A 70360-nucleotide genomic window follows, 5' to 3' on the forward strand; every position below is an offset into this window, starting at 1 on the left:
GTAGAAAGGGTGATTGCCTTTGAGTGAGTGTTTATGGCATCAGCTGGATTTCGTGACTTGAAAAATCAGGTGGGGAGTTCAGCAGGCTGGTCCAGTGTCTCATCATTTCAGTTGCTGAGGGAACAATGGCCTGTCTCCTTCTGTGTCCTCCGGAGTCCTGCTGAACAATTCATTGAACAAATTTTATGTGAGAAGAGAGAGAAGAAACAAACTATGTGGTAGGTAATGTTTTGAACAACTTTTCATGAATCAACTCATTCAATCATCACAACACTATGAGGTAGGTCCCATTATAACCTCCATTTTAGAGATGAGGTATAGAGAACTCTTAAACATTTTGCTATTCTGCTTCTCATTTAAACTTCACAGCAATTCTACAATTATATGTTATTTCAGTTTTACGAATGAGGAAACAGCTTCCGAAAGAGTAAGTACTTCACCTAAAGTCACCCAGTTGGTAAATTACTGAGTTGGAATACTTGACCAAGCTTGTCTGAGTTCCTTTCAATATCTGTGTTCAGTTTGCTTTCATCAGTAGAGACAAACACTTGGCCTTGGTTTTGCCGTCCATAAAATCATCCTAGTGGCAAATAGAAAAAGTTGCCTTAGCCTGGTAGTTTTTGGAAGATGTGTCTTTGGGGGTGGAGGTAGGATGACACATTTTCAAAATTGGCACGAGTCTTCTGGGACCCTTGCAGGACAGGAGAATTCTGGAAAATAGTTTAATTCCTATCTTCAGCAGATCTGACAGGGCTAGAGGAGAAAGCCCGAAAAAGATCTGGCTGCCCTTCACCCTGCATGGGCTCAAGGGAACTGCTTGTGTAGCTCTGAATAACCCACTCTATGAAAAATATTCTGGGAATTTCCTTATGCGGCAGGGCATTTGACTGGATGATTTCACTGTGCCAAATGAACTCTTGTCCCCATCCTACCAGAGATGAGAATTGGCACTAGTCAGCCTTGAGAATGAACATTAAAAGAAAGGGCGCAAAGATATTTAAAGGCATGAAAGGTTACCTTGAGGAAGATGGGAACCAGTTTACCTCCATTTCTACTGTGGCTTGACAAGAAGGAGAGATTTTGAATACAGCTATAGGGATTAAGATTAGCTTTAAAGAACTTCCTGATACAGTGGAGAGATGCTGGAGTAGATTACATCAGGTTTAAAAACACGAGGTGTGAGTCTATTTAGACTGGTGTTGTCCAACAGAAATATAATGGAGGCATATATGTAACTTTAAATTTTTTAGTGGCCATATTTAAAAAGTAAAAAAAACCCAACAGGTTAAGTCTAATTTTATAATATATTTTATTTAACCCAATAGATCCAAAATATTATCAACAAAATAATGTAATCAATGTAAAAATAATTAATGAGATACTTCACATTGTTTTTCGTGTTGTTTTCAAAATCCAGTGTATGTTACATTTAACATCTCAACATAGACTAGTCACTGTCAAGTGATTAATAGCCATTATGTGGCTTTTGGCCACTGTATTGATCAGCACAAGTCTAGAATTGCTGATGACTGTCATACTTAACAGTTCTGCATCTTGCCATTGTTCAATGGCAAATACAAGATAAGCCTGGTGTTATCTAAAGGCAGAAAGTTCTCTAGAACAACTGGGGGCCTATGAGGGTAAAGGCCAAGAAAATGTTACCTTTTGGACCCCTCTCAGCCTTCCTCGTTGTTGGAAATATGAAGACCTCCGGCAATTTTTAGAACCCACTTGGCAGTGTTCTGTGTTCTCTTTCTGTAGAGAAAACCCTGACTCCCTCAGGTCTGTCAGATTCAGTGTTTGGGGGCAGTGAGCCCAGCTGGGAAGAGCACTATGCCCAGGAGAAAAGGAAAGGGTTCCATCCTGGGGTAGACAGGTAGCTCTATTCTCTCCCTACCCCCTAACCCCGCCTGTCTGTCTTGCTGATGTGAATAACTGGTCACAGGAGGAGCCAGGCTGGACAGAGGAGATGGAGTGGGTGAAATCTGCCCCTGTCTGTGCTGTGTGTGGGACATAAGCACTGTCCTGGCCTAGTCTCTCTTAAACACACTGTTGCAAGCTTTCTCCGTCTGAGATACCCCCTCTCCAGGTACCTATGAGGCCCTCACCCTCACTTTGTCCTCATCCCTGCACAATGTCATCTGCTCTAAAAGAGCTACCCAAGCCCCCACCCCATCACTCTTTCCTCTCATGCAGTTTTATTTTCCTTTAACAGTTACCACTTCCTCACATTATGAATTTAGTTGTTCACTGTCTGCCTTCCTCATTAGAATGTGAACTCCATGCCACCAAGGATTTCATCTGGTTCACCAATACACACCCAGGGTCTAGCTCCAAGTCTGAAACATAGGTGCTCAATAAATATATTTTTTAACTAAAAATTTTTTTATTAATCCTCACCTGAAGATATTTTTTACATTGATTTTTTTTTTTTTTTGAGAGAGAGTAGAAGGGAGGGGAAGAGACACAGAGAAAGAAACATTGATGTGAGAGAGACACATCAATTGGTTGCCTCCCACACATGCCCCCACCTGTGCTGGGGGAGTCAAGCCTGCAGTGGAGGTATGTGTCCTTGACTGGAATCAAACCTGAGACCCTTCAGTCTACGGGCCGATGCTCTATCCACTGAGCCAACTTGGCTAAGGCTCAATAAATATTTTCTTACTGAATTCATTCTGAAAGGAAAACTTGTAATTCAGAGGGGAACCAATGTACTGAGGGAGCCATAGAGCATACTTCCATTTTTTCTCATAAAATTTCTGAATTTGTATCCATTCACTTGTATGTGAACCACAAGATGAATTACATGAGAGAAATTATAGCTATTTCCCAAGCATCTTGGAAAGGAAAACCTGATTCTTCTATTCCTTACAATCTTCCTTCATAGTGTTCCTGGAAGTTTGCTCCCTCTCTGTCTCGTCATTAGAGTTCAATGGTTAAAAAATAGCCCTAGCCAGTTTGGCTCAGTTGATAGAGCATCGGCCTGCGGATTGAAGGGTCTTGGGTTTGATTCCGGTCAAGGGCACATGCCCGGGTTGTGGGCTAGATCACCAGTAGGGGGCGTGTAGGAGGCAGATGATCAATGATTCTCTCTCATCGTTGATGTTTCTATCTCTCCCTCCCTCTCCCTTCCTCTCTGAAATCAATAAAAATATATTTGAAAAAAATAATGACATCGAGCAGACCCTCAAGCCTCAGAGGGATGGCAGAGGAGGGTGAGGGTGAGGGTAAGAGATCAACCAAAGGACTTGTATGCATGCATATAAGCAAAACCAATGGACACAGACAATAGGGAGGTGAAAGCCTGTGCTGAGGAGCAGGGGAGGGCTGGGAGAAATCAATGGGGGAAAGGAGACATATGTAATACTTTCAACAATAAAAAAATTTAAAAAATAATAATGAGAGGAGAGAACGGAGGTGAATCACTGGTAAAGATACAGATAACCCAAGTGAGGTTACAACTGGCCACAGAACATTCCCTGATGCTCTCCATCATCATAACAAAGGGATTTCTTTTGCCTCTGACAAAGAAGAGCTCAGAGTTTTGTATTGCAAGAACATTCCTGTTCACTCTGAAACTTTGGGTAAAATACAAATTTACAAAGGACTAAACCAAGGACCATAAAAAGGCAAAAGAGAGTCTCCTTACTCCTGAGTCCTATCCCAGATGGTGAGATAGTGAGTGAGGTAATATTAGTTTGGACCAAAGAACACAGGGTGACTCAGCTACATTCCAGAGAATGGCATTTCCCGAGTACAAGTGCTTCCTAGGACCAGGCAACAAAGGCCTTATCAGACCGACTAGAGAAGAGGAACTCATGTCCCCAACCTCACCCCATCCAAATCATAAATTCCAAAGTCTTCATTCTACGCTGCAGGTACATTTAGTCTTCCCTGGAATGCAGTCTACAGACCTAAGTGCACTTGAGTCCTGAGACATCTTGACCCTGTTATTAGGCTGCCCAAGACAACCCTGCTAAGTGCCTAGAGTCATCTCACTCTTGTTCATTGAGAGCATTACTCCTCTGAAAATCCTATGTAATAAAATCCTACAATGCAAATTGACCGAACGGTGGAAAGACCGGCAGAATGACTGGTTGCTATGACACACACTGACCACCAGGGGGCAGACGCTCAATGCAGAAGCTGCCCCCTGGTGGTCAGTGTGCTCCCACAGGGGGAGCACCACTCAGCCAGAAGCCAGGCTCAAGGCTGGCGAGTGCAGCGGCCGTGGTGGGAGCCTTTCCCGCCTCTGCAGCAGCAGCAGTGCTAAGGAGCAGCGAGCTGAGTGGTAAGGAGCAGCAAGCAGGTGGGTGGTAATGAGCGAGGAGTCCCAGACTGTGAGAGGGCACAGGCCAGGGTGAGGACCCCCCACCCAGTGCACCAATTTTGTGCACTGGGCCTCTAGTTGAATTAATAAAGGACTCTTGAAGATGTTGAAGAATTTTCAAACCTAAGGAATGAATTGCTGAGAGTAAAGTTGGAGGAGACACCATTCAGTGTTGGGGCCTGCCCAGCATCCCAGTATGCAGGTCACTCACTGATTTGTTAGTGCATACAGTTAATCCCATGGAATCAACCACCAGAAACCAGCACAACGTGTCAGTGGATCCTTTTCGACCTTTATCCCAGGCAAATGTGTGGTGGTAGTAGATGTCAAGGCATGGGAAGGAACTGAAATATTTCACTAAAACAGACTCTAATTGAAGCCAGGATCTGTTGGTCCAGAACTTGATAAATGGAATTATACTATAGTTTGGTTTTCATTCCATGTTTATCATTTTTATCAAATTATCATATATAATTTTTAAAATTATTTTTACTGATTTTAGAGAGGAAGGGAAAGGGATAGAGAGAGAGAGAAACATCAATGATGAGAGAGAATCATTGATCAGCTGCCTCCTGCACACCCCCTACTGGGGATCAAGCCCGCAACCCAGGCATGTGCCCTTTACCGGAATCAAACCTGGGACCCTTCAGTCCACAGGCCAACGCTCTATCCACTGAGCCAAACTGGCTAGGGATATATATATATATATATATTATTGTGTGGGACACAATAATATATATATATATATTATTGATTTCAGAGAGGAAGGGAGATGGAGAGAGATAGAAACATCAATGATGAGAGAGAATCATTGATTGACTGCTTCCTGCACGTCCCCTACTGGGGATTAAGCCTGTGGCCCGGGCATGTGCCTTGACTGGGAATAGAACCGTGACCTGCTGGTTCATAGATCCTTTTGGCATAATGGAAACAGCGAGACTTGGGAGACAGAACACAAGGGTTTGATTCCTATGGTTCTGCTGTATAATAAGTGAGTCTTGGGCAAGTGTTCTAAGTCTTAGTGTATTCATTTCCTAGGGCTGTCATAACAAAATACCACAAACTGGGTGGCTCACAGAAGAGAAATGTATTGTCTCACAGATGTAGAGGCTACAAGTCCACGGTCAAGGTGTTGGCAGGGTTGGTTCCTTCTGAGGGCTGTGAGGAAGGATCTGTTTGAGGCCTCTCTCCTAGCTTCTAATGTTCTGCAGGCAATTCTTGCCATCCCTTAGCTCATAGATGCGTTACCCCATTCTCAGCCCTCATGCTCACATGGTATTCTACCTGTATGTCTCGCTCTGTGTCCAAATTTCCCCTTTTAATAAGGACATATACTCATATTGGATTAGGGCCCACCTTACTGATCTCATTTTAACTTGATTACCTCTATAAAAGCCCTATCTCCAAACAAGATCATCTTCTGGGGTACTGGAGGTTAAGACTTTAACAAATGAATTGGGTGGGACACAACCCACAGCACATAGCTAGTTTCCTCAGCTGTAAATGGGGTTCATGATACAAATTCTTCCTCATACTATTGTGGTGGTTGTGAAAGTGGTCCATAGGAAACCAGAGGATACCTGGTTTGTCTGAATGTGCACTTGCCTTGGCAGTGTTTGGACCAGACCGTGTCCCTAGGGAGCAGGGCTCTGGTGGGTACTCATGCTGTGAGTGTCCACCACATGCGAGCAGGTGCTTGACCAAAGCATTTTGATGATAGTGAAGACAAAAGGCCAGAGAGAAAAATCTGAAGACAGATGAGCCAGCACTATATAAGTGTGGGTGAGGAAGTGGAGCCCAGGACACTCCATACACTGCTGACTGAAGTGAACACTTACATAAATATTTTGGAGGGTGATTTGGCATTATCCATAAATGGGGAAGCAATTCCACTCTTAGGTATATACTCTAGAGAAATGCTTATACATGTCCCCAGGAAAGATGTGCAAAAATGTTCATAGCAGCATTGGTTGAAAAAAAAAAAAAGGAAAGGAAAAAGAAAACCTAAATTTTCTAAATATGACATGTTCATATAGAGGAATACTATACAGCTATTAAAGTGAATGAATCAGAGCAATGTGTATCTCATGGATGAATCTCACTAGTAAAATATTGAGCAAAAAAAAAAAAAAGACAAGTTGCAGAAGAATATATGCGATGGGTCAGGCAAAACTAAATGCTGTATTGCTCAGGATACATACAGTTATATGTATAAAGAGTATAAAGACAAGTGTGGGAACAACAAACACCAAATTCAGGAGGGATGTCATACAGGGAGAAGGAAAAGTATAAGCGGAGCTTCAGCTGTATTTGTAGTATTTTTTTATTTTTACTTTTTTTTTTTCCAATTGATTTTTTACAGAGAGGAAGGGAGAGGGATAGAGAGTTAGAAACATGGATGACAGAGAAACACCGATCAGTTGCCTTCTGCAAACCCCCTACTGGGGATGTGCCCGCAACCAAGGTACATGCCCTTGACCGGAATTGAACCTGGGACCCTTCAGTCTGCAGGCTGACGCTCTATCCCCTGATCCAAACTGGTTAGGGCATGTAGTATTTTTTTAAAAGGAGGTCCACACAAGTAAGGTGTATCCCTTCTTCTTTATAACTTCCTGCTTGTTTGAATTAGGACTTTTTTTTTTTTTTCTTTTAAGCCAGGGCTGGAGGAGCCTTACATAAAACAGAGGGAGAAGCTGGGCCAACTTGTGAGAAGATTCAGAGTTGCTCTTGCCACCCCTGGAGCCCAGACCCCAGAGTAATGGGAACTGATGGGCCACACTGAAAGGCTGAGCCCAGGAAGGTCTCCTGTTGAGGGAGGAAAGGGAGGGAGGACATTTTGATGCTGCCCCCTCTGGTTCTGAACCTAGTTCTTAGCCTGCACCCGAACTCCTGGGCTGCAAGAACCCCAGGTGGAGGAGATGGGGGTAAGGGGGTGGTGGAGGGCTGCAGAGCATTCTGGTACCCAGGCCCATGGATGCACATGCCTGCATGTTTCACTCATACCAAGCACACCCACGCAGGCTGCCACCCCCACTGATACACACTGCCTTTCAAACTGGCTTGGGCACCCTGACTGTCCACAGCACCTTTACAGCCCTTCACTCATGCACACCCCTCCTTCCACCGCCCACCCTGGCCAGAACCCCAGAACTGGAGCTGCTGCAGAGCCCGCCAGTGGCAGGCCCGGCGCCCGCTCCAGCGCTGCGTTTTTCCAGCAGATCTCACTCCCTCTACTGTATGCTCTGGGAATTGGTGTCTGACGCGGCTGCTCCTGCACATTATTTATTTATTTCCTCTTCCTCCCGCCCAGACCCTCCTGTCAGGAGAGCTGCAGCCCAGACGGAGACAGGCAGGAAGCTACAGGGACACAGGAGGCAGAGGACGGCAGGAGGACCTCTCAGAAGCCCCCACCCGGTACACCAAGCTCCTCAAGTCTCCCAGTGGCCATGAGCACCAGGCAGGAGACCAGAAGAGAGGGGGGAGACTCCAGCAGGAGGGGACAGGGGGCAGAGCTTCGGGACCGAGCCCACCTGAGCCAGCAGCGCCGGCTCAAACAGGCCACCCAGTTCCTGCACAAGGACTCCGCCGACCTGCTGCCCCTGGACAGCCTCAAGAGGCTGGGCACCTCCAAGGACCTGGTGAGGAAGCCCTCTCCCCTTCCCCAGCCCCCCCCAGAAGACCTCTGGCCCTCTCTCTCTCCATCTCTTCACCCCCTACCCTGAGGGTGGGAGTGATGACATTTAACTGGGGACCCTAAACCTTCATATTCCCCTCCCTCACCGAGAGTAGGAACAGGCAGACCCGCCAACTTGAGGGGCTCCCTCTGATCATTCTCAGCTCTTCATCGGGAATATTCCCATGACTTGTGGCTCCGAGGGACCCGATTCTCATTGCTCAGCTTTTCTCCCCAAACCCAAGGCTTATCTGGGAGTGAGCTCTGCTGTCTGGGAGTAGAGGTTTTTAGGGGCACGGAGCCTCTGGAGCAGTTGATTACAGCTGGAGGGCCTGGAGGATTGGCCAGTTTAGGGTTATGATTTCCTTCCTCTCCCTAAACCAGAGTCTCTCATACCAGCTCTGGCCACTCACGTGCTTTCCCCCCTCAGAACGAAGCATTAAAGGCCTCCATCCTTGCCAAAGCACCAGGATTTCTAACGGCGCCTGCCAGGCCACCTGGCCTCCTGAGGGCCCCTTCCTCCCTCTAAGCCTCCCTCCAGGCTCCTTTCCTCCCATCCTCCTGCAGCAGCTCTGGCCTCCAGGGGGAATGGGGTGAGGGAGTCACCGTGGGAGGTGAGTGGTCAGGGACCTGCATATGTGCATTCCCCTCAGAGAGGGTGGTGAGGAGCACGGGCTTTGGAGACACGCTGCTTAGATTCAGATTCTGCTCTTCTACTTAGGCAGGTTTCTTTATGTCTCTGCCTCAGTTTCTTCACCTATTAAATGAGAATAAAATTAATAGTATCTACCTCATAGGGTTGTTGCAAGAGTTAACATGCGCTAAAACCCATAAAAGACTTAGAACAGTACCTGAGTGAGAGAAAGCCATGTGTAAATGCTAATTATTACCATTCCTTCAGCTACTATTCCACGTAGCCTGGGAGAAAGGAAGCTCTGTAGGATCCAGAGAACCTGGCAGCATATCTGGCCTCTTGGTCGTAACAGAAAGGAAGGCTTTTGTACAAAGGTCTGGGAGCACTCTGTTCACTCTCCCGTCTCCTAGTCAGAGGGTCTGAGAGGAGGGTGGGTACTCCTGCAACCTGAGAGGCACAAAGGCATTTCTGGGGGCCTCAGGCCACTCCCGCAGCTCCTGCTACCTGAGAATGTCACAACCCCTCACTGCCCTTCTTGCCCTCATCCTACTTTCCATATTCCTCCCAGCCAAATGTTCCCCCTCCAGAACCTTGCCCAGAGGCCAGGCAACCCCCTAGTCCCACCCAGCAGCCCCCCAAAAGGAAGAGCGATCAGACTAAGATTTCAATTGACAGAACCTCCTCTTCGCAAGCATAGCAAGCACAGGTGAGAAAGGACGGACAGGGAAGCAGGTTTTTTGCTCCCAGTGGCTAGGACCTTCCAGCCTCTACCCTTAGGGGACCATCTATTTGGCCCTGGAGAAGGGCCACCCCCGTGGGAAAAGACCTGGGAACTGCGAGCTGCTCTTTCTGGCCATTCCCAGAGCTCGCTGCCCTTTTCCCAGAGCTGGGTCTCCTGCTGGCAGCCTTGCTGGCGGGAGCAGCCTCAAGGGCCCCATTAGGCCGTGGGTGAAAAAACAATCCCAGGCTCCCAAGGAGAGAGGGCAGGTGGAGAAGCATGTGTGGGGCCTGGAAGGATACAGTATTCTTCAGCAAGTATACGCTGGGCTAAGCCCAGCAAAACAGAGAAATGAATGAGATACAGACCTGATCTCGAGCACTCTCCAAGTTAATGGGGGAGCGAAATCCACAAAGAACATCTGTGAGGAGCGTGACCAAGGGGACTACCCCAGCCTTGTGTGTGGAGGGAAGAGCGCCAAGAGGTCAGAGAGCGCTCCCTGGAGAAGGTAAACCTGCGCTAATTACCAGGTGCACGTGGAACCCCAGCCGTTTCTCCTGATAGTTTAGTTCTTGAACGAAGTGTGTTGAGCTAGTCATCCAGTCTCCGGAATAGGCGAGAGCAGAAGCAAAGGCACGGAGGTGGAAAAACAGCCTGTGCAAGCAGTATAAGCAGGTGGCTGGGGCAGGGAGTGGGGTGGGGTGGGGTGGGGTGGGATGGGGTGGGGTGGGAAGGGTGAGATGAGGCAGAGTCGGGCAGTGACCAGGTCATCTGGGCTGTGGATCGCCTTAAAAAGTTTGAGCTCTACCATGTAAGCAATGGGGAGGGGGTGTGGTTGGATGGATTTTAAAAAGAGGAGTAGCATGTTTAGTTTTGTTTCATTTGGGTACTTCTCAAACTTTAATGAGCACACCAATTATCGGGGCATCTTGTTAGAATTGAAGCTTCTGATTCAGCTTTTCTGCATTTCTTCCAAGTGATGTTAAAGTTGCTGATATGAGGACCACACTTTGAATAGCAAGGGTTTTAGATAATCATTGGCTTTGAGCAGGTGTAGTTGAGAGGCAACAGTACTGGAGGCAGGTTCTTATGAAGGCAAAGAGGCATCCCAGTGAAGCAGGAGAGCTGGGGTGAGTCTGGGATAAAGGCAGTAACAGCAAGCAGGATGGGCTACAAGCACAGGAGGCAAAACTGGTAGAATTTAGAAAGAGATTGGTCAGGGTTCGGGGGAGGGGTTGCAGGTGAATGAGAGTCCAAGGATGACTCCCAGCATCCAATTTTGAAGATTTTAACTTTCTCCTTTTTTTTTTTTTTTGGTTACTTTGATTTCTATTAATCACACCATCAACCCTCGGACCTGCAATCCATTCAAGGATAAGGTCAACAAAGTGGGGAAAATGTCCAAACAAACAAAAATCCTGTTGTAGACTTGAGACAGAATTTCCCCTAAGCATAATACTAGTTCCTGAAATGTACCATCAGCCAATATTAATCAGTCAAACCCAGATGGGCTATTCCCTTCCCATTTCTTCATTGCTGAGCAATTATTGGGGTCCCAGGAAATGGCATGATTTGATACTGGGTTCACTCTGCTATAATGATCTAACTGCTGGGAGTCTTGGGTAAGCTCCTGCCCCTTTCTTACTCCTGTGAGACTCAGGACTGGGTGGGATTAGAGACAATGTCCTGAGATATCTAAGGTGGGGAACCGAGCAGCCTGGATACTTGGCTTCAGACCTATCTTCCTTCATTATTCTGTGATGGAGCTAGCAGCCGCATAGCGTGATCCAAAGACGCCTGTTAGAAGGAAACCAGAGTCGGAGTCAGGGGGAGTCTCCCCTGGTGCAGGCCCTGATGCACGGCCAGGAGAACAGGAGGAAGACTAACATGCCAGAGATTCCAGCTCTTCTGGTCAATTGCAAGGTGAGAGGCCTCCCAGGGCACTGGCTTTCCTTAACAATCCTGCCTGTGACTGTCTCACTTCACCCACTCTCCTTCCTGCCCTGGGTAGTGAGGGAAGGAAGGAGGGAGAAAAGGAACCTCTCTCCTAAGCCTGGACCAAAAAATGGGATCCTCTATCTTCTTTACTCTTTGCCTCAAACCATCTTCCCTCTGTGCAATTCCACCATGACTCCCTTTCCTTTATCAAAGTATAATCTTTAAATGTGAATATGTAAATGATCTTCAGTGTGCTCTACATAATAATGTGTGCATGGATGGATAATGCAACCCTCCTGGAAAAGCTCATGTGATGGCCTCGTCATCTCTGAAGCCATTTAACCACCCGCCCACACTGAACCTTCCTAATAAATGCCCACTGCTCTTAGGCCACTGTCTTCGCTCAGCATTTCCTCTGCCTGCTTTGCAATCATTTTATGTCCACATTCCACAATCTCTTAAGCCTCAAATGTTACCTCTGCCATAGGACACTTTACTGACAATCCTTTCATAGGTCTTAAGACTCTATCATACAGCAGCTACATTTCACTTCCCTTAGGCTCTGAAAAAATAGTATTCATTTCTGTGCCTTCCGGCAACATCTATACATAGTAGATGCTCAGTAAATGTTTGGAATGAGCCCTGGCTGGTTTGGCTTACTAATTAGAGCATCAGCTTGTCCTCAGACTGAAGAGTCATGGTTTCGATTCCTGATCAAGGGCATGTACCTTGATTGCAGGCTCAATCCTCAGCCCCCGTTGAGGTGTGTGTAGGAGGCAACCAATCGATGTGTCTCTCTCACATTCTCTCTAAAAAAATCAATGGAAAAAATATCCTCGGATGAGGATTTAAGAAAAAAAGTTTGGAATAAGAAAACCATGTGTTTGTGATATGCAAGTGTAACCCAAAATGTCTGTATATGTCCAAAAGAAAATGAACGTGTCTTCCTTTGCTTCCCATGGTGAACGTCTCTCTTGCTCACATTTGAATTTCCCAGCAAGATATCCCAGTCTCCTCATCCCTCCCCTACTCCAACTAGACTTATCTAACCTGGTGGCCTTCAGCTTCCCGAGAACTCCTCTAGACCAGGGGTGGGGATAGTCTGGCCCGTGGGCCATATAAGGACCACGAAATCATTTGGTCTGGCCCTGCAAAGGCATTAGGAGTTGGTTAAATGCTTGACCAAATAGAGTAGGCTAATTTTTAAGTTGATAATTTTGTATGGCCCAAGAATGATGTTATAAATATCCAACTGGCCCTTGGCAGAAAAATGGTTCCCCACCCCTGCTCTAGACAGATATCCATTTCTGGTCAAATTGTTCCCAAACAGATGGACTCACCATTCCATGCAGCTCACTTCCTTTTTTTGATTTTTTTTTTTTATCTGAACCAGTTTTTTCTCAGTTGTACAAGTGCCATGAAAACAACTTTTAAAGACACAGTTCATTCCTTTCATTCATTTCTGAAAGGCTGGGAAGGTGAAGTTCCCCAGTCCATTCTCCTGGGACTCACTGAATCTCCCACAACCCTCTTTCTCAGTGTCAGGACCAGGTTCTTAGGGTGGCCGTGGACACAGGCACCCACTACAACCAGATCTCCACTGGATGCCTCACCCGCCTGGGGTAAGAGTATGGCCCAAAATAGTGGATGGGGATTGGGGCTTCCTTTGGGAGTGAGTGATGATATTGCGAAATTAGACAGTAGTGACTACATCTGTGAATACAAAAACCCACTTAATTGTACACTTTAAAAGGGTGATGACGCCTATGGTATATGAACTATATCTAGTTGATGGGGCTCTGACAGAGAAGACAAGGCTTTAGACCCTATGAGGGGCCAGGGATTGGATGAGAACCCAGTGTGGAGGGGGGGACGTTAGCTGACTAAAGAAATAGGAGTTGGGGCTGTGGTGGCAATAACCCTTGCTTCCCAACCACAGGTTAGGGAACAGGGACCCAGCACCTGGACTCCCACCCCAGGTGGAGCAGCTGGAGCTACAGCTAGGCCAGGAGACTGTGGCATGCTCAGCTCAGGTGGTGGGTAAGTCCTCCCTTAATCAAAAACCCCACTTCTCATCTCTTCTACCTTCTCTCCTGGGGGAGGTGAAGGGGGGCGGCAAAGGCGGAATTTCAGCCCTGTCAGCACCAGACAAGGCAGCACCAAAGATGCTCTATCCTCAATATCTGTGCCAAGATTCTCAGACCTGGGGGGTGGAGTGGGCGAGAAGGGGCACGCACTGACAGGAGGGCAGCAGCGACCACCGGGTACCCTCCAGAGTCTTGTTTTCATGTGGCTCTTGCAGATGTGGAGAGTCCTGAATTCTGTCTCGGACTGCAGACTCTGCTTTCTCTCAAGGTGAGGAGGACACTAGCACTTTGGGGCCTGACCAAGGGCTGGGAAAGAGAGGCAGGAAGCACAGGTGTGGAAGCCTGGGTCCGGTTCCAGTGAAAGACATGATGTGGGACTGCAGCGTTGCTTCCTAAAGAGGTTCCTGATCGGCCCACAAGTGAAAAATGTGGAGCACTGGGTCTCTCCCTGACAGGGGTCCGGGTGAATGGAAATGGGGAAGCGGGAGGGGGAACAATTAAGAGGTGGCTGGGAGACAGGTTACTTGAGGAGGTAGCCTCACATTCCCCCCCCCCCCCCACAGTGCTGCATCGACCTGGAACACCGAGTGCTGCGGCTGAAAGCCCCCTTCCCCGAGCTGCCCTTCCTGCCTTTGAACCCAGAGCCTGGCCAGTGACTGCTGGCCCCTTCAGTCCCCAGGGGGAAGTACTGTGACTTAGGGAAGAGCCATGTGGGGTGTGGGGACATTACTACAGCCAGGCAGCTGGGGATCGCTTTGTCTGTGCCTTCTGTCACCACCTTGACCCTGCTGTTCCATTTCCCTGTCGGCCACATTCTTCTCTGCTTCTTGGCAACTTCCCTATCCCCCAGGAGTTTTCCCAGAGGGCCCAGGATCTCAGGGCTCCGGTTTCCCTGTTCTCTCTCATTCCCCTCCAGAGAAGAGCAAAGCCAAATCAGGACTGCAGAAAATGACACAAGCGTCCTGGCCAGTGTGGCTCAGTTGGTTGGGTGTCATCCGGTGCACAGAGAGGTTGCCAGTTAGGGCATATGCCCAGGTTGTGGGCTCGGTCCCTGGGGAGGGGCGTGCAGGAGAAGATGTCTCCCTCTCACATCGATGTTTCTCTCTTTCCCTTCCTCTCTCTCTAAAAATCAATTTTAAAATACCCTTTAAAAAATTATACAAGGAAAATGGTGTTAGAAACTGGCCTCCACCTGTCCCCTGCCACCCCAAACTTCCTTGACTCCCTTCACTCCCACATCTCTCACCTCACTTTCTGGGTTCATTATCTTTCAGCATTAGATGGCCCACCTCACAACCAGCTCCCCAGCCCTGCTGGTGCCGACTGTTCTGATTCTGCACACGCCTGCTCACAGCTGAGTGGCGGGTGGGGGAGACACTGAACGGAATGATTCAACACACTAGGAAGGTGGCTTGTAGAGGAATGCCAGCTCACAAGGCTGGGAGCTCTGTTAGTTACCTTGTCTGGGCTTGCAAACATCTGAAGCCAGTTATTATTTGATTACCCTGTGCAAAACCTTGGATGTACCTCTAGTATTTGCTCCAGATATTTGTCCTCCACTTGCTTTTTCACCCACTGGGTCCCTGAACTTCAGGGTGTGTGTGCAAGAGCCCTGCAGAGAGCTGCCCCCAAAGGTGAACAGGATGGAGGGGTTGTCAGTACTCAGACTTCACCTAACCAGTAGTCCTTCTTATTTATAGAACTAGCCATCTCATTAGACCTTCTTCCTACCCCTCATCTTGGGCTTCTTGAGCTAGACCTTATCTTGTTTTGAAATCAGTGGCTTTCTGTCCCCTGGCAGGCTGTAAGCCAGTGATGGCAAACCTATGACACGCGTGTCAGCACTGACACACGTAGCCATTTCTGATGACACGCGGCCGCTGAGGGGGCCGCATGCCAAGGATGAAACATTTGCTGCTCCTGAGGATGAAACATTTGCGAAATAATGTTTTTTCCTCAAAGTGACACACTACCCGAGTTATGCTCAGTTTTTTGGCGAAGTTTGACACACCAAGCTCAAAAGGTTGCCCATCACTGCTCTAAGCCAAAGCAAAGGGACAAGGAGGCTCTTCTGACTTCACTGTGAAGAAGAATCCAAACCTTAAGAAACTAGACCCCTTAGTGTCTTCCTGGCTGGTTTGAGCCTCTGAAATCATGGATGAGTGGTAGAGGAAGAGAGTGGTGTAACGAATCTGACTAGGGAACTAGGACCTTATGCTGGAAACAAAACCTTGAGCGTGGGGCAGGTTAGCAAAGAACCAAGATGCAAGGAACTGCCCTGTGACACCCAGCCTTACCTTTCTCGCTACGTCCCCCGCCCTTACAGGGCGAGGAGAGGGGCTCACTGTCACAGTGTGATAGGGCCCTGGTCCCTCACTGCCTTGCTCCATGGGCTCTGCTTTCCTGGTCTCCCCCTGCTCCTTTCGCTCCTGCCTCCTGCTGCTTCTGTAACTGTAGACGCAGACTGCAGACCCCAGGCCCTATGGCTGGCCCTCAGCTCAGCTGCTTCTCTATTTGAATAAACACCTATTTCTCTACGGTGATGTCCTCCTTTGTTCTTCTTCCATGCCCACCAGAGCTGAATGATAACTCGGCCCTTATTCCCTTACAAAAGGAAATATGAATGTGGACCCTTCCCCAGAATGACCCCTCAGGCTGGGGTCAATATAATTGAGAGCAGTATCTTTCAAACTCCTTTGAACATAATTTAAAGCAGGAAATACAGTTTTTATTATACTCAATATACACATACAATTATAACAAAACAATGTTTTCATATACTGTGAGCAATACACTTTATTTTCCATTCTCTTGTATTCTATTTCATTTATTTAAAAAGTGCAGACCACAACCCACTAAAAGATTACAACCTACAATTTGAAAGATACTGATTTAAAGCACACAGAATTAAGAGCAGAAGGGATAGAAATGGCCCAAGATAGAATTCTGATTATGGTCTGGATCATAAATCTGCATCAGGTCATAAATGTCTATTGTCTGATAGACAATAAGGTGTTTCTGTGGAAATGGGGGGGTGGGAAATGGAGCGAGGCCTAGGAAGCTGCACAATACTCGAAGAATATGGCAAAATGAGAGGCTGCTGGCCCAGTGTCTTTGGAAAATAGAGCAAAATCATCTCAGGGTTGCTGGGGACACAGAAAAACCAGACTGTAAAATGTCCTGAAAGGCCCCTAAAAACAAAGCAGACAGTTTGCCATTCTTGCAATAATCACCACTGTCAGTGACCTTGAGTTATGACATGGAAGATGGGGCTTGGGATGGGACGGAGCCCCTATCTCACAGCTCCACTGGCCCGAAGCCTAGTTTCCTTACAAGTGTCAGGGCCACACAAAAGACTGGTGCTCCCTCCTCACAAACAGGTCTGTTTTCCATACGAGGCTGGAGAGCTTTGGGGAGGGGGCAGTCCCAGGTGACGTGGAATAAGGTCAGGGTCCTTTTCCCTGCGGATGTGATGGGTGAGGTACACAAAAATGGGCAGACAGTCCAGTTGTCTCTTCTCTCACCGAGAAGACCATGAGATCTATAGTTCACAGTCACCCTCGGGTTGCTGCCATCTGTCCATGCTCCTCTGTGGTATACATTCCCTCTCCTGCCAATACCATGATACCTTGGAGGTAGAGAGGTTCAGAGGATCCGTCTTCAGCTAAGCGGGAAAGCCCCGCTAGGTGGGATCCTGGAGGCTTGCAGGAGTACACTGTGGTGGCTGGTCAGGATGGTAGAGGGTTTGGTGAACCAGGGTGCGGGCTGCTGGGAGGTCATCAGGATCTGAGGGCAAGAAAGGGGCTGGTAAGAGGCTGTGGCTCTCCTGCACCCCCCGATTTACTAGCCCCGCAGCTTGCTGGGACTCACCCAGGCCCAGCTCCTGCAGCAGGCCCTGGTACTCGGGCTCGGCCTCCAGCAATTTCAGCAGATTGGTAGACTCCATCCGCTCAAGCTGCACCTCCCAGTACACATAGATCTTCTGGTTGAATGTGACATACACGAGGCAGGGGCTGTTGTGGCCCTCTTTGCAGGCATACAGGCCTGGGAGGTGGGTGGTGAGACAAAGGCCCAGAAGTTTCAGTCCAGTGGTGGGAAAGCAAGAACAAAATACGCGTCAGCAGTTTTGATCCTCCCAGATGCCAAACTGAAAACTAAAGGCTCTCTTTCTAAGTCTTCTCTGATGGGAACTCAGTAAAACAAGAAAAACAGAAAATATCTGGCCCTATTCCACAGAAAAACTATCGTAACAAACCCAGGCAGAATAGCATCCAAATATGTGATACTTGATTTGTCATCTTAGTGACAGCCTTGGCGTAATGACTAGTCTTGCTAGTCTAAGGGGTAAATCAGCAAAATGTAATCAGAAATGAAGGTTTCTCTGAGGTGGCCACCCCTGTGCAAAGGCCCTGGAGTAAGTATGCCAGCGCACTGCTCAATTCTTCTCACTTTAGTAACCACGCGTATCTCCATGTCATCCCGAGTGAGTGCTGGCTTCCAAGGTCCTGACTGGGAACTAATGGGAATGTTCTAGGACAGCGATTTTCTACCAGTGTGCCACAAGAATTTTTAAAACATGCAATACCTGACTATTTAATCAGGTGCACTGTTCTCTTTTCCCTTAGATTGTGAATAAAAAATGACAACAGTCAGCACAACAGCTGTCCAAAAATGTGAAAGAATCAAAATTATATATATTTTTTTGTCAGATTGGAAGAAAATGTATTTTTTCATGTGCTGCAGGAGATTAGTGATTAGCTTACAAGTGCCATGAGAAGAAAAAGGTTGAACATCGCTGGGCTAAGACCATGTTCTTCACAGAGTTTTCATATACTCAGATGGGAAAGAGCTTTCTGATGTCTTCCCACAGATAGATAAGAAATCATACATTCTGCCCTAGCCAGTTTGGCTCAGTGGATAGAGCGTCAGCCTGTGGACTGGAGGGTCCCAGGTTTGATTCTGGTCAAGGGCACATGCCTGGATTTCGGGCTCAGTCCAACGTGCAGGAGGCAGCCAATCAATGATTCCCATCATTGATGTTTCTATCTCTCTCTCTTCCTCTCCCTTCCTCTCTGAAATCAATAAAAATTAAAAAAACAAAACAAAACGAAATCATACCTTCTTTAAAATATTCAGAAATAGAGATCTCACTATTTTTTTTTTCTTATTTAAAACTGTAAAGATGGCAATTGAGCCTGGCTGGCATGGCTCAGTGGTTGAGTGTCAACCTATGAAACCAGCAGGTCATGGTTCAATTCCTGGTGGGGCACATGCCCAGGTTGTGGGCTTGATCTCCAGTAGGGGGTGTGCAGGAGGTAGCTGATCAATGATTCTCTCTCATCATTTTTAAAAAAATATATTTTATTGATTTTTTACAGAGAGGAAGAGAGAGGGATAGAGAGTCAGAAACATCGATGAGAGAGAAACATCGATCAGCTGCCTCCTGCACACCCCCCAATGGGGATGTGCCCGCAACCAAGGTACATGCCCTTGACCGGAATCGAACCTGGGACCCTTCAGTCCGCAGGCCGACGCTCTATCCACTGAGCCAAACCGGTTTCGGCTCTCTCTCATCATTGATGTTTCTATCTCTCTCCCTCTCCCTTCCTCTCTGAAATCAATAAAAATATATTTTTTTAAAAAAAGATGGCAATTGAGCACTCACCCATCACCCTCCAATGAAAGAGCTAAGGAACTCATTTGTTTATGAAGACTCACATTAGGGGACACACTAAGAATGGAAATAAGAGGCAGACAGTGTGTTAGAGGGATATGGGGCAGGGGCCCACCTGCACAGAAGGCTCGGACATTCTCATCCACTTGGAAGCGGACGACTGTGCGGTTGTGATCAATGATATACGTCTGCCCGTCCCAGGCACAGGCAACCACCTCCTCATGCCCGTTGCCCTGAAATAGGTCAGAGACAAGATTGCAAGGGGTGGCCAGGAGCCATTTCAGAGAGAGATTTAATGACAGGGATGAATAAAATACTGTATAAGGAGCTGTGGACTTGGCTCTGGATGACAAACAACCAGCTGGGAAAGAAGACAACCATATGTTTCTTACTGAATTTCTCCCATGTGCCAGGCACCAAAGGGGCTGTCAAATGAGCCACCTTACATAATGCTCACAACAATCCTGTGAAGTGGGCAACACTTTATAAGCTGAAGTTCCCTCAGTGTCAAATACTCCCAATTTGATCCTGAGGGAACCTCAGCTTATAGAAATAAAGTCACGTACTCAAGGCCACTCAGCTGGGAGGTGGTGGAATCAGGCCTCCAACCCAGGCCTGTTCTACCTGAATTCCAAGCCTCAGGCCTTTTCTCAGACACCATTGAGCACGCATGACGGCAGCACAAAGGACAGCCCCCACTGCGGATTCAGGAGCCACAGCCTTAGTAAAGACAGACTCACACAGGACAAGAAAATAACATACATTTGCAGTTGGGACTGATGACTAACTTCTGGATCCAAGTACTAGTAATTATATGTTTCTCTTTGGAGTGATTACTGCTGCTGAAAGGAACTAAAAAGAGAGATTCCCCAGAGCACAGAGAAGAGTGCTATGCACTGTGGAATAGGGGAACGACTCACTTCAAAGGGAGTAAGAGCTGTCTAAAGAGGGCCCTAAGATAAAGTTGAGCTTGGCTGGTGTTGCTCAGTGGCTGAGCATCGACCCATGAACCAGAGGGTCATGGTTTGATTCCTGGTCAGGGTACAAGCCCAGGTTGTGGGCTTGATCCCCAGTAGAGGGCATGCAAGAGTCAGCCGATCAATGATTCTCTCTTATCATTGATTAGAGGCCTGATGCATGAAATTTCATGCACTGGAGGGGGAGTCCCTCAGCCCAGCCTGCCCCCTCTCACAGCCTGGGAGCCCAAGGGGTGGGAGGCGACCCGGCAGTCAGGGGAAGGCGATGGCCCATCACACCTCTGCTGCTGCCACTGCCAGCAGCACAAGCCTTGGCCGGCCCTGGTTACCTGAGCCTCGGGCGGCCTGGGCAGCTGGGCAGCTGACAGCCGAGGCTTGCCTGTGTCTCGGGCCGGCCCTGGGTGGCTGGGGGGCTGAGGGGACTGGGTGCTGCCATCCTGTGGCTGTGGGTGCCACCATCTTTGAGGGCGTGATGGTCAATTAGCATATTACCTCCTTATTGGCTGTGGGTGCCACCATATTGAGGGCGGGGCAGTCGATTAGCATATTCCCTCCTTATTGGCTGTGGGTGCCACCATCTTTGCAATGGTGTGAGGGTCAATTAGCATATTCCCTTTTTATTAGATAGGCTGTTTCTATCCCTCTCTCCCTCTCCCCTTCTCTCTCTGAAATAAAAAATAATATATATATTTTTAAAAGATAAAGGGTGAGAGTTAACCGTGAAGTGAGAATGGCCTCACTAAAATCTTATCCTCACTAAAATCTTCTCTCTCCATGTGAAGAAGGTAAGAATGTTCCTCTCCACCAGGTGTTCCACCCACCGTGACATCCAATTTCTCTAGGGCGAAAAGCTGGTGGTCCACCTGCACTGACCACAACAGCTTGTCTGCTTCCTCCATAAGCTTCAGTGTCCCTGCAGGATGAGAGGCAGGTGGATGGGTCAGGCAGGAACCTGAGCAGATCCCCCAGGCACACAACTGGCCCATAGCTGATCTGAGGAACTCACCATCCAGGGTGCAGAGGGCAAAGAGGCCAGAGCCACCATTCTCAGCAGTGTGGCCTATGGGTAGAAGGACCAGAAGAAGAAAATGTGAGAAAGACAAGATCAGAGCATATGGGGCTAGGAATGGCGAAGAGCAGGGAGGGAGGGTGGGAGGGACAGGACTAGAAATGAGAGAAAACATTACATCTCCTCTCCCAAAAGCAGTGTTTGCCCTCAGCAACCTGCCTCGTTTGATGTTGCCAATGAGGTGAGTAGAGACATTCTTGTTGTGGATGCGGCCGGATGTCTGGTGCAGCACAACATCTCGGGCAGCCGGGGTCTCCCTGTGGGCAGAAGACTAGGGGACTAAGTGGGAGACCAAGTGAGCTTAGTGTTCCGGCACCTTTGTGGCCCCATCTCTGTAAGAGCTACCAAGCTGTGAACCAGCTAGGAATCCTATTGCTGACCCTGTCTGGCCCGTGTGGCAAGTAGGAAACAGGGATGGAGCTAGCAGGCTACAGTCTTGGAACCTCTTCCAGTTGCTACAAAGTTAGAGCCAGGATTCCCTGGATCCCAAAATATAGGTCTTCCCTTCCTAGGAGAGAGGTGCTTGTGCCGTTCCTAGCTCAAGAAGTTCTGCCAACTGCAGACCTATCATCCACTGCCGGGGACCCAATCTTGCTCCCATGCACCCCACACCATCCACAGGCCTGCACCCCTTACCTAATGCCCTCCATGGTCCCCTCAGAGGTAGTGGAGTGCCTAGCATCCTTGTTCCAGGTGCATAGTAAAACTGCATAAGCACAGCCTGGCTGTGATACCATCAGTTCAGGAACACCCAGGGGACCCAGAGTCACCGAGAGACTGTCCACCTGCATTGGGAAACAGAGGCTTAAAGGGGGCTGGGGAGAGAGTAAGTAGGACCCTGCAAAGGACAGGGGAGAGAAGGGGGGCAGCCCCTGCTAGCAGTCCCCCAGGCTCCAAGGTAGCAGCAGGAGGAATTCTAGTGTTCACAGGGCTCCTGCGCGGCACCACCCTCTGCACATATACCACCTGCTTTCCTCTGTGCATGCCTCCAGTGGGGCCCAGTCCTGATACAGGCCCCACCACACCCACCTTCACATTCCCAGTTCTTAGCACTGGGTTCCTTCCTATTAGTTATTACTAGCAATTTCCCCTAAGACTCTGATTTGAAATGATCTTTAGATCTCTCCCACCAAGGTGATTTTCCCTTCTTTCCACCCTGCATGATGGCCCATGACTGTTCTCCCACAATCCCCTTCAGGAGGCCTTCCTCCCTGCTCTCTGGGCTCTGTGGTCCCCATACTCAGCCTCTCACCTGACCTTCCAGTGTCCATTTCTTAAGTGACACCAGCTGCCCTGTCAGATGTTCAGTGCCCTCGCCCAGATCTTCCCAGCGGAAAGCACGTACCACACGGTCTGTGTAACCTACCACCAGCTCGCAACACCCGTCTCCATCTGTGTCGATCCAGAAAAGAAGACAAGTTTGGAGCCAAAGTTGCATTCGTCAGCTTAAACCCTACCAGCATCTCGTCCCCACTCCTCTGCTAACATCACTGCTGGCATTTTATCTGGTACGACTTCAAGCCCCATCTGTTGTGGAGCCACCTCACACACTGAGTCTGGTGCAGGCTCCTCTGCCCTTCCTGTCCTGACGACACCTACCTCTTCCTGGGCCCTACCCACCCATCTGCTCCAAATGGTCCTGTCAATGCTTCCCTCGGACACACAACTCGAGGTGTCCTGATTCATCCCATATACCTACCACCACCTTCGAGACTGTTTCTGGCCAAAGTATCAGCCCAGTATCTATATAGCTCACTCCTTTGCCATCCTTAAACTCTTGATCAAATGTCATCTTCTCAGTAAGGACTTCCCTGACACCTCCATTTAGAATCGCTACCTCTACCTCAACGCTCTCTTGCTCCTTTCCATGGTTTATTCCTCCTCCCCCCCAAATCCCTGGAGATCTGCTCTATTACCAACTGACTCCCAGCTGCCTGCAAAGACAGCCATGCCCACCGATGTCGCTGATCAGCATGACCTTGGTGTTGGCAGGGATGTGCTGCTTAAACACTAGACGCTGCTCCTCTCCCATTAGGGTCTCATGGTGCCCAGAGGCATCCAGGGTCCTGGCAGGTGTCAGGTCACACAAGTGAAACCAGCCCTCAGCACTCACCGCCACCACGAGATTCTGGGAGAGACAGAGGTATAGGAGAGATGGACTGGGGAGGGAGTCTGAGCACAGGCTGATCATTAGAATACAGAAGTCAGGGCCGAAGCCATTACCCTCAGCTGATTTCCAACTTGAGACAACAATCAATCTAAGTAAGGCCTTGGAGTTACATTGAAGTTCCAAGGTCCCCAAGAGTTCTTACCTTTCCTTTATTGCATACATCTCCAACCCCAACGCAAGTCAGCTGCAAAAGAAGAAAGGGAGGCTCAATGAGACACAGAGGGAGACCAGTACTCCCTAATCTCTATGAAGCTGGAAGAAACAGGTTTTCTAATTACCATCATTCGCTGAAAACCTGTTGCGAATGACCTACACTGATAGTCTGTGTTAATCAAGTTATTGTGCTATAGGTTTATTTGCTTTACCCAGACGGCAATACAAAGACCTGAAGACAATTTGGGCTCAAAACAAAATCTTTAGAAAACAAAAACTCTAATATAGCCAGACTATCAAGTTTCTGGACGTATTCAAATACTGCCCTCATTTTCTACTATAATTTATAAGATTAGACAACCTAGGCTGAGCAGCTGGTGAGTTTAGGACATGCTGGTGAGCCCCTGTGTGGGTCTCAGCCTTGACAGTTCCTGGACAGAAGAAATCCCTTCCCTGACCTGTAGACCCCGGTAGTTGAATACTTACCATTCCCTGGCAGGAACAGGTGAGCCATGGCCGGCTGTCATCATTCTTATATACAGACAGCTTCCCACTGGTGTCTCCCACCACCAGTTCATTTAACTTCAAATGGAGAGAGAAGAGAGTTAGCATGGGATCCTGCTGACCCACCTCAAACTCTACTGGGCCCATCCTGAGGAAATCACAGGACATCAACTTGAATCTTCATCAACTTTACTGAAAATTTTTTGTGACCAACACAGCCATAGTTTCCCAGTTTCTTTATTTCTATAGTGGGGAAGGATGGTATGTGTGTGTGTGTGTTACGGGCAGGGGAGATTAGAGGAATAGGGCAATACAGAATCCATCCCAGAAAAGTTTGACATCTGAACAACTTAATGCCCTATATACTTGTCCATTACAAATAGGACATACAGAATGGGGCAAAGTAGTTTTACAGTTGTCTGTATGAAAAATAATACAATAATTAAACTGGTGCCCTAGCCAGTTTTGCTCAGTGGATAGAGCAGTGGCCAACTGAAGGGTCCCGGGTTTGATTCCAATCAAGGGCACATACCTGGGGTGCAGACTCAATCCCCGGCCCTGTGGGAGGCAACCAATCAATGTGTCTCTCTCACATCAATGTTTTTCTCTCTTTCTCTCTCTCTGTTTCTCCCCTCCCTTCCACTCTCTGAAAATAAATGAAAACATATCGTGTGAGGATTAACAACAAATATATATATGTATATACTAGGGGCCCGGTGCACGATATTCGTGCACTGGGGTTGGGGGGTCCCTCAGCCCAACCTGCCCCCTCTCACATACTGGGTGCCCTCAGGGGATGTCCTACTGATGGCTTAGGCCCGTGCCCCACGCTCCTTTGTGGGAGGCAACCGGGCTGATCAGGGGAAGGCAGCAGCCCCATCACCCCGCTGCTGCAGCCACTACCAGTCACCACAGCCACCAAGGTGTTTTCATCAACACGGACTTCAGTCCCTTCACCAAGAAAAAATGACAACTTTCTTTAGGCATTTTCAAGATGTGTCTTTCATAGGATATACATTTTTTTTTTAATCCTCACCTGAGGGTATGTTCCCATTGATTTTTAGAGTGTGGATGAAAGAGGGAGAGACAGAGAGAAACATCAATGTGAGAGGGACACTTTGATTGGTTGCCTCCTGTATGAGCCCTGACCATGGGCGCCAGGCTGGGGGGCATGCAGGGACCCCTGGGCCGCACGCAGCGGTGGCCGCCAAGGGTCTCCACACACCCCAGAGGCCAGCAGCCAGCCCCCCATCATGTGCGCCAGACTGGGGGCGTGGACCCAAACTGCCTCTTGATGCTGGAGCATTCCCAAGTGGCTGGGGGCACTATGGTGACAGGGGATGTTTCCGCCCCGCCCCCAGCCCCTTGGCTCCTGCACCTATAGGCTCAAAGTGGCCAGGGGGTGTTCTGGGACCCCTGCCACTCAGGACCTAAGCAAGGGGCCTACAGGCTCGGACTGGCCTGGGTCCTGAGGATGTTTGCGGGACCCAGCCCCTTGGTGCCTGCACCCTTGGGCTCCAAGTGGCCAGGGGGTGTTCTGGGCCCCTGCCACTCAGGACCTAAGCAGGGGCCTACAGGATCTGAGCGGCTTGGGTCCAGAGGATGTTTATGGGACCCAGGCCGCTCAGGACCTAAGCGCAGGCCTACAGGATCTGAGCGGCTTGGGTCTGGAGGATGTTTCCCAGACCCCAGACCTCTGCAAGTGTTTGGGGGCGGGAACATTCCCGCGTCGCTATGGCGACACGGGAATGTTCCCGCCCACCAAGGCTCCCAGTGGCCAGGGGGCGTTCTGGGGCCCCCCCGCCACTCAGGACCTAAGTGATCCGCCTGGGTCCGGAGGATGTTTATGGGACCCAGGCCGCTCAGGACCTAAGTGCAGGCCTACAGGATCTGAGAGGCTTGGGTCTGAAGGATGTTTCCCAGACCCCAGACCCCAGACCTCTGCAAGTGTTTGGGGGCGGGAACATTCCCGCGTCGCTATGGCGACGCGGGAATGTTCCCGCCCCTCCAAGGCTCCCATTGGCCAGGGGGCGTTCTGGGGCCCCTGCCGCTCAGGACCTAAGCACGGGCCTACAGGCTCTGAGCGGCTTAGGTCCCAGACCCCAGACTGCTGCAAGTGTTTGGGGGCGGGAACATTCCCGCGTCGCTATGGCGACGCGGGAATGTTCCCGCCCGCCAAGGCTCCCAGTGGCCAGGGGGTGTTCTGGGCCCCTGCCGCTCAGGACCTAAGCGCGGGCCTACAGGCTCTGATCGGCCTGGGTCCGGAGGATGTTTACGGGACCCAGGCTGCTCAGCGCCCGCATATGCAAATTAACCGCCATCTTGTTCGCTCTGATTGGCTGTGGGCGTAGCGAAGGTGCGGTCAATTTGCATGTTTGCCTATTATTAGGTTAGATATACATATGTGTGTGTGTATATATATATGTGTGTGTGTGTGTGTATATATATATATATATATACACTGATAATATCCTAGGTCAGTGGTCGGCAAACTCATTAGTCAACAGAGCCAAATATCAACAGTACAACGACTGAAATTTCTTTTGAGAGCCAAATTTTTTAAACTTAAACTTCTTCTAACACCACTTCTTCAAAATAGACTTGCCCAGGCCGTGGTGTTTTGTGGAAGAGCCACACTCAAGGGGTCAAAGAGCCGCATGTGGCTCGCGAGCCGCAGTTTGCCGACCACGGGCCTAGGTGGTCGTCATGCCCTGACGCCATGATGTCCTCATGCCGTCACAAGATGGTTGCGCACACAGCTGAGGCGGGTCCTGGCGGACAGTCCCCACCACCTCATGTAGAGGAGGCAGGTCCTGGAGTCTCCCCCGCCTTGCACGGAGGAGGCAGTTCCTGCGGCTTGGTGTGCTGCTGAGGCGGGAACCCCCGGCTCCGGCCTACCTCTTTGGGGCAGTCCATCGAGGAGCCCAGGATGGGTGGGTGGGGCCTACCTTTTTGGGGCGATCCATCACGGGACTCCCGCACTGTGAGAGGGCACAGGCCAGGCTGGGGGACACCCGCCCCCCCCCCCCCCCCCGATCCCGAGTGCACAAATTTATATGTATATATGCTAGAGGCCCAGTGCACAAATTCCTGCACAGGTGGGGATCTGGCTGGCCCACCCCGACCGGGAGTGATAGGGCCAGGCCAACTGGGGGTGAGGGGCTGTGGGCAGTTGGCTGGCTGGCCCCACCCCCTGGTCGAACTCCTGGTCAAGGGGATAATTTGCATATTAGCCTTTTATTATATAGGATAAAATAACAAACTGTTTCTCATACTGTAAACTTACTCTTGCCCCACCCTGTATTTTGAAAACAATCCCAAATATTCAACTTTTAGAGAATTTAACTTCAAACCTCATATTCAATTAGAGGCCAGGTAAAAAGAAAATGTCAGCTCTGGGGCCCTTCTCCTTTAGAAAGACCTTTGTTCTGGGTGTGAATGAGTGAATATAGGATGGAGGTTGGGGGTAACATGAAGGGGCTGCTGGGTGTCAGCATCCATGCTCTGGGTCTCTGGTGCCCTCAAGTGGTGACTAAGCTCTCAAGAGGGCAGGCTCCCTGTATGGAGCCTCTTCACTCTTTGTTTTAGGGTACTCCACCTCCTAGGGGTCCCCAAAAGCTGGCCACCCTTTCCAGAGACTAACGATAATAAATAATAAGGTAGCTCTAAACCCTATTTCCACTAACAGCTTCATGACTTCCGTTGTGGGGACATCCAACATCCCCTTCCTGTCCTCAAAATAGAGTGAGTATTAGAGTCTCAGGAGATTTAATTATTTTTTTTTCTTTTTTGAATTTATGGGTTAACAAAATTATACAGGTTTCAGGTGCACCATTCTACAAGGAGATTTCATTCTAAAGGCAACAAAGACATAACAAAAAAACAGTAAGCAAAAGTTAGCAATGAATTGGAATTTATCAATATGATTTAGTTTATTTAAACCTTAGATTATTTTTAATAGTTATGGGAATATTAGATCATAGAAGCATAAAACAAGCTTATTTGCATTAAATCCTATACAGCTGATGTTTCAATTACAGCTGCCCCTGGAGGATTTCTGCAGACACATAAGAGAGAAGCATGGCACATAGAGGCTCAGACTGCACCTGCCTGCATTTGAATCCAGCTCTCTATGCCTCTATTTTTTTCATCTATAAAATGAGGATCATAAAAGTAGCTACCTCATAAGATTGTTGTGAGAACTGAGTTAACAGAAGAAAGCATTTAGAAGTGATTGGCATACAGTGAGCACTAATACCAAGTGGTTTTAAGCCTCTAGTTAAATATCTCCAGGGCTAGAGATCTTAGCACTTTTCATATAATCCATTCTTTTATTATACATTCATTCAACAAATGAATCTATAGTAGGTCTTGATAAAATGTTTGCTTAATAGACAAATACCAACAAAGATTTTTTTAAAGAAACAAAACAAAAAATCAGCCCTGCTGGTGTGGGTCAGTGGTTGAGTGTCAACTTATGAACCAGGAAGTCTTGGTTCAATTCTGGTCAGGGCACATGCCTGGGTTGTGGTCTTGATCCCCAGTGTGGGACAGAGGCAGTTGATCAATGATTCTCTTTCATCATTTATGTTTCTATCTCTCTCTCCCTCTCCCTTCCTCTCTGAAGTCAATAAAAATATTTTTTTTAAAAAAAGAGAAACAAACAAACAAACAAAAAATCAGAATGAAAGAGAATGCCCTTGAGTTAGTCAGCCCTTGAGTTTTCAGGTAGAGCTAAACAACCATTAGGGGTACGAAGATAAATGCCACAAACTCCCTGCTGAGAAGGACCTCATAGTTTAACAAGAGCACAGACACAGGAATCCTATATAATAAAGAGGAAATATGCTAATTGACCATCACTCTGTCACAAAGATGGCTGCACCCACAGCTGAGGCCAAGTTCCCATAAGGAGTCTTAATGAGCAACCAGCAGGGACCTGAGGCTATGCCCTCCCCCGTCCCTGTGGGGCTTGACAGGGGACCTCAGGCCGTGTCCCCCACTCGGCAGGGCTTGACAGGGGATCTCAGGCCACGCCCCACACCCAGCAGGGCTTGACAGGGGATCTCAAGGTGCGCTTCCCATCCTGGTGCTGGGCTAGGGGACCTCAGGCTGCTCCCCCCGCCCTGCACCAGGCCGGGGGACCTCAGGCCACGCCCCCAACCTGGTAGGGCTTGACAGGGGACCTCAAGGTGCGCTTCCCATCCTGGTGCTAGGCTAGGGGACCTCAGACCGCACCCCCCACCTTGGCACCCAGCCCGGGGACCTCAGGCCACACCCCCCACCCCAGCACCGGGCCAGGGGACCTGAGGCTGCGCCCCCCTCCCAGTGCCAGGCCGGGGGACCTGAGGCTGTGCCTCCCCTCCCCCGCCCCGCCACCTGGCGGGGCTTGATGGGGGACCTCAGGCCATGCCCCTCACCCAGCGGGGCTTGACAGAGGATCTCAGGCCATGTCCCCCAACTGGCAGGGCTTAATAGGGGACCTCAAGGCACGCCTCCCACCCTGGTCTGGGCTGGGGGACCTCAGGCCATGCCCCCTGTCCTGGTTCCAGGCCAGGGAACCTGAGGCTACGTCCCCTGACCAGCGGGGCTTGACAAGGGTGGGACTGGCCAGGTCTGGATCTAGCCCAATGGGGGTGGGGGCCAGCCGGGTCTGGGTCTCACGCGATTATGAGGTGCATGTGGGTGGGCGGGGACTTGACTCTGGGTCCTGTGGGGTGCCCTAGACTCTGACAGGAGGAAGGTTTTCATATACATTTTACTAATTTTTTTTCAACTCTGACACTTCTATTATAGAGAAAGGGCAAATAGCAATATTAAATTATTTCCTCTAATTAATCTCCTTTTAATGTGCACGAATTTTGTGCACCGGGCCACTAGTAAAATCACAAAACAGTGTGGTAGGTGCAGTGAGCTAGGCAGAGTGAGATAATGCCACTGGAAGAGGACATTGCCAGGGCAGCCTATCTGCTCTCTAGCACCTCAGTAGTCCCCCCTTGTCCATGAGGATATGTTCAAAGACCACAGTGAATGCCTGAAACTGCAGAGTGTACTGAACCCTCATACACACTATGTTTTTCCTATAAATACATACTATGATAGTTTAATTTATAACAGTAAGAAATTAACAACAACTACTAACAAAATGGAACAATTATAACAATACTAGAGGCCCGATGCACGAAATTTGTGCAAGGAGCTCTGCTCTTGCAGCTGCGGCGGCTTGCCTCGGCCCTTGCAGCCCTGGCTTTGTGTGGAAGGTTGTCTGGAAGGACGTCCAGAAGGTCGTTCAGCTGTCTGGTCTAATTAGCATATTATGCTTTTATTATTATAGATACTATGATAAAAATTATGCAAATATGCTCACTCATTTCAGGGGGGTCCCTTGTTGAAGTTTTCGTACAGGCTCAATGCTTTCTGGGGTAACATGTTACCATCAACTGGAACATATTTTCTTCCACCTTCCCACTTATCAGGCACTGTGGCCATCACTTTTACAGTTTCATGTATGACAGCAAAACAAGCAGGGATTTCTTTTTCTTTCTTCATAATTTCACAGATAGAAGATTTGTTCTGATCACAGATCTTAGCAACCTCAGCGTAGGATTACTTTTCTTATTAAGTCAAGAACATTCACTTTTTCACTTAAAGGAAGCAGTTTACCACTCCTACTTGGCATATCCAAATTGCTAGTGTCACTACTCTTATGCTTTGGGGCCATTATTAAGTAAATAAGGGTTACTTAAATGCAAATACTGCAATACTGTGACAGTTGGTCTTGATCTGATAACCCAGACAGTTAAGTGACTAACAGTGGGTAATGTCTATGGTGAGAATACACTGAAAAAAGGGATGATTCATATCCCAGGCAGGATATAGTGGAACTGAGCAAGATTCCATTGTGATACTCAGAACAGCACACAATTTAATACCTATAAATTATTTATTTCTGGAATTTTCCATTTAATATTTTTGGACTTCTGTTGACTGTAGGTAACTGAAAATGAGGCTAAGGAGTGACTACTGTATAATGCTTCCCAGCAGTTCTGCTTCTCTGGTTGATTCTGGCTCTGGAGGCCAATCAGTGACACTAAAGAACCCCAGGTGGATAGTACACCAACAGTCAGAGATGCTAAAGAAGAACAGAAGTAAGATCCTTCTAGAAAGTAGAGACTCTCTCTCCCATGGTATAGCCAGGCTTGGGTGGGTAGTTCTAGAGGGAATGTATTCTATTCATGGCTTCTCCCTCCAACATAGCAGAAAATAAATTTGTTTCAAAGAACTAGCACTTAATCACACACTGTGGCCATCACTTTTGGCTAATGGTTTCTATATATATAAAAGCCTAAGCGACCTTTACTACCCGACAACTGGCTGGTAGCTATGATGTGCACTGACCACCAGAGGGCAGAAGCTCAACACAGTAGCTGCTCCCTGGTGGTCAATGCGCTCCCACAGCCAACCTCCCGCAGCTGGCCAACCTCCTGCAGTTGGCCAACCTCCCGCAGTCCCTCCTCCAGGCCAGCTGCCCCAATCGACCCAATGGGGACTGGGCAATAAGGCCTCAATCGGCCCTGATCGCCAGCCAGGCTGAGGGACCCCACTCGTGCATGAATTTGTGCACCAGGCCTCTAGTATTAGAATAAAGTAAGTCTTTTTCCTGCCCCAAATCTCCAAATGCTGGCCTGGGGAACCAATAATAAAATTTCTATCCACACTTCTATAGGCTGAGTGTACCACATCTGATCACTAGCCAACTATCTCACTACTTGCCTTCTTTCAATTATATTTATTAGTAGGCAGAGGGCTTCAAATTGCTTTGAGATACATAATAACATTTTCTTTTCATAACAATCATCATTTATTCAACAAACATGTACTGAGTCCCTATTATGTGCTAGGCACTATTCTAAGTGTTGGGAATAAAATAGTAAAAAACAGACAAAAAATTCCTATCCCAATGGCACTTACAACTCAGGGGGAAAAAATAATCTACCCAACATAGCAGAACTGAGTGTGTAGTAGTCTATTCACTTAGAAAAGCACAATTTCCAAAAGAGCTAGGCTATGAAGCAATTTTAAAAAGCATGTATTTCCCTTGTAAACAAAGAAGACACTCAGATAAAAAGGAAAATAATGCACATCTAAAGTCACTTTGTTAATTTACTACTTAAAAATGCCTCCCTTTTCTGATAAAAATTGTACTGCTTGGCATATGAAAAAATGTGAAAGCCCAGAAAACATAATACAAATTTATGAGAATAACTTTTTCCTTCTTAGAGGAGGTAGAGCCAAAAGAAGCCTCATAAAATGCCTCTCCATAACAGCACAAAGGAATCTGGAAAGAGAGGAGGATGTTTTAGCCCTTTTTTTTTGTTTGTTTTTTCTTTTCAGGCAAAAGACAGTGCTGAACAGTAGGGAGGCAGAGTAGGGAGATGGGACAGAGGGTAGAAGAAAAAGGCAATAAGGTGCTCTGTATTAAAAATATAAATAGAGCCCTGGCCAGTTTGGCTCAGTGGATAGAGCGTCGGCCTGTGGACTGAAGGGTCTCAGGTTCAATTCTGGCCAAGGGCACATGCCTGGGTTGCGGGCTCGATCCCCAGTAGAGGGCATGCAGGAGGCAGCTGATCAATGATTCTCTCTCATCATTGATGTTTCTATCTCTCTCCCCCTCTTCCTTCCTCTCTGAAATCAATAAAGAAATATATTTAAAATATATATATATATATATATATATATATATATATATATATATATATATATATATATAAATAGAGATTGTTAGATAAGGCAATACAATCCTTAATGGCCATTTGTAAGCTTCCCGCCACAGGAGAACAAAAGACCAGGAAAAACGAGCTGGGACACCAGGAGTCACACAAGGAATGAAACTGTCCTAAAGGCATGAAGGCACCTGGTCGCACACCTGCATTCTAAGCCCACCAGCTCAGCCCCCAGACCCACTGACAAGTGTCCCTCTAGTGACTGCATGTGAGGATGAAACTCCAGCCCGAGTGCTGCCATCACAGACCCAATGACCCCTTGGCTCCGTGCTGTGCAGCCCTTCCCTTGGGACATCGCATCCCCCAGCCCCTTTCCTCAAATAAATTGCATTTTCTTTAATTACCAGCTGAGATGGCTATTTAGCCTGCCCGTGTACCACCATGTTAACTTTTCAGAGATAAATGAAAATATAAAATCTGGAAAAAAAGAGTGTTTCACACCACCAATAGCCCCCATCCTCTTTGATGCTTCACCCTAGAACCTTTTATATGTTTTAATCAAGGCATCTCATTACATTTTGTTATTCTATGACTATCACCCCACCTGATTATGAGCTACCTGAAGGCTGCGTCTGTCTTGTTAATTATTTAATTCCCAGAATGTAGCAATCCTTGGCGCCTAATGGGCAGTTCAATAAATATTTGCAGAAAAATATAATAAAAATTTATCAATAATGGCGCTAACACTTTTAACTGTGTTCCAGGCATGATGCTACCTGCTTTACCTTATTAATTCATTTAAAACGGGAAAAAGAACGACGCGAGGGAAGAAATGGTAGATGGAAATTATTTTTGTAACTCACTTAAGGACTTTAAAGTTTCCAGACACTTGCGTGTATGAAGGAGCAGGTACCATAGAAAGACGTTCAGATTGGGGTACTTACGAGGGCATGCATCTGTTGCTCCGGCTGGAGGAGCTTAGTTTACCAGAATAAATTTGAATAAATACAGCGCCTCAAGGATAAGGTGACCAGACGTCCCGCTTTTGGCGGGACAGTCCCGATTTTTAACAATTTGTCCCGCGTCCCGCGGCGTTTTAAAAAAGTCCCGATTTTTGGAAAGAATGCACGACAAGCTAGGGAACAGCGAGAGAACGGGAAGGGAATATACGGTTTTCAGCGGCCATGTGGCTATTTAGCCAGGATATGAGTTTTATATTATTTTTGTTAATTTTATAATGTTAAACTTTAATAATAACAAATAACTGTTGAGAACTGATTATCGAGAACTGCTTATCAAAGTTCGCATTGTTGATCAGTTGTTAGAATTTGACCACCATTGTTTGGACTTAATGAACAATGGCATTTTTGGGGATTGGCAACGACGGAAACATTTTGTAACTGTCTCTCAGACGATACACATCGTACTGCGTGCTAGTAAGCTAGTTAAACAAGTGATGTCATTACAAATCAGCTATTCAGATAATTTAGGTAAGTAATTTATTTATTTCATAAATACATAAATTTTCTTGAATTTAGCAGACAGTACTTGTATTATTTATATTTTATAGTGGCGGCAAAAAGTCTAGCGCCGGCCTTGAAAGTGACACGACTGACCTTTTAAACAACGACAGCAATCTACTAAAAAAATTCACTCAAATGAGAAATATGCCAAAGAATAAAATAATACTATACATAATTTTTTATTTATTACATTTGTAAATTGTACTTATGTTGAAATTTAAAAATATATATTACAATACTATTTTTGCGTTCTATGAAAATTTTTGTTGCTCCATACAGACCAAAATTTTAATCAAGAACCCCCCACCCCCACCCCGGTCAATGGTGTCCCGCTTTACCAATGTTAAAATCTGGTCACCTTACTCAAGGAGCCAAGAGTAAGAACGGCAAACGTGCTTTTAGAACCCATTTTGAGGCTTTTTTTTAAAAACTGTATTTTCTTTAAAATGTATTTTTACTGATTTCAGAGAGGAAGGGAGAGGGAGATAGAAACACCAATGATGAGAATCATTGATTGGCTGCCTCCAGCACGCCCCACACTGGGGATGGAGCCCACAACCCCTGGCATGTGCCCTGACCCGGAATCCAACCGTGACCTCCTGGTTCATAGGTCGAGGCTCAACCACTGAGCCACGCCAGCCGGCCTATTTTGAGGCTTTGAAAGGTAAAATGGTTTTAGAAGTGATATCCCTGGAGGAAGCGTAAGGACAGAGCAGTGACCAGGAAATTTGGCCACCAAGGTTTAATAGGCTCTTCCGGCAAATAAGTTACTGAATTAGACAGAGTCAGTCATCTATGTTCCTAGAAGAATACCAGACCAGGGAATGAGAACGATTCGGTCTGGACGCCCCGGCATTTACGCTATCTATAAAGCTTTCCAGGCCCGCCACGCCAGGCCTCTCGCGCAGGCGCCGCTCGCGCCCGACTTCCTCCACTTCCCTGGCCCCGCCCCGGCCCTGCGCAGGCCCCGGTGTCTCCTGCAGTGCGCATGCACTGACCGTATCGTTATCGACGTCTCCGAGGCAGATTGCGTGCGGAAAGAGGCTTCCGCTGAACTCCAGGGCCACGCGCTGCACGTAGCTAACGGACCTCATCGCACTTCCAAGGGCTAAGGGGTTGGGGGACCCCGCTAAATGTTCCCCGAGCCTCTCCCGGCCGCTGCCAGTGCGGAAGGCCACCCAAAGCGGAAAGTTACGTCACCACCTAAACCTCCAATCCCGGCTTTCCTCGCTTGACCTTAGAAAGGAGGCGGGTCTTCCGAGCCCGCTGGGCATGGGGCGTGACCAGCTACTGATGTGAGTGACAGGGGCGTGGGCCACTCGTTTTCACCCGAGGGCTGGATCGCGAGGGCAGACCAATCCTAACCAGGCTGATCCATTCCCTTGGCCACAGGGCTCTCTAGTGCTTGACCAATTAACCTTGACCTCTTCCTTTGTCGCCCTGATAGTTGAAGAGTCCCAGTCATCAGATCATCCCTGAGAATCATAATAATCGTATTAACTGCCAATTTTGTAGTTTACAGCAGTGTTGTTTTTTTTAAAGTTGCCCGTTAGGAGTTGTGAAAACTATATGGTCGATTGAACCAGCATTTAAAAACACAAAATAGAATAGAATAAAAAATATCTAGTGACATAAGATAGGTATTGTTTTAGTGAAACCTTTGTTTCAAGTGTATATATTTATATGTATATATACTGGCTAATGTAAAAAAAACAAACCAGTGTGTGTGCTTTGTGATCAATAGTTTGAAAACCACTTGATGCAAAGCACATTTCACATATTATTTCATAACTAGAGGCCCGGTGCATGAAATTCTTGCACTTAAGGGGGTCCCTCAGTCCAGCCTGCGCCCTCTCACAGTCTGGGAACCCTTGGGGGGATGTCTGACTGACAGCTTAGGCTCGCTCCCCAGGGGCCTAAGCTGGCAGTCAGACATCCTTAGCGCTGCCATGGAAGCGGGAGAGGCTCTTGCCACCGCCGCTGCACTTGCCAGCCGTGAGCCTGGCTCAGGGCTTCTGGCTGAGTGGCTCCTGCATTGAGCGTCTGCCCCCTGGTGGTCAGTGTGCATCATAGCGACCGGTCATTCTGCTGTTCGGTTGATTTGCATATTAGCCTTTTATTATATAGGATTATTTTGGATGAGAAAAACAGGTTCAGTGAGATTAAGTAACAAGGAAGAAAATGGTAGAGGTGGAACTCAAACCAGAATTATTTGATCCAAAACACTAGATCCTTTCTATCATTTATGTCATAGTTCTTAGTAAAGTCCTCAGGGTACAAGTTGGGTTACTGAGATTCTGGACCTTCCCTGCCTTGTGTGCCCCCACCATAAAGCTCTTGCCTCCCTTCCTCAGTGGCCCCACTCTGTAATATAAATGGGACATCACCATCATGGCTGGCTTCTTAGGGAAACTTTTCATGTTGGATCAAGTCCAATCTTTCTTTGGGTGCCTCATCAATTAAGGCACCGAAGTATTATTATTATTATTTTTTATTGTCTAAAGTTTTACATTTGTCTTCTTTTTCCCCAATTGACCCCCCACCCCAGCCATTCCCACCCCAGGCAAGCCCCCACTGCCTCAGTGCCTGTGTCCATTGGATATGCTAATATGCATACATACAAGTCCTTTGCTTGCTCTCAACCGGCACCAAAGTATTTCTTATTTAATATGTATATTTATTGATTTCAGAGAGGAAGGGAGAGGGAGAGATAGAAACATCAATGATGAAAGAGAATTATTAATTGGCTGTCTTTTGCACACCCGCTACTAGGGATCAAGTCTGCAACCTGGGCATGTGCCTGTGACCGGAATTGAACCTGGGACTCTTCAGTCCACAGGCGGATGCTCTATCCACTGAGCAAAACTGGCCAGGGTCAGAATATTATTTATTAAATTCTGCGGGTGCTGTATGCATTTTAAGGTTTAGGTCTGCTGGCCCAAGCTGATTTACACATTGATCTTTCAGGAATCAATACTGGAAAAGTGAGGATATCTACTTTACCTGGGGAGGTTGGACCAGGGCTTGTTCTGCTTTGTGAACCTACAGAAGATGCTGGAGGGCAAGACCTTGGCCCCTGGGGGCAGAGGAGGGGAACGGCACATTTTGTCCTGGAGTTTCCAATGGATCTGATGGCCAGATAAGATGAGAACAAGGAACAGCAGGTCAGAATAGCAAACAGGAGACAGTCTAGCCAGGGGTGGAGAATGTCAGGCCAGCAGGCCTTATAAGGCCCAAGAAATCATTTGGTCTGACCCTAGCAAGGCATTAGGGGTTAGTTAATGAAATGTTTGACCAAATATAGCTGGCTAATTTTATAAAAATATTTTTTATTGATTTCAGAGAGAAAGGAAGAGGGAAAGAGAGATAGAAACATTAATGATGAGAGAGATTTACTGATCGGCTGCTTCCTGCACACCCCACACTGGGGTTTGAGCACACAATCTAGACGTATGCCCTTATTGGGAATTGAACCGTGACCTCCTGGTTCATAGGTCAATGCTCAACCACTGAGCCATGCCCGCCAGGCCAGACTAATTTTTAAGATGATAATTTTTGTATGGCCCTCGAATGATATTATAAATATCCAAATGGTCCTTGGCAGAAAAAAGGTTCCCCACCCCTAGTGTAGACAATTACTGGGACTGTAGATATCCTGAAGTTTCTGTTTCTCTTGGTGTACTATGGGATTGACCAGTTTCATGCAAAGGCTCTGGGTTACACAGGTGTTCCTAGTACTTTAAATACATAATCTCATTTATGGAGGGATTGCATGCTACCTCATGTTGCCCTACCACATCTCTATTCTTCTCTCATCCTAGCTCAAACCCTAAACTTCATGTAAGCTTTTAAAGGGAGAAAAAACAAGCCAGTTTAAAAATACTTACCTCTAAATGTAAATTAACTAGTTTGAATTATGTTTCTTTTCCCTACTGTTTCTACATTGTCTTCTCTTTTTCCAGCCCTTTGAATGAAATTGTAAAAAAACAAACAAATAAGTAAATAATCCAGCACAAAACAGATGAGGATCACCCTGCTTCTGTCACCAAGTGTCCTTGCCTGACCCAGTTATCTTAAATCATACTCTGATCCAGCTCTCCATAATGCCTTAGTTTTGTCGTCCTCATCACTTGTTCTTGACCTTTCTGTGCCTAGAGGGTGCTTATTCCTGTTTGTTCTGTTTTTGCCATGAAGGTCATGTCATTATGATCACAACTTGGATACCATGCCTTCTGGCTTTTGTCAAGAGAGCCAAATAAAGTTAGAAAGGGAGGAAAGATGAGTCTCCAGAGAAATATTTCATGAATCAAATCTTTCCATTCCATGTCTCTCCCCACCTTGTGTCAATTACTTTAAGTGCATTGAGTGTTAAATTCACAGTAAATGGAATACAGGACTAGGCACTGCAGATCCATGTGGACTGATCCCTGGCTCTCCAAGGAGCGTCCTTGTTCTTGGCTCTTGCTAATGGGATGGTTGGTCATTCTCCACTGGTACCATCTATAGCCCGTCTTGTTTTAGACAAGCACTCTATCAGCATGAGTTTTGGCTTACTCCCCAGAACTGCCTAACCAGTACATCTTCCTGGTTAGATGACATGGATACAGTTGTGTGGGTGGCATATTCTTTACAAAACAGCCAAACAATGGTTTCAATAGAAACCTGCAATGGGAGGGGAGGCATTAAAAGGAAAACATTTCTAGGGAGGTAATTTGTCCATTTCTTCCTCCAAGAGTAGTCAGAGGGTTCCTATCAAGTTCTGTCTGCTTAGGATGCCCAGGTAAGAAACAAGACCTTTAAAGCTCTTTCTATGGGTGAGGCCCAGAGCCACTCACTAACCTAGGGCAGGACCTAGGCCTTTCTAATGGGCTCAGCTTGAGAGACTTCCTCTTTCCCATTCCCCCTGTAGTTCACAGTGCACCTTAGCACACTAAAGGTTCTGAGAAGTCATGAAGTACAGAAACCTGATTCTCAAACTTACTTGACCTACAAATTAGGCAGAAGTGTGGGCAGCCCTGTTGAGTGAAATTTTGTTATTCAGAACTTTACTTTGAGTCCCACCTATCACAAGTTTGACCCTATCAAAAAGGACCAACTCGCAGAAAAAAAAAAAAAAGACAAAAAAAAAAAAAAAAGGACCAACTCTGGAAAGCTTTGATCCTAGAACTTATTAAGGTTGTTGTCTGTTCAAGACTCCATTGACCATTAACTAAAGGATGATAAGTAGTTCTTCATTGTCTCTGAAGAACATGAGGAAATGGACTTGAAACACAAAGGATGATGAACATGTTTTAGAACTAGATAGAGGTGTTGGGTGCACAACATTGTAATTGGACTAAATGCCACTAAATTTAAAATGTTTTGTTATGTAAATTCCACCCCCCCACACACACACCCACACCAAAAAACAAAATCAGAACCATTTTATGCGTGAAGCACTTCTAGCAGTGGAACAGGCAGTCCAAAGAGCATAGCTTTTGGGGGTAGGTAATAAGGTATGCTGATCTCTTCTAGCCAAAGAACTCTTAAGTTCACGAAGGCATTGCTTTTTGTTTATTATTCCTCCTCAGAACCTCATTGTGAGTCTCATTCTCACTTTATCTCCCGAATTGGCATATTTAGTATTAATTATATAATAAGGTTTATGATGATTCTTAGCTTTAATAAGCATAGTTGGTGTATCCAAGTTATCTGAGGTTAGCAAGCAGCTGGGGAACTACAGCTATAGTCAGCAATAACAATATCCAGAAAGAGGACAAGTTTTCCTCCTCCTTAGAATGTGTTCAACTTTTACATTGGCTTTATTCAGCACTACCCTCAGCCCACTGTCATTTCAGTTTAAGGGTTACAAGGCTCAGAGGTATACTACATTTGGAAAGGGAAGATTGGTCACTGAGGCAGAAGAAATAAGGTATGTAAGTTTCCACTGATTCTATTTTTTAAATAAACCAGTTGTTTATTTAAAATTGTATGCTTAACCAACAGTATTATCTTTCTATCTAGATGTTCTTTCATGAATAAGTTGAGAAATAGATGATAGGTGACAAATGGATCAACATTTGGATGGATAAAAAGACAGGTTTACAATTAGACCCACTTTCTAAAAAGGTACTATTTTTTTAGTAGTCCAGCCTAAAATGTCTTTTACACATTATTTCTCCAATTGAAATGAGCTACACAATTCATCCTTACACTCAGGGTGGGTGTGGCTATTGTAGAGTGAAGGAGTGTCAGGTGTGTATTGATGTGGGTAAGGCAGGCTGGGCCAGGTCCTAAAGGGGTTTTTGGCCTGTGATAGATTCTGGTGGAGGCTGACAGAATGGAGATTGAAATAATGTACTTAGGAGGTGAACTTTGTAGAACTTGGTGTTTGAAACAGCAGTAGGGTTAAATTTTTCCAGAAACTACTTGCAAATGTGTACTAACAGCTAAAAGTACTGGTTCCTACTAGTTTTCCTCATTCAAGCACATTCTCTCCATATGGAAAGATTTAAGTGTTGGTGAAGAAGGTGCAACTATCTGGGTAATGAATTTGAGCATTGACCCAGAGGGAAGTGGAGTAGATGGTGGGTTCATTTTTAAGCTTAGACTTATAGCCACTTTGGTGTTTTTTGTTAATTCTCACCCGAGGATATTTTTCCATTGGTTTTTGGGAGGGGGAGATAGAAACAGCGATGTGAGATACATCGATTGTTTCCTGCTCATGCCCCAACCAGGGCTGGGGATCAAACCTGCAATCGGGGTACGTGCCTGGAATCGAATCCAGGACCCTTCAGTCCACAGGCTGATGCTCTATCCACTGAGCCAAACTGGCTAGGGCATGGCCACTTCAATAAAACATCCTTACAAACCAAGGCTTGTCCAGCTGCAGGGTGCTCACAAATAGTTGTTTGAAATTCCTGGATTCCTACAGAAGCATTCAGAGCTGGAAGGAGCACTTTGTCCATCTCCCTATATTTGCAGTTGAGGAAAGAGGCTCCACATGTCCAAGGTCACAGAAACCTCATGGCCGCCTTTGGATTTGTTTGAGATCTTACATTCCAGGCAGATCTTTCATTAACTTCCAAGTCTTGGTTTCCTCTTGTAAAATGGGGTGATACTGCCCTGGTCAGGTAGCTCAGTTGGTTAGGGTATCATCCCAATACACAAGGTTTGGGTTTGATCCCCCATCAGGGCACATAATCAACCAATGAATACGTAAGTGGAATAAGCCAATGTTTTTTTCTCTCAAAAAAAAAAAAAGGGGGGGGGGGTAATACCTCCTTTGTAGGATGGTTACAGAGATTAAGGTTAATCCACATGAGGCCCTTAGTTTAGTTCTAGGTTTACATCATGTTAACTATGGTTACCTATTATTGTTGGCTGCAGGGAGGGCCATGTCTAATCTTGAAATACCAAAAAGACCCAGACACAGAGTTCAGGCCCTAGGACTGTGACGTAAATCCAGCAAGAGAGAAAGTGGTGACACAAGGAAACTATAACACCCAAAATTTTAATTCTGGCTCCAGCACCAGCCATGCTGTATGACTATGTGAAACTTTTCACACGTATGTTCACCTTCAATAGTAAAAGTATGAAGAAAATTCTGGAAGGAACTGTACAGGCCTGTGGGTAGTCAGACTAGCTGTCACTGTGTAGGAATTACTCAATAGCATGAACAGGCGAGAATATGGGCATAGATGTAGGCTTTGGCCAGCATAACTGCCTTATGCCCCTGGCTTCTCCAGGGCCCCATGCCTATAGGAGTGAAGGGTCAAAAGTGTTTTCCTGTTAGGCACAGGGAAGCTGGAAAACAGGCCTGAGTGCCTGTGTTCCCTGGCTTGAGGACTGTTCTTCCCTTTTAATTGTGTAAAAGGTGTCTGATAGGTGTGACACCAGGATTTTCCCTTAAGAAATCAAGGAAGCTTGTGCTTTCTATGGAATTAGTTAGGTGGAAACAGCCAAATCTAACTTCAAAATACACAAGTGATCCTTGTTTATTCTGAAGTTAGATTTAAAGTTCCTATTTCCTGCTTCCTAAGTGTTGGCGAAGACAACTTGAGTTGGCAAAACTGCCAGGCTGCTTGGAGGGGGGTGGGAGTGCTGGAAACCTATGGCAAGGCCTCAGCACAGGCCCCGGTCGGAGCCTAAACAGTACCCAGGAAGCCCTGTATGGCAGTGTTGCACCTGTTCAACTACAGCTTCTCTATCAGGTGCTGCATTTCGAGCAGGATTGGGGATGTGATGGGTGACTCCGTCAATTTTGCCCCCATAGTGTAGCCACCCATGCCCACCCTCTGAGGCCAAAACAAAAAGATTGCCTGATACCCAGGTTTTATTGTTTCCACTTTATTGCTCAAGTGTAGAACTTGAGGTGAGCCTGGACCTTCAGCAACGTGCAGAGAAGAGGCCGAGGGGGGTGGGGATGGGGACACAACCTGGCTGAGAAGAGAAACAGGTTGGAGAGGAAAATACTGGAAGGGGACACAGGGGGTGGTCACCATGACACCAGAAGACAGCATCAACCACACCATCTGGGTGAGGAAGGGAATGGAGAAGTAGTGGGCACAACAGTGGTTTTTCCCATGCCCCTAGCACCCACATGGAGTTTACATGTTTAGAAATGGACAGGGAGGAGGAAAGGAGGAGGAAAATGGCTGCCCAAGGAGGTATCCTCTCCACCCTGATTTCACATCCAACCCCACATCCCTAACACCCTTCTACCATTTGAAAAACAGAAGGCATAGCAAAAAGAAGCAAAATAAATTAACATTCTGATGTGTGTGTGGATGGACATCCGTTCATATGTAATGGGGGAAGGAGGAGGGGAAGAGGGGATGAAAACACCTAAAATGATACCCCACCTCAATCCCCTAGTCTACTCCTCCTTTCCTCCTTCCCCCAAAGCCACCATCCAACCAGATAGAAAAATAAAGGTCTAATTCACTCAAAATTCTTCGGTTTTTACAAAACAAACGGTGGAGCAGAGTAGGGAGCAGGGGAAGCAGGCAGCTGCAGGAATAGGGCTGGGGAGAGGCTATGCTTCCGTCTCCACCTGAGGCGGGCTCCCTGCCACCTCCTTCTGCTCGTCCTTCATCTCTGCGTCAGCATGACGGTCTCCTGCAGCTATTGCTGCCGTGGCCTGCGAAAAGAAAGAGGGTCAATTCCAGCTCTCATTTGGCTAGTCACCTGATGAGAAGGCTGACTTTTATTTCATGTCCTCAACTCTTGCCTGCCTGCACTCATCTGGTCTGGTGCCACACACCTAGCACCCTGTCACCATCTATATAGTCTGTACCCACAAATACTCATCCCCCAAGTATAAACACATACACATTAGTTCCCAGCAGAATTACATGGACACAACAGTTCCCTTTCCAGATATGTCCTAAAGATACACTTGCACAAAACTATGAATTTATAAAATCATTCATTGCAATACTGTTTAGTCTGTACTTATCCACGCACTTTAAATTGGCTAGTTCAAACTGATGTGTTTTAAGTATAACATACATATTGGATTTTGATGACTTAGTTTGAAAATACATAAATGCAATATTTAAACATGTTTAATATTTAGATAAATTGGGTCAACTAAATAGTATTAAAATTAATTTCACCTTTCTTTTCTTTAACATAGCTACTGGAAAATTTAAAAATTAGTTATGGCCTGCATATTTCTACAGGACAATGCTGGTCTAGAACACCGAAGACTAGAGATAGGGATGGGGTAAGTGAGATATGATGTACCTATGCCATGGAATACTATATAAGCATAAGAAAGTCTGTGAAAGCTCTTTTGGATGCTGATGTAAAGTAAGTATCCAGGTATAATAAGAAAGCATAGTATAGAAAACAGGTAGAGCATGCTACTTTTTATTAGGAAAAAGGGAGAAAACATAAATGTATCTGGTTATCCATGTAGTCAACATACTGGAATACTCTTTAATAAAATGGTAATATGCAAATTAACCATCACTCCGCTACATAAGCCACGCCCACCAGCCAATCAGGACGAGTATGCAAATTAACCCCATCCAAGATGGCTACAGCCACAGAGAGCAAGGTTTCCCAGGTAACAGAGCAAGCCAAGCTTTCCATAGCCGTTGCAGGCCTAAGCCTCCACTCAAGCTACAAAGTTTCAATTATAGAAGGTAAACAAATTCAAAAAAATGGCGGCAGAATGGAGCTTGAGAGAGCAGGCCAGGGTTGCCGGTGGCAACAGGGGAAGCAAAGCTTTCCGCACACCCTGGCCGGGCTCACGCGCTTAAGGCTACAAAGTTTCAATTGTAGAAGGAAAATAAATTCCAGATACCAGGGCCTCCGCTTGGGTTGCCAGGGGGCGTGGCCGGCCTGCAAACCGCCACAGGCCCCTCGCTCAGGCCGCCCCATGCCCCAAGGGAAACCCATCCTGATTCGGGACACCCTTCAGGGCAAACCAGCTGGCCCCCACCCGTGCACCAGGCCTCTATCCTATCTAATAAAAGAGTAATATACAGATTGATCATCACTGCAACACACAATATAGCTGCCCCCATGTGGTCAAAGATCCTGCCCCCATGTGGACACAAGATGGCCACCACAAGATGGCCAGCAGGAGTGGGTAGTTGGGAGGCACCCGGCCTGCAAGGGAGGGCAGTTGAGAGGGACCAGGCTTGCAAGGGAGGGCAGTTGGAGGTGATGAACCCTGCAGGAGAGGGCAGTTAGGGGTGACCAGGCTGGCAGAGGAGGGAAGTTGGGGGCAAACAGGCTGGCAGGGGAGCAGTTAAGCATCAACCAGGCTGGCAGCGGAGTGGTTAGGGGATGATCAGGCTGGCAGGCAGAAGTGGTTAGGGGCAATCAGGAAGGCAGGCAGGCAAGCAGTTGGGAGCCAGCAGTCCTGGATTGTGAGAGGGATGTCCGACTGCCCGTTTAGGCCCAATCCCACCAGGATCGGGCCTAAACGGGCAGTCGGACATCCCTGCAGGAGTCCCAGATTGGAGAGGTTACAGGCTGGGCTGAGGGACAAACCCCCCCCCCCCCGCCGTGCACGAATTTCGTGCACCGGGCTTCTAGTGATACAAGAACTGGTAATATCAGTTGCTTTTGGACGGTCGGAGGCTTTTTACTATACATTCTTTTGTACAATTTGAACTATGTAAATGTATTACTATTTTAAAATAGATGTTTAAAATCTGTGTTTTAAAAAGGCATAGAGCACTTATGTTGGAAAGCACACTCAGCAACCAACTGCTGACCTCTAAAGCTTGCAAGTAGGTTCCCAGCCCTGACCAATGAGGAATGCCGGCCCTGACAGCAGGGGTTTTCACTGAGGAACACCCACACTATTGATTCAGGGATGAGGGCAACTTCTGGTTTTCAGGGATGAGGGCAACTTTTGGTTTTCAGGGATGAGGGCAACTTTTGGTTTCCAGGACTGGCACAAACAATCACAAAGAGCCCACAACAGCTGGGTTGGGCAGAGGGACGAGGAAATGAGATGGGCAGAAAGAGACATTACTCGTCCCTGTGTCTGTCCCCATCCTCACCTTGTTCTCTTCCTCAGCCAGCCTCTCGAACATATTGGCATAGAGCTTCTTCTCCCGTGCAAGCTGCTTGCGGATCCGCTGATGGCAGACAGCCAACTGGGCTTTGGCGGCTTTGTTGCTGGGGTAGAGCTGCAGGACCTTCTGGAAGTCAGCCCGTGCCAAGTCAAAGTCATTCACTGCCAGGTGGGCCTCTCCCCGGCGGAAAAGGCCCTTCTCATTGTTGCTCTCCAGCTCCAAGGCCTAATGATGAGGGAGGAAGCAAAGCAAGACCTCAGCTCCTGTAGCTTATCTGGCCAAGACCGGGTTCCAGAGAATGATGGAGAATGGAAACAGCTGGCTCTACTCCAGGAAGAAATGAGTCTTGGAGCGTTAAATGGAGAAGACCAAGGTCTAGGAAAGAACCTCATTTAGTCCAAGAGGCAGAGAGGGAAGACAGGTCTTCAGATGGGAGAAGGACATCTGACAACATTTCCATTCTCTTTAGAATAAACCAAGTATGTGAGAGGGAAAGGATAAGAACCAGGGTGAACAAAATATTTAAGTAGCTCTTACCATCCAGTGTTTCCTTCCATGTCTGAGTCAACTGCCTCCCACCTCTGAAGCTAAGGCACTTGCTTCTCCTAGCCCCTGCCTCTGGACCCTTAATCTCTGAGCTCCCAATGTTCTGCCCTGCTTACTTCGATCCTAGTCACTGAGGGCAAGATTCAGACATGCTGGCAGCTCACCCCCAACCTTGCCTGTGAATGTTGCTCCCAGGCCTTCTTTAAAGGGGCCTCACCTTGTTACAGCTTTCAATGGCAGCTGTGAAGGCCTGTAGTTTCAGATGACACATGGCCAGGTTGAGATGGGAGGCCAGCCGAAGGGCCCGTGCCTTCTGTGCTTCCTCATCAGAGAAACTCGACTCGTATTCCAGCCAGGACACAATCTTCTTGTATTGCAGCAAAGCTTGCTTGTACTTGCCTTCCTAGAATGGGAGGGAGGCTCAGGCATACAGCACAGGTCCAGTGGCATCAGGTGGTCATACCTGGCAGACACCAGTGGGCCCATGGGCATAAGAGAGTCCTGCCCACCCCTGGCCCACCCCCCTCCCCCCCCCCAAGCAAGACCAGCTAGCTCAGATATACTAAGTGAAGACTGCAGGTGCCACTTGTCTACTCCCTGCCAGAAAATGACCTCAGCCATTGGGGGACCATGGCTGCTGGCTTACCTTGAAGTACACAGTGCCCCGCTCTTTCACTATGGTGCTCTGTTCCAGCTTCTCCTCTGAATTCATCTCCCAAGACTCCTTGGCCTGCCGTCCCCCAAAGAAGAAACACAACTGTCAGTTACCCCTGAGAACCACTTGCAGGGTAGGACCTGACTCCAGGATAGGGAAGACCTTGAGCAAACTCACCTTCTCAAAACTCTTGAGCTGGATTTCATATTTCAGGTCAGCATTTGGTGGGATTTGGAACTTTTCCTTCCCAACACTGCCAAAAGCATAGCTGTGGGGACAAAAACAAAACACACAAACAAGAAAAACCCTCTAGGTCATCTCAGCAACATTTAACCTGCTCCACACAGAAAAGGCTTTATTATCTGTTTTCTGAAAGTACCTCCCCATCCCATGAAACCTGGTTCAAATGTTTCCTATTCAGCAAAATCTTCCCGGACCTCCTTACACAATCAGTTGGTCTCTTAGTATCTTACATACCCTTGCAATAACTCATACTACACACTGGCATGATTACGAATTTAAATGGCATCTCAATGAAAAATGAGTCAATAGGTGGCAGGAACAATGTCTCTGAATACCCAGGAATTTTCAGCATTGTGTCTGGCACTGAGTAGGTGTGTTTTAATAAATGTCATTAATGAGTGAAGGAATTCATGGGAGATGGAAATCTTGATGTCAGCAGATAGTCGCCCTAGCTGGTTTGGCTCAGTGGATAGAGCACTGAACTGCGGACTGGAAGGTCCCAGGTTCAATTCCAGTCAAGGGGACATGCTCGGGTTGTGGGCTTGATCCCCAGTAGGGGGCATGCAAGAGGCAGCCAGTCAATGATACTCTCTCATTGATGTTTCCATCTCTCTCCCTTCCTCTCTGAAATCAATTAAAAAATATATTAAAAAAAAAAAAAATAGAGCCTGTAGCAGCCATGACTGAAAAGATTACGTTCTGACCCAAGGAGATGTGGACAATTGTGGCCACATTCCTAAATACAGCAAAGAGATCATAATGGTCTGTGTGGTGTGCCCAGAGGCACAGGGAACAGTAATGAAGCTGTGGGGGTAGTGAACATATGCAGAGGAAAGGATACACATGGCCAGTTATACAACTCACTGTGGACATGTAGATCTCTGATCTTGGTTCACCCACCTGCTCTACAAAGTGCCCATTCCTCACCTGGGCTTGAGGTGCACAATGGAATGTTCTCCTTTTTCCATTTGCTGAATGGCTTTCTCCAGCCCACAAGGCAGATCCAGACTCTCACCCTCGCCGATCTCAAAGTGGAGCTCCCGCTGATCAAAAATCTGGTCCTCGTAGTACCCTTCCAGTGCGACTGGCATGCAAGAGAGGCAATGTACCAGGTGTGTGAGGGCAGATGATTGAAGAAGGATGCCATGAGCCTCCCTCTATTACTGTATCACTTCTTGCCCCCAAGAGGCCCAGGCTGTTTTCTCAGACTTGGAAGGATAATTAAGAAGGTATGTCCAATCCGTCATTTTATAGACAAGAAAAGAGGATCAGAGAGAGGACGTGACTTGCCCAAAGCCACCCAGAGACTAAGTATCAGAAACCACATTAAAACCGGACTACTGTCTCACCCTCCACCATAGCACCCTCGTTGGGCTTGGCATAGCCTTCGCCCCGAGTCCGTATTCTCCGGATGATTCCGCCATCTTCCTCTTCTGTCAGGTCCTCTCCCTTGAACTCAAATAACTCTACCTGTGGGAAAAGATGTAAGGTGACACAACTCCTTTCCGCACTAACTCATCAACAGTGAGATGTAACTTTTATTCAGAAGAGTCCCTAGTAACTGCTAGACTAGGTCAGCCACTCTAGGAGTGGACAAAGTGACACTTTTGCTAAGTTGTCAAGATCTGCCCTAGTGTTAACTTTGGTTAACAGAGGCAAGGCATAGAGATTAACCAGAGGAGATCGATCTATTTACTACCTGCTCCACATAATAAGGACACGTTCCACACAATCCTAACTTGGTTAATTGAGATGCCCAATCTGATAGGCATTAGAAATGACCCAACATCTCCCAGTAGTCTTCTGAACATTCTCCAAGTATTAGTGGCCATTAGGGCTCAACTACCTTCAGACTGAATGGTGTCAAGTTCCACCTCCTCAGTGAAAACTTCCCTCACTTCCTTGGCCCATGGAGGGAGGCATCTCTCCCCACCTCTGATCTCTAGGCGCCAATATTTTATACTGTCATTTATAACTGCATGCAGATTCTGACCTCCAGACTCCTTTCAGTTAAAGTTATACCCCATCTCCTCTGGGCACTGCTTTTGAGATAAACATGTCTCAACCCATTTTATCCTACTTCGAGTTTGAAAAGGGATTTGTGGCCCCCTCTTCTTACCGGAAATCTCCATTACAGCCCACATTCTGGTAGCAGTAAGCTATGTGCATTTTTCTTCTCCCCTTAGAGGCCAGGCCCTCAGCCTTGGCTACATTGTCTCTAAGCAGCAGGAAGGACTGGAGGGCAGCCAGACCCTGAGCTGAGATAACGCTGGCTCTTTGCCTTGCTCTCTGGCCGGACATTTACCTCAAACACAAGTGTGGCATTGGAAGGGATCTTCGGAGGGCTGCCTGCCAAACCGTAGGCATAGTCTGGTTTGCAGGTGATGCGGCATACTTCTCCCACCTTCATGGTTGCTACAGCAATGTCCCAAGCCTTGATGACCTCCCCTGTATGTACAGAGAGCAAACAGGTCCTCCTTGGTAGGGATGTGACTCAAGGCTCAGTGGCCTCAGAGTACCATGTCCAAGGGGAAGTTGGACAATCTTTTGAAATGGGACCAGAAAGGTAGAAAACCTGGTTGCAACCAGTGCTGTCGTCCCAGGCATCTTAAAACAAACAAAAAAACAACAACACACACTCAACTCTAGAACAAAGGAGTTAAAGAAACAGCAGTTCACTCCTGAAGAGGAAGTGAGATATTCAGAGGTGATCAAGGGAAAAGAGAGAGAAATCAATATAGTTACAGGACAGTGGAAGAAAAAGGAGTAACTACAACAACATAATCAACAGTCTGTAATAAACCATTCCTCCTTAAGCTTCTGAAAATATGGATTCCGCTCATAACAGCTTACACCCTCCTCAAAGCCTATCGACCAAGCCTAGATTTTGCCTACCTTTTCCCAGGTCAAAGGAGAACTTGTCCTTGCGGTCCAGACTGGAGTCAAACTTGGTACCGTCTAATAGCCAGCCAGTGTAGTGAACAAAGACTCGGTCCCCAATCATGGGCATATCTGTGCCCATGCCCTCTCGCTTGATGACCTGGGAGGAAGGGGGGGAAGGTGAATCCCCAGGGATGGGGACAGAAAGAGGCAAAAAACTGCCTGCACACCCCTGACAGGAACATAGAGGAGGTCTTCTGCCTCCTTGTAAATAGATTCAAAGGACCAATCCTCAAAGGATTCTGATACCAAGCTTGGCTAGAAGCCAAATGACTTCCCAATCTTTCTTAAGGTGTGATATGACTTGTTTTGAAAAACCGGAGACACTCAAACTCTCTAGATCTTATTTGTAAAGTAGTGATGATAATCCGTTTCCGAGTTGTTGGAAGATTAAATTGGTAAAATTTATATCAGCAGCAAAGAACAAGTATTTATGCTCTATTTTCTCATTCTTTCTAAATGCCAGTGACCATCAGATCAGGGTCTGGTTTGGAGATAAGGAGAGGAATATGAGAAATGAAAAGTCCAAAAGGAATATACCAGATTAGAGGCCCATCACATATAATTTGTGCATGGGTACAGTCCCTAGGCCTGGCCTGCGATCAGGGCAAACTTCCCTGGCTGCTGGCAGCTGCACACCCCCCCCCCCCCCCCCCCCCCCCCCCCCGGCCCTTCCTGGTTCCCAGATTGCCAGTCAATTGGAGCCTGCCTGCGGGGATGGGGTGGTGGTGGGGAGGGAAGGAGGTGGTGGCTGGCAGGCCCCAATTGGGCCTACGGGTGGGGGTCAGTTCCTGTGTTGAGCACCTGCCCCCTGGTGGTCAGTGCGCGTCACAGACCAGTTGTTCTGCCAACTGATCAATCTGCATATTACCCTTTTATTAAATAGGAGGATTATATAGAATAGGATTGCAGATGAGCAAAGGTGTCAGGCCCTAAACTCTGACTCAGAACATGGGCATTCTGAACTGGTAGGCTGGTTTAACTCCTCCATTTCTGGGCTACAGGTATTTCCCAGGAACTTATAAATCTCTGCTTCTCTTCCTTAGCATTTATAAAAGGTCCCTCCATGGGCAACCTGGTAGGTGTTGTCATTGTCCTCTTAAGCAAAATTTCCAAGATAGAATGGACAAGGGATTAAGGAGTAGAAAAGTTAAGGGAAAGGAGTGGAGGATAAAAGGGGAACTGACCCTTCCTTGTAGAAATCACCAGGACACTGGAGAGAGAAGGGGAAGCCACATGCCCACGGGGAGAGCAACTTGAGATTCCAAGATCTGCAATGCATTTCTGGACCAGGTAGGGGCTGGGCTCCTGGAAGTTTGTCCAGGTCGCACACACACGTGGCGTTCAGCGGTGGGCATGAGATCCGGGCTGGGATTTCGCTATCCTGGACTCCGCAGAACCTGCTCTGAACCACCGGTGGTTGTCCTGACCCAGGTCAAGTTGCCTTGCTCCCTGAGTCCCTGACACCTCCCCCTTTACTCTGGCTATTTGCAGTCTGGCGGGTACACAGCAGCAGGCTCCCTCCCAAGCAAAGCACCTCCTCTGGGCACCGCACCCCACACCCCAAGCCCCAAATCAGGAAAGGCGGGGGGTGGGGAATCCGAGGTGGGAGGGGAACTACAGGTCCCGGCATGCACCGCTCCCTGGTTTTCCCGGGGCTTGGGGGAAGGGGACAGCGTGGCTGAGCGGGTGACCTAGCTAAGTCCCAACCTTTAGAAAGGGGCTAATGCGAGGGCGGAGGGCGCCAGAACCTTCCTCGCGGCCAGGCCCGGGCACCAAGTTGCACAAAAGCCTCTCGGTCAGGAAATTACTCTTGTAACCCGCTTCAAGTCCCCGCTAACACCTAATTGCTAGCGCTAGTAGGCGAGTGCTCGCACCACAACCGACGACGACGGCGGTCACAGGCCTTCCCGGCTGCTGCAGGCAGGGAAGGAGCTGGCAGTTTGGCCGCAGCTGGGGGGGTCGAAACGAGGTGAGGGAGGGGCGGCGTGGCGCAGGCCCGCCCCGGGTGCACGCTGCCCAGGGCCCCCTAGCTTCTAGCTCGCGTGCACCGCCGCGCCCCATTCCTCCCGCTTCTCCCCCGCCCCCGCCCCTCGGCGAGCGCACGCCGGAGTTGGCGCTGCAGGGCCGGGGGCCTGAGCCCCGACTACAGCTTCCCAGGGGGCCGGAAAATGGGCCAAGGGGAGGTCCGCGCACCTAGGCCACCCCCTTCCGAGCCCGCGGCCGCCCTCCCGCTCCCAAACTACGCAGCCGAGTCCAGGAAGGCGTTGCAACCGGTCGGGGGCTGCACGACCACTCGACGACGGTCGGGAGAGGCTGCAGAGGCGGCCGTCCCCTCCTCCCCTTCCCCAGTGCCCAGTCGGGCGCTTCCAGGCGCGGTGGGAGGGCGGCTGCGAGGGGCCTCGGGGCTCGGTGGCCCCCCGCGGCCCCGGGCCCCGGCGCCTCCCGCCCTCACCTTCAGCACGCCTTCATCCTGCTTGGGGCTGATGTCCACTCCTTCGATACGCAGCGGCGCGGACTGCGCCCCGCTCTCGGCCGCCTTCATCTCCTCGGCGGTCATAGCCGCTCCGTGCGCCGTTTACTCGGGGAGCTGGGCCTCGGGCGCGCGCCAAACCCTCCCGGCCGCCGGCCTGTCTGCACGGGGCTGCGGGCGCCGGCTCGCGGGCTCCGACCTGCGACCCGGTCTGCGGCGCGAGCCCTCAGCCTCCGGCGCTCGCGGGCCGCGGCGAGTCCGGCGGGGGAGCGGGCGAAGGTGGGTACCGAGCGGCCGCGGGAGCGATTGGTCCCACCCCACCGCGGAGGGCGGGGCTGGGAGGAGCCGGAGCGGGAGCGGGAGGCGAAGGGGGTGGGGGTGGAGAAGTTTCTGGAGTCGGCGGCGGCTAAGCCGGTTCGGGCTCTAGTGCTGTGGGCGCAATTTCCTTCTGCGGGCTGCCGGGTCCGCCGCCCCGACTCCTGGGACCCTCGGACTCTGGGACCGCCCTTCCCCCAGCCGCACGCTCTCCCGAGGCCTCCCTTTCCCGCTTCCCGACCCAACCGGATTCTTCCAGAGCCTTCTCGATGCCCCTGCATCTCTCCAGTTCCTAGCCTGCCCCCCGGTTCCGTCCTGTACATTGCAGTCCGCCGCGTGGTGCGCGCAGAGCTGTGTGGCGGATGTGAGTGGCAGCAGGTCGGTGTCCCCGGGACCCTAGACACGCAGATTTATAAATGCCGACCGTAAACACAACCCGGCATGGCCTCTCCGCGTTCACTCGGCGTGTACACTCAACGAACCGGGGAGGACGGCAGGGAGGGGAGCGGAGGGGGGAGCGGCCTGGAGTAAGGAGCGCTCACCCCAAGGCCCTGAATTGGGCGAGAGCAGCCTGGACTTCCCCAGAGCCCGGAAGATGTGCGGCCTTCAGTTCTTTAAAACCCTCGGAGCAGCCGATGTGCAAGAAATGACCCGCTGAGCTGATTCTTTTCTTTCTTTTAAAAAAAATATATTTTATTTAAATTTTTTACAATGAGGAAGAGAGAAGGATAGAGAGTTAGAAACATCAATCAGCTGCCTCTTGCACACCCCCTGGGGGGGGTGCCAGCAACCAAGGTACATGCCCTTAACAGGAATCGAACCCGGGACCCTTGAGTCCACAGGCCGACGCTCTATCCACTGAGCCAAACCGGTTTCAGTGAGCTAAGGATTCTTACAATGCAGCTGTATTTAATGGTCCGTCCGGGACAATAATAAAACTGCTATTTCGGTTAATACCTAAAAACAGAAATGGTTTCAACTCACGAAAGAAGTCATTCCGTTTTACTAAAGACCCGTGCAAGGTCTATTTTCTTAATACTTGATTCTCAAGTGTTTTATCACCTGCCTGTGGAGTGCAGAGCATCTGTGTGGTGGGTCAGAGCTCTGCGACACCTAGTTACCCGAACAATAGCTTTTCGACCAAAAGATCCTTCTGGAGAGGGTCTTAATTTTGCTCAGAACTTAACCCGTTTATCTTTTATTGATTGCTTATTTTTTTAATTATTATTTTAAATCCTCACTTGAGGATTTTTTTCCCCCCCATTGATTTTTAGAGTGGACTGGAGGGGGAGAGACAGAAACATCTAATGTGAGACATGCTCATCCATAGGTTGCCTCCCGCATGAGCCTGCTACTGAGGAATGTGCCCTTGACCGGAATCGAACCCAAGACCTTCAGTCCACTGGCCAGTGCTCTATCTACTGAGCCAAACCGGCTAGGGCTTAATCCCAGTTTAGCATTGCCTGGTGAGTGATATCAAATAATCATCGGCTATTATGAATTTGTATTCCAATAATAATAAAACTTTATTTTGAGCCCTGACTCTGGGCCTGGCACTTGGCTATTGTACACAAACTGTCCCATTTAGATAGGTAATCAAAAAGGCAGTTACAGATGAAATTTCAATACCTTAATGTAATTTAATAATTCATCGTAGTTCTTTCTGATCAAACTTTACTGGAAAGAGATGCAGAAGAAATGAAAACTGTCTTCTCCAGCAATTTACAGCAAATGAGTATAGCCACAACTATAACATTTCTTGTTAGATGACTGGGGAGACCCTGGGAGGATATTTTGGGGAGTTGGTTGGCTCTCTAGGGGTAAATCTATTTATTTTCTACACTTTTCCTTAGTAGGGTAAGAAGGAAGTAACCATGCCCAAACCCTCTAAAACTCCAGGAGACAGGGAAGGAGGGCAGGGTGCTGGCTTGCTGGTTTGGCAGTTATTTTGCTGTTGGCTTATGCACCTGCTTATTCTCAACACGTGCTAGTTTCTTTTAATGCTAGGTCCACTGGGTTTTATTTGGCAGAACAAGTTAGGATAGAAGAGAAAAGTTCACCTTTAAAGCAATGCTTTTCTGAATATTTTTCTTCATTGGAAACAAATAGCATAAGCCTATGTCTTTTAATTCCTGTCAGCACGCATTAATCGAGTACTTAAGCTGTGCCTGTCATTGCATAAACACAATTGCAGTAGAATGAGCATATGCATTGGAGCAAGCACAGAATTGGGTCGCCCATGTACTAACCATTTGATTTGGGGCAGGTTATGGGGCTAGTAACATTTGTTGATGAGGGTAGTTGTGATGGTTAAAGTGGAGGAAATGTATGTTAGCTCTCTAGCATGGTGCCCACCTTCTTTTTTTAAATTTATTTTTATTTTTTTATTTTTTGGTGTCCACCTTCTAATGTGGTAAGTGCAATGGTGGAGATGGGAACAAAGTGCTAAGAAGACAAAGATCTGTTAGAGAGGGGAAAGACAAGAGTGGAAGGGAAGGGGAAGGACAAGAGGGAAAGGTTTCTATCAAAAAAGTTCTTTCCCCATTCAGTGAGTGAGTAGATGAGGGGTCTGGGAGGCGGGAGGGGGAGGGAGGGGCAATAGGCTTTGGGTTTTCAATCTCAGCAGGACCTTATTGTTTCTAGATTTTTTTTCTGGTTATTTACGTTCTATTCTTCTAATTGTAAAACTTAACACATATTCAATGTAGAACGTGCACAGATGTTCTGTATTTTCCCTCCTCTTCCTAACCCCTTCCTTCCACCCACCATTTGCTGTAAAAAAGCTTTTTATTTATCTCATCAAAGATATTAAACAATGCAATTATTTTCATTCAGTATCATTGAGTCATGCAAAATCCTTCTGAAAATTTCCCCTTTTGCTGGAGAGAGAAAGCACACTTAAAAAAAAAATCACCCGCCATACTCTGTGAATGACTCATGCTAAGGTTAGAAATTTTATTGCCGAAAGGAGCCATCCTGAGCTCATCTGGTTCATCTTCCTAATGCAAAGCCCATCCTTCTCACATGGAAACCCCTTGTTGTTTTAAAGTTGCTATTTTTTCTTCTTAGACTACCAGTACTATTAAATATTAAAAAATTATATAATATTTGGATCATTTAAAAGAATGTGAGATGAGAATGTGTGTATGTATATACATGTACACACATACATTATGTAACATACCAATGTAATGAACCTTGGTAATATACCACCCAAGCTAGGAATTAGAACATTACCATTATGATTTATGTCAAAAATATAATACCAAAGCACTGGCTCGTGTGGCTCAGTTAGTTGGAGCATTGTCCAATACACTAAAAAATGGGGAAGTTCAATTTCTGGTCAGGGCACATACCCAGGTTTCAGGTATGATCTCTTGCACATGTGGGAGGCAACTGTTTCTCACATTGATGTTTCTCTCTGTAAAAATCAATTTTAAAAAAAGTAATACCAAAAATGTTAAGTATCCTTACATAATTTCTTGGTGTCTGTTGACTGAAAAAAAAAAAACACATATAAACTATATCACTGACCAAAACAGTTACTACACATTTTTTATTTTTTTTTTCTGTTTTTTTTTTTAAATTAAGGTATTATACGTCTACATATCTTACCATTGCCCCCGCCCCCCCCCCACTCCCATACATGCCCTCACCCCCAGTGTTTTGCGTCCATTGGTTATGCTTATATGCATGCATACAAGTCCTTCGGTCGATCTCTTATCTCCCCCACCTCTCCATAACCTTCCCGCTGTAATTTGACAGTCTGTTTGATGCTTTACTGTCTCTGTACCTATCTTTTTGTTCATCAGTTTATAATGTTCTTTATTATCCATAAATGAGTGAGATCATGTGGTATTTTTCTTTCATTGACTGGCTTATTTCACTTAGCATGATGTTCTCCAGTTCCATCCAGGTTTCTGCAAATGGTAAGAATTCCTTCTTTTTCATGGCAGCATAGTATTCCATTGTGTAGATGTACCATAGTTTTCTGATCCAGTCATCTGCTGATGGGCATTTAGGCTGTTTCCAAATCTTAGCTATGGTAAATTGTGCTGCTATGAACATAGGGGTGCATATATCCTTTCTGATTGGTATTTCCAGTTTCTTAGGATATATTCCTAGGAGTGGGATTACTGGGTCAAATGGGAGTTCCATTTTTAGTTTTTTGAGGAAACTCCATACTGTTCTCCACAGTGGCTGCACCAGTCTGCATTCCCACCAGCAGTGCAGGAGGGTTCCTTTTTCTCCGCCAACACTAGTCGTTTGTTGATTTGTTGATAATAGCCATTCTGACAGGTGTGAGATGGTACCGCATTGTTGTTTTGATTTGCATCTCTCGGATAATTAGTGACGTTGAGCATGTTTTCATGTGTCTCTTGGCCTTCCTTCTGTCTTCTTTCGAAAAGATTCTATTTAGGTCCGTTGCCCATTTTTTTATTGGATCATTTATCTTCCTTTTATTAAATTGTATAAGTTGCCTGTAGATCTTGGAGATTAAACCTTTTTCAGTGATAACATTTGCAAATATGTTCTCCCATACAGTGGGCTTTCTTGTTGTTTTGTTGATGGTTTCTTTTGCTGTAAAAAAGCTTTTTATTTTGATGTAGTCCCATTTGTTTATTTTCTCTTTCGCTTCCATTGCCCTAGGAGCAGTATCAGTGAAGAAGTTCTTTCGGCATATGTCTGAGATTTCTCTGCCTGTGGATTCCTCTAGTATTTTTATGGTTTCCCGTCGTATGTTTAAGTCTTGTATCCATTTTGAGTTTATTTTTGTGTATGGTATAAGTTGGTGATCTAGTTTCATTTTTTTGCATGTATCTGTCCAATTTTCCCAACACCATTTATTGAAGAGACTCTCTTGGCTCCATTGTATGTTCATGCCTCCTTTGTCAAATATTAATTGAGCATAGTGGTTTGGGTCGATATCTGGATTCTCTGTTCTATTCCATTGGTCTATATGTCTGTTCTTATGCCAGTACCAGGCTGTTTTGAGAACAGTGGCTTTGTAATACAGCTTGAAATCTGGTATTGAGATCCCTCCTACTTTATTCTTCTTTCTCAGGATTGCTGTGGCTATTCGGGGTCCTTTTTTATTCCAGATGAATTTTTGGAGAGTTCTTTCTAGGTCTGTGAAATATGCAGTTGGTATTTTAATGGGGAGTGCATTGAATCTATAGATTGCTTTGGGTAGTATGGACATTTAATGATGTTTATTCTACCAATCCATGAACATTGTATGTTCTTCCATCTGTTTACATATTTATCTTTTTATTCAACATCCTGTAGTTTTCCGAGTACAGGTCTTTTACCTTCTTTATTTTATTTTATTTTTTATTTATTGATTAAGGTATTACATATGTGTCCTTATTTCCCCATTACCCCCCACCTCCCATTCATGCCCCCACCCCCATGTTGTCTGTGTCCATTGATTAGGCTTATATGCATGCATATAAGTCCTTAGGTTGATCTCTTCCCCTTACCCCCACTGTCCCCTACCTTCCCTGAGGTTTGACATTCTGATTGATGTTTCTCTGTCTCTGGATTTAGGTCTTTTATCTTCTTAGTTAAGTTTATATCTAGGTATCTTAATTTTTTTAGTGCAATGGTAAATGGGATTTTTTTAAAGTTTCTCTTTCTGTGAGTTCATTATTGGTGTATAAAAAAGCCACAGATTTCTGGGTGTTAATTTTTATCCTGCTACCTTGCCAAATTCATTTATTAAGTCTAATAGTTTTCTGATGGAGTCTTTGGGGTTTTCTATGTACAATATCATGTCATCTGTGAATAATGACAGTTTTACTTCTTTTCCAATTTGGATACCTTTTATTTCCTCCTCTTGTCTGATCACTATGGCTGCCACTTCCAGTATGATGTCAAACAGGAGTGGTGAAACTGAGCATCTCTGTCTTGTTCCTGTTCTTAGGGGAAATGGTTTTAATTTTTGCCCATTGAGTATGATGTTGACTGTAGGTTTGTCATATATGGCCTTTATCATGTTGAGATATGCTCCCTGTCTTTGCTGAGAGTTTTTACCAAAAATGGGTGTTGGATTTTGTCGAATGCTTTCTCTGCGTCTATTGATATGATCATGTGATTTTTGCCTTTCAGTTTGTTTATGTGACGTGTCACGTTTATTGATTTGCGAATATTGTACCAGCCTGGCATCCGTGGAATAAATCCCACTTAATCCTGGTTATGATCTTTTTAATATATTGTTGGATGTGATTTGCTAATATTTTGTTGAGGATTTTAGCATCTATGTTCATCAGGGATATTGGCCTGTAATTTTCTTTTTTTGTAGAGTCTTTATCTGGTTTTGGAATTAGGATAATGCTGGCCTCAAAATAAGCATTTGGAAGTGTTCCTTCCTCTTGGATTTTCTGAAATAGTTTGAGGAGTATAGGTGTTAGTTCTTCTTTGAATGTTTGGTAAAACTCCCCTGTGAAGCTGTCTGGACCTGGGCTTTTGTTTGGTGGGAGTTTTTATTTTTATTAATTAATTAATTAATTTATTTATTTGGTGGGAGTTTTTAGATTGCTGCTCAATTTCATCAATTGTTATTCAGGTTTTCTGATTCTTCCTGATTCAGTTTTGGGAGATTATATTTTTCTAGGAATTTGTCCATTTCATCCACATTGTCCAGCTTGTTGGCATATAGTTGTTCATAGCATTTTCTTACATTTCTTTGTATTTCTGTGGTGTCAGTGGTTACTTCTCCACTTTCATTTCTGATTTTATTTATTTGTCTCCTCCCTCTTTGTTTCTTGATGAGTCTGGCTAATGGTTTATCAATTTTGTTTATCCTTTCAAATAACCAGCTCTTGGTTTCATTGATTTTTTTTGTATTTTGTTTTTTTTCAGTCTCTATATTATTTATTTCTCCTCTAATCTTTATTATTTCCTTCCTTCTACTTTCTCTGGGCTTTTCTTTTTCTTCTCTTTCTAGTTCTTTAAGTTGTAGGGTTAAATAGTTTATTGCTGATTTTTCTTTTTTTTTTTTTTTTGAGGTATGCCTGTAGTGCTATGCACTTCCCTCAGGACTACTTTTGCTGTGTCCCAGAGATTTTGTGTTGCTGTGTGTTCATTGTCATTTGTTTCCAGGAAGTTTTTGACCTCTTCCTTGATCTCATTGGTAACCCATTCATTGTTTAATAACATGCTATTTAGCCTAAATGTGTTTGAATGTTTTTGGAAGTTTTTACTGTAGTTGATTTCCAATTTCATTCAACTGTGATCTGAGAAGATGCTTGATATGATTTCAATCTTCTTGAACTTGTAGAGACTTGTTTTGTGTCCTAACATGTTGTCTATCTTTGTGAATGATCCATGTGCACTTGAGAAGAATGTATATTTTGCTGCGTTGAGGTGATATGTTCTATAAATGTCTATTAAATCCATCTGATCCAGTATGTTCTTTAGAGTCTCTGTTTCCTTGTTAAGTTTTTTCTGGAAGATCTGTCCCGGGAAGTCAGAGGGGTGTTAAAGTCCCCTACTATGACTATATTTTGTCAATCTCTCCATTAAAGTCCTCTCTAGAACTTTTTAAAAAATATATATATTTAGGTGCTCCTATATTGGGTACATATATGTTTACCAGGTTTATATGCTCTTGTTAGATCAATCCCTTTAGTATTATGTAGTGACCTTTGTTGTCTCTTGTAATGGCCTTCATTTGAAGTCTATTTTGTCAGATATGAGTATTGCTACTCCAGCTTTTTTTTCTTTTCCATTTGCATTGAAAACATTTTTTCCATCCCTTCACTTGCATCCTGTGTGTGTCTTTTGTTTTGAGGTGGGTCTCTTGGAGACAGCATATAGTTGGGTCATGTTTTTGTACCCATTCAGCTACCCTACACCTTTTGATTAGAGTATTTAATCCATTTACATTTAGGGTTATTATTGATAGGTACTTATTTATTGCCATTTTAGTTCTGTATGGCTAGGATTTTCTCTCTGTTTCTTCTTATTATTACAGCAGTCCCTTTAGCATTTCTTGTAATGCTGGCTTGGCAATGTATTCCATTAGCTTTTTTTTTTTTTTTTTGGTCTGGGAAGCTCTTTACAGTCTACATTGAATGATAGCCTTGCTGGATATAGTAATCTTGGTTTCAGATCTTTGCTTTCCATTACCTTGAGTACTTCATGCCATTGCCTTCTGGCCTGTAGAGTTTCTGATGAGAAATCGGAACTCCTTATGGGAACTCCTTTGTAGGTAATAGTTTTCTTTTCTCTTGCTGCCTTTAAGATTTCTCTTTGTCTTTAATTTTTGGCATTTAATTATGACGTGTCTGGGTGTGGGCCTATTTGGGTTCTTCTTGCTTGGGGTTCTCTCTGCCTCCTGAACTTGTGTGACTTTTTCCTTACCAGGTTAGGGAATTTTTCTGACATTATTTCTTCAAACACGTTCTCTATTCCTTTCTCCCTTTCTGCCTCTTCTGGCACACCTGCTATTCTAATATTGTTATGTTTCACATGGTTCCACAGCTCCCTTAAGCTGTCCTCCTGTTTAATTATTTTTTTCTTTTTGGTTCTCTGATTGAGTGATATTTTAAACTGTCTTCTAATTCACTGATTTGATCCTGAGCTTCCCCTAATCTGCTGTGTATTCCTTCCAATGTGTTCTTTATTTGTATTGTGTCAGTCTTTATCTCAGACTGTTGTTTTTTCATAGTTACTATATCTTTTTTCATGCTGTTGAGCATCTTTACCATCATTATTCTGAACTCTGTTTCAGATAAATTTCTTATCTCTGCTTCATTTATCTCTTCTTCTGGAGAATTCTCTAATTCTTTCATTTGGGGGTTGTTTCTTTGTCTTCTCATTTTGGCTGTCTGTTTGGGTTTGTGACTATGTATTAGGTAGATCCTCTACACCTCTCAATCTCTAGTGCAGGACAGTGTTTAAGGCTGTTTCTGACTAATTAGATCAGGCAAAGACTCAAAGCCTCCAGAAACCGCCTCTGCCTACAGACTGATAGGATTCCAACTTGAACTGCCCCCCTGGCAATTGTCCTCAGGTGTGGTGAGAGTTTTTCAATAGGTTGGGGCAGTTGCTTCTGCCTGAAGGCTAGTTGTTATTTTTAATCTCTTAAGTGGCCTCAGGGAAAGGTGTTTTTCCAATAGTGTGTGTCAACTCTCTCTCCCCCCTCCCCCCAAGCAAGGCAAATGTCTATGTGGGAAATATGTCCTCCACTGCCTGAGGGAATGACTCAGCCCAGGAAACTTGGGGTGTCTGCCTTCTGAGCTCTATTCCCCAAGTCTCCAATCCTGGCCCTCGCTCTCACAGCTCCAGTCCACTTCACCCTCCCTCTGCTCGAGCACAAGGTGAGTGGCTCCACAGGGAATCCTGTGTGCTGGTCCTTTAAGAGGGTGCCTAAACTTTCAGCTGTCCCTCCCTGGCAGATAGCACCCTACTGCTTTTCACAGCCAGATGTTATGTGGGTACCCTTCTCAGCTCTGGTGCTCTCTGCTGGGGGGCCCAGTTTGGGGATTAGATCCTAGGGTTTTCAGTGGGAGCCCCCCATGGCTGAGATATCTCTTCGGGACCTCAGTTGCTGTCTGGGCTCCCACCCCACCCTTTCTCACCTCTTCCCCTCCTACCAGTCTCTATGCAGTCTCCACTTTCGGTCCTTGGGTATCAGGGTTCTTTCCTGCAAGTTTTTCGTTGATTATTCAGGAAGTTTGTCTGTATTTTAGTTGTAATTCCAGTTTGTTCCTGGGAACATGTTTGTGCAGCATCCACTTACTCTGCAGAAATTTTTAATCATTCTTGTTTTTCTATACTTTTCCTCATATAGAACTTGTACATACTTCGTTAGATGTATGCCTAAGTATTTAATTTACTGGAGGAGGGGAGGTGCTAATGTAAATGGTATATTGTTTTTAATTTCAAATTTCACTTGTTTATTGCTGGTATATAGGAAAGCAATGGACTTTTGCATATAAACCTATATCCTGCAACATTGCTATAATTCCTTATTAGTTCCATTAGGTTTTTGTTGTTGATTATTCTGGATTTTCTTGTCTTCCTTTTAAAAAAAAATTGATTTCAGAGAGGAAGGGAGAGGGGGAGAGAGAGATAGAAACATCTGTGATAAGAGAGATTCATTGATTGGCTGCTTCGTGCACACCCCCAACTGGGGATGGAGATGGAAACCCGGGCTAGTGCTCTGACTGGGATTCGAACCATGACCTCCTGGTTCATAGGTATGTTGATGCTCAACCACTGAGCTACACCAACTGGAATATTTTGGATTTTCTACATGGGTGAGCATGTCATCTGAGAAGAAAGGTAGTGATTCTTAAAAAGTATATTTTTATTATTGATTTCAGAGAAGAAGGGAGAGGGAGAGAGAGAAACATCAATGATGAGAGAGAATCATTGATTGGTTGCTTCCTGCATGCCCCACACTGGGATTGAGCCTGCAATCCGGGCATATGCCCTGACCAGGAATTGAACCATGACCTCCTGGTTCATAGGTCAATGATTAACTTCTGAGCCGGGCCAGCTGGGCTAAGGTAGTGATTTTTTATGTGTCTTATTTAAAAAACCGTTGCCTATCCCATGTCATACAGAGAGTCTTCTTGGTTTTTGAATTTCAGAAACTTTTTTTGTTGTATTTTCACATTTAGGTCTGTGATGCATCTCAAGTTAATGAATTAACTTATTTTTTTGTTAATCCTCACCTGAGGATATTTTTCCATTGATTTTTTTGAGAATGAAAGGGAGGGAGAGAGGGAAAGAAAAAGAAACATGATATGAGAGAGACACATTGATTGGTTGCCTCCCGCATACATCCCAATTGGGGCTGGAGGATTGAACCTGCAACCCAGATACGTGCCTTTGACAGGGAATCGAATCCATGACCCTTTGGTGTGAGGGCCGATGCTCTAATTACTGAGTGCACCCTCCAGAGCTCAAGTTTATTTTTACATTATTTATTTTAATCCTCACGTGAGGATATGTAACATTATTTATTTACATCAATTTATTTATTTATTTAGTTTATTTATTTATATGAATCCTCACCCTAGGATAAGTTTTCATTAATTTTTTTGAGAGAAAGGAAGGGGTTGGGGGTGGGGCGAGAGAGAGAAACATTGATGTGAGAGAAACATTGTTTGGTTGCCTCCCATAGGTATCCCCCACTGGGGATTGAACCTGAAACCTAGGCATGTGCCATAATCAGGAATCGAACCCAAAACCTGTTGGTGTATGAGAGGATGGTCCAACCAATCAAGCCAGGGCAAGGTTTATTTTTTTACATATGGATGTACAATTGACCCAACACCTTTGTCATCTGTCAGATGTCACTGTATTAATGTCTGTTTGTGGACTCCCTTTTGTTCCAATGGCCTGTTAATTTGTTCCTGTGCCAATAGGGCTTTAGTTGCTTTAGCTTTAAAATAAGTTTTGGTATCTGGTAGTGTAAGTCCCCTATCTTTGCTCTTCTGTTTTTTGTTTTTTTTTTTCCATTTTTTTGGGTACACATTTTAGAATCACTTTGTCAATGTCTTAAAAAATGCTGGTATTCTGATTGGGATTCCATTGAATTTATACATCAAATTAGAGAGATTTGACATCTTAAATAATGAGTCTTCTAATCCAAGAATATGATATATGCCTCCATTTATTTAGGTATTCTTTATTTTTTCTCAGCAATGTTTTTAAAAAATTGTATTTTTGATTTCAGAGAGGAAGGGAGAGGGAGAGAGATACAGAAACATCAATGATGAGATAGAACCATTGATTGTCTGCCTCCTGCACACCCCACAATGGGGAACGAGCCAGCAGCTTGGGCATGTGCCCTGACCTGGAATCGAACCGTGACCTCCTGTTCATAGGTTCAATCACTGAGCCAGGCATGCTGGGCCTCTGAACTGTTTTTCAGATTGTCTGTACCACTTTGTATTTCCACCAGCAATGTATAAGAGCACATTTGCTCTGTATCCTGGCCAATACAAATAGTCTTTTAACATTTTAGTGGGTATGCAGAGAGACATTCTGGTTTTAATTTTCATTTCCCTAATAAATAATGATGTTGAGCATCTTTTTATGTACTTATTTGCCATATTGTATATCTTCTTTGGTGAAGAGAATCTTCATAACTTTTACCTATTAAAAAATAAGTTGTGCCGAAACCGGTTTGGCTCAGTGAATAGAGCGTCGGCCTGTGGACTGAAGGGTCCCGGGTTCGATTCCGGTCAGGGGCATGTGCCTTGGTTGCGGGCACGTCCCCGGTGGGGGGTGTGCGGGGGGGGGCGGCTGATCGATGTTTCTCTCTCATCGATGTTTCTAACTCTCTATCCCTCTCCCTTCCTCTCTGTAAAAAAATCAATAAAATATATTAAAAAAAAAAGTTGTCTTTGTTATTGATTTGTGAGAGGTGTGAGTCTGTATGGCATAGTGGTAAGCTCAATAGAGGCCCTCCAGAGATGTCCATATCCCAATCCCCAGAATCTATGAATATGTGACCTTGGATCTTGAAATAGGGGATTATCTTAGTGGGTCCAATGGAATCACAAGGGTCTTTATAAGAGGGAGGTAGGAGGGTCAACATCAGAGATATAGATGTGACAATGGAAGCAGAAGTCAGTGTGCTGTGGGCCATAAGCCATGGAATAGAAGCAGTCTCTAGAATTTGGAAGAGATAAGGAAACAAATTTTCCTTGAAGCCTCAAGAAGGAACGCAATCCAGCTGACACCTTGATTTTACCTCAGTGAGACTGATTTTGGACTTCTGACTTTAATTACTGTAAAATAATAAACTAATATTATTTTTGGCCATCAAGTTTGTGCTAATATTTTAGCATTTTTTGTTTTGACTTAAATTTTTTAATTGATTTTGTTTACTTTTATTTATTATTATTTTATTTTATTTATTTTTAATTATTTTTAGAGAAGGAGGAAGGGAAACAAACATTATTTTGTTGTTCTTTTAATTATGCATTTATTTATTTATTTTTTAAATTTAATAAATCTTTATTGTTCAGATTATTACAGTTGTTCCTCTTTTCCCCCCCATAGCTCCCCTCCACCCGGTTCCCACACCACCCTCTGCCCTTACCTGCCCCGCACTGTCCTCATCCATAGGTGTACGATTTTTGTCCAGTCTCTTCCTGCACCCCCCACACCCATTTCCCCCTGAGAATTTTCAGTCCACTCCCTTTCTATGGCCCTGATTCTATTACATTCACCAGTTTATTCTGTTCCTCAGATTTTTAATTCACTTGATTTTTAGATTCACTTGTTGGTAGATATGTATTTGTTGTTCATAATACATATGAACAACGTATGTATTATGTTGTTTTATCTTTACTTTTTTCTTCTTCTTCCTCTTCTTAAAGAATACCTTTCAGCATTTCATATAATCCTGGTTGGGTGGTGATGAACTCCTTTAGCTTTTTCTTGTCTGTGAAGCTCTTTATCTGACCTTCAATTCTGAATGATAGCTTTGCTGGGGAGAGTAATCTTGCTTGTAGGTTCTTGCTATTCATCACTTTGAATATTTCTTGCCACTCCTGTCTAGCCTGCATAGTTTCTGTTGAGAAATCAGCTGACAATTGTATGGGTGCTCCCTTGTAGGTAATTAACTGTTTTTCTCTTGCTGCTTTTAATATTCTCTATTTGTCTTTTGCTCTTGGCATTTTAATTATGATGTGTCTTGGTGTGGTCCTCTTTGGATTCCTTTTGTTTGGGGTTTTGTGCACTTCCTGGACTTGTAAGTCTATTTCTTTCACCAGGTGGGGGAAGTTTTCTGTCATTATTTCTTCAAATAGGTTTTCAGTATCTTGCTCTCTCTCTTCTTCTGGCACCCCCATTATTCTGATGTTGGTACGCTTGAAAATGTCCCAGAGGCTTCTTACAGTATCTTTAAATTTTTGGATTCATTTTTCTTTTTGCTTTTCCAGTTGAGTGTTTTTTGCTTCTTTGTATTTCAAATCTTTGACTTGATTCTTGCGTTCCTCTAGTCTGCTGTTGGGTCTCTCTATAATATTTTTTATTTCAGTCAGTGTATGTTTAATTTCTAGTTGGTCCTTTTTCATATCCTTGAGGGTCTCGCTAAATTTATCAGCCTTTTCTAGGAAATTCTTGAAAAACCTTATAACCGTGGTTTTGAACTCTATATCCAGTTGTTTGTTTTCCTCCATTTCTTTCGTTTGTGATCTGTTTCTTTTTCTCCTCATTTTCGCTGCTTCCCTTAGTGGGTAGGGTGGCTTTGTGTGCTAGGTGTCCTATATGGCCCGGTGGGTCGGCCACATAGTGTATTTGTTGTCACTTTGTTGTTCATAATTTTTATCTTTACCTTTTTCTTCTTCTTCCTCTTCTTAGAGAATACCCTTCAGCATTTCATATAATACTGGTTTGGTGGTGATGAATTCCTTTAGCTTTTTCTTGTCTGTGAAGCTCTTTATCTGACCTTTAATTCTAAATGATAGCTTTGTTGGGTAGAGCAACCTTGGTTGTAGGTTCTTGCTATTCATCACTTTGTATATTTCTTGCCACTCCCTTCTGGCCTGCATAGTTTCTGTTGAGAAATCAGCTGACAGTTGTATGGGTACTCCCTGTAGATAACTGTTTTTCTCTTTTATAAATTTTTAAAATAAATATTTATTGTTCAGATTATTACAGATGTTCCTCTTTTTTCCCCCATAGCTTCCCTCCACCTGATCCCCCCGCTCATGTCCTTACCCCCGCCACTGTCCTCATCCATAGGTGTAAGATTTTTGTCCAGTCTCTTCCCGCACCCCTCACACCCCCTTCCCCCTGAGAATTGTCAGTCTACTCCCTTTCTATGCCCCCGATTCTATTATATTCACCAGTTTATTCTGTTCATCAGATTTTTTTTTATTGACTTGATTTTTAGATTCACTTGTTTTTTTTTTTGCCACTAGAAAAAAACAAAACAGGATTTTATTGTTCTCAAATCAAAGGGCAGGTCTTTGCAGGATGGGGGAGTGAGCTTTGACAGCAGGGAGCAAGCCCCTACTTGCCAGCGATGAGGGGGTTCCGCAGGACGACGATGACAGAATCCCCGAGCAGGAACATCTTGGAGATGTAGCGGTCCTTGTTGACTGGCTTGGACTTCTTCTTGCCCTTGCCTCTCTTGGGGACCCTCGGTCCACATCTCCTTCACATTCTCCAGCACCATGTTGCAGTGCCTGTCAAAAGCCTTCACCCGGCCCAGGAGCTTCTTGTTGTTGCGAGTTGATGAGCACCTGCGTGTTGTTCTTGACTGACTGCGTGAGCACCGAGAGTGGGCCCGTGTTAAACTCTTCCTCCTCCCGCTTCTGCAGCTCCTCCGGGGTCATCTCACTCTTGGGCTTGTTGAGAAGGCTCATGGTGGCGGTGGTTGCGCTCTCAAAACGCTCCTGTCCTCCCTAGATTCACTTGTTGATAGATATGTATTTGTTGTCACTTTGTTGTTCATAATTTTTATCTTTACCTTTTTCTTCTTCTTCCTCTTCTTAAAGAATACCCTTCAGTATTTCATATAATACTGGTTTGGTGGTGATGAACTCCTTTAGCTTTTTCTTGCCTGTGAAGCTCTTTATCTGACCTTCAATTCTGAATGATAGCTTTGCTGGGTAGAGTAATCTTGCTTGTAGGTTCTTACTGTTCATCACTTTGAATATTTCTTGCCACTCCCTTCTGGCCTGCATAGTTTCTGTTGAGAAATCAGCTGACAGTCGTATGGGTCCTCCCTCGTAGGTAACTAACTGTTTTTCTCTTGCTGCTTTTAATGTTCTCTCTTTGTCTTTTGCCCTTGGCATTTTAATTATGATGTGTCTTGGTGTGGTTCTCTTTTGATTTCTCTTGTTTGGGGTTCTCTGTGCTTCCTGGACTTGTAAGTCTATTTCTTTCACTAGGTAGGGAAAGTTTTCTTATTATTTCTTCAAATACGTTTTCAATATCTTGCTCTCTCTCTCTTCTGGCACCCCTTTAATTCTGATGTTGATACGCTTGAAGTTGTCCCAGAGGCTTCTTACACTATCTTCATATTTTTTGATTCTTTTTTCTTTTTGTTTTTTCTGGTTGGGTGTTTTTTGCTTCCTCATGTTTCAAATCTTTGACTTGATTCTTGGGGTCCTCTAGTCTACTGTTGGATTTATGTATATTATTCTTTTTTTTTTTTTCAATTTTTTTATTAAGGTACTAGAGGCCCAGTGCATGATTTAAGCATGCACCTGGTGCACCAGCGGGCTGGCTGTCCGCCGGTGCACCAGGCCTTCCGAAAGCCTCCTGCGCGGCGGAGGCTTTCGAAAGGCCTAGTGCCGGAGCAGACAGCCGGCCAGCTCCCCCGCTTTGGCTTTTGATCGTGGGGGAGCTGGCCGGCTGTCCACCGGTGCACCAGGCCTTCCGAAAGCCTCCGGCGCAGCCATGGCACAGACGCTGAGCTCGCGGCGCCAGTGGCGCCACGAGCTCAGCGTCCTGCTGTCCCAATCAGCTACCCCGGCCACCATGAGTCCCGCCCCCTGCGCCTCCTACTGGCCCAATCGTGGGCGTAGCGGACTGATGGTAATTTACATATTACCATTATATTATGTAGGATTATATGTGTACATATCTTACCATTGCCCCCCCACCCCACTCCCATATATGCCCTCACCCCCCAGAGTTTTGCATCCATTAGTTATGCTTATATGCATGCATACAAGTACTTTGATTGATCTCTTATCTCCCCCACCTCTCCCTAACCTTCCCCCTGTAATTTGACAGTCTGTTTGATGCTTTACTGTCTCTGTATCTATCTTTTTGTTCAAGTTTATAATGTTCTTTATTATCCATAAATGAGTGAGATCATGTGGTATTTTTCTTTCATTGACTGACTTATTTCACTTAACATAATGTTCTCCAATTCCATCCAGGTTGCTGCAAATGATGAGAATTCCTTCTTTTTTATGGCAGCATAGTATTACATTGTGTAGATGTACCACAGTTTTCTGATCCAGTCATCTGCTGACGGGCACCTAGGCTGTTTCCAAATATTAGCTATGGTGAATTGTGCTGCTATGAACATAGGGGTGCATATATCCTTTCTGATTGGTGTTTCTAGTTTCTTCGGATATATTCCCAGGAGTGGGATTACTGGGTCAAATGGGAGTTCCATTTTCAGTTTTTTGAGGAAACTCCATACTGTTCTCCACAGTGGCTGCACCAGTCTGCATTCCCACCAGCAGTGCAGGAGGGTTCCTTTTTCTCCGCATCCTCGCCAACACTTGTTGTTTGTTGATTTGTTGATGATAGCCATTCTGACAGGTGTGAGATGGTACCGCATTGTTGTTTTGATTTGCATCTCTCGGATAATTAGTGACGTTGAGCATGTTTTCATGTGTCTCTTGGCCTTCCTTCTGTCTTCTTTTGAAAAGATTCTATTTAGGTCTGTTGCCCATTTTTTTATTGGATCATTTATCTTCCTTTTATTAAGTTGTATAAGCTGCCTGTAGATGTTGGAGATTAAACCTTTATCAGTGATGCCATTTGCAAATA

The 70360-nt window shown here is 46.0% G+C and overlaps 3 protein-coding genes and 1 pseudogene across 5 annotated transcripts; 1 reads left to right on the forward strand and 3 right to left on the reverse strand.

Annotated features, from left to right (window-relative positions):
* Positions 1–7664: 7664 nt before the first annotated feature.
* Positions 7665–15911, forward strand: NRIP2 (nuclear receptor interacting protein 2). Of its 2 annotated transcripts, none has more exons than XM_079775034.1 (6): positions 7665–7968; positions 11126–11278; positions 12833–12915; positions 13233–13333; positions 13596–13648; positions 13944–15911. In XM_079775034.1, exons 1-6 carry the CDS (start codon positions 7777–7779, stop codon positions 14034–14036), a joined length of 675 nt encoding a protein of 224 aa, XP_079631160.1. In that variant the 5' UTR covers positions 7665–7776; the 3' UTR covers positions 14037–15911. The 2 variants fall into 2 exon arrangements, with proteins under 2 accessions (XP_079631160.1, XP_079631161.1); XM_079775035.1 differs by lacking the exon at positions 7665–7968 and adding an exon at positions 9003–9863.
* A 189-nt stretch (positions 15912–16100) lies between these two features.
* ITFG2 (integrin alpha FG-GAP repeat containing 2) lies at positions 16101–35386 on the reverse strand. Its single transcript, XM_079774249.1, has 12 exons — positions 35172–35386; positions 23910–24005; positions 23413–23454; positions 23057–23228; positions 22353–22492; positions 21737–21885; positions 21260–21357; positions 21038–21091; positions 20853–20944; positions 19170–19287; positions 17251–17424; positions 16101–17166 (listed from the first exon to the last, which is right to left on the reverse strand). Exons 1-12 carry the CDS (start codon positions 35265–35267, stop codon positions 17063–17065), a joined length of 1335 nt encoding a protein of 444 aa, XP_079630375.1. The 5' UTR covers positions 35268–35386; the 3' UTR covers positions 16101–17062.
* Positions 35387–42477: 7091 nt separating this feature from the next.
* Positions 42478–52873, reverse strand: FKBP4 (FKBP prolyl isomerase 4). Its single transcript, XM_079774248.1, has 10 exons — positions 52535–52873; positions 50035–50179; positions 49445–49587; positions 48489–48609; positions 48067–48223; positions 47074–47164; positions 46888–46971; positions 46459–46644; positions 45681–45920; positions 42478–43294 (listed from the first exon to the last, which is right to left on the reverse strand). Exons 1-10 carry the CDS (start codon positions 52637–52639, stop codon positions 43190–43192), a joined length of 1377 nt encoding a protein of 458 aa, XP_079630374.1. The 5' UTR covers positions 52640–52873; the 3' UTR covers positions 42478–43189.
* Positions 52874–67840: 14967 nt separating this feature from the next.
* LOC307101956 (small nuclear ribonucleoprotein Sm D2-like) lies at positions 67841–68244 on the reverse strand (annotated as a pseudogene). The gene has a single exon. The product of its transcript is annotated as a small nuclear ribonucleoprotein Sm D2-like (transcript).
* Between the last annotated feature and the right edge of the window lie 2116 nt (positions 68245–70360).

Source organism: Cnephaeus nilssonii (assembly GCF_951640355.1).
Source record: "Cnephaeus nilssonii genome assembly, chromosome: 6".
NCBI classification, from domain to species: Eukaryota; Metazoa; Chordata; class Mammalia; order Chiroptera; family Vespertilionidae; genus Cnephaeus; species Cnephaeus nilssonii.

Bases quoted from the DNA above. Each gene is read 5' to 3' on its own strand.
- NRIP2 (XM_079775034.1), top strand. From the start codon at position 7,777: ATGAGCACCAGGCAGGAGACCAGAAGAGAGGGGGGAGACTCCAGCAGG. The intron at 12,916-13,232 runs GTAAGAGTATGG...TCCCAACCACAG, and splicing joins GGATGCCTCACCCGCCTGGG to GTTAGGGAACAGGGACCCAG. The intron at 13,334-13,595 runs GTAAGTCCTCCC...TGGCTCTTGCAG, and splicing joins ATGCTCAGCTCAGGTGGTGG to ATGTGGAGAGTCCTGAATTC.
- ITFG2 (XM_079774249.1), bottom strand. From the start codon at position 35,267: ATGAGGTCCGTTAGCTACGTGCAGCGCGTGGCCCTGGAGTTCAGCGGA. The intron at 21,358-21,736 runs GTAAGGGGTGCA...TTCTGCCCACAG, and splicing joins GGGACCATGGAGGGCATTAG to GGAGACCCCGGCTGCCCGAG. The intron at 17,425-19,169 runs GTGGGCCCCTGC...CCCACCTCCCAG, and splicing joins TGTCCGAGCCTTCTGTGCAG to GCCTGTATGCCTGCAAAGAG.
- FKBP4 (XM_079774248.1), bottom strand. From the start codon at position 52,639: ATGACCGCCGAGGAGATGAAGGCGGCCGAGAGCGGGGCGCAGTCCGCG. The intron at 46,645-46,887 runs GTAAGCCAGCAG...CTCCCATTCTAG, and splicing joins GGGGCACTGTGTACTTCAAG to GAAGGCAAGTACAAGCAAGC. The intron at 43,295-45,680 runs GTGAGGATGGGG...TTCTTTTCGCAG, and splicing joins TGGCTGAGGAAGAGAACAAG to GCCACGGCAGCAATAGCTGC.